General features: G+C 40.3%; 4 protein-coding genes and 1 long non-coding RNA gene across 18 annotated transcripts in view; 1 reads left to right on the forward strand and 4 right to left on the reverse strand.

Annotated features, from left to right (window-relative positions):
* Positions 1-4,669: 4,669 nt before the first annotated feature.
* Positions 4,670-32,137, reverse strand: LOC111246384 (insulin-degrading enzyme-like). 5 transcript variants are annotated; one of them, XM_022795879.2, is made up of 6 exons: positions 28,014-32,126; positions 25,689-25,961; positions 21,809-21,995; positions 15,740-16,143; positions 7,092-7,207; positions 4,670-6,604 (listed from the first exon to the last, which is right to left on the reverse strand). In XM_022795879.2, the coding sequence occupies exons 1-4, from the start codon at positions 30,322-30,324 to the stop codon at positions 15,867-15,869; spliced, it is 3,048 nt and encodes a 1,015-aa protein (XP_022651614.1). In that variant the 5' UTR covers positions 30,325-32,126; the 3' UTR covers positions 4,670-6,604; positions 7,092-7,207; positions 15,740-15,866. The 5 variants fall into 5 exon arrangements, with proteins under 5 accessions (XP_022651614.1, XP_022651613.1, XP_022651615.1 ...); XM_022795878.2 differs by having other exon boundaries at positions 4,670-6,192; positions 6,366-7,207; XM_022795880.2 differs by having other exon boundaries at positions 4,670-5,398; positions 5,975-7,207.
* Positions 32,138-53,573: 21,436 nt separating this feature from the next.
* Positions 53,574-66,091, reverse strand: LOC147757019 (uncharacterized). The gene is made up of 2 exons (XR_015324744.1): positions 66,003-66,091; positions 53,574-54,151 (listed from the first exon to the last, which is right to left on the reverse strand). It is a non-coding gene; the product is annotated as an uncharacterized LOC147757019 (long non-coding RNA).
* shtd (anaphase promoting complex subunit 1) lies at positions 57,913-66,087 on the reverse strand. Its single transcript, XM_022795875.2, has 2 exons — positions 65,625-66,087; positions 57,913-63,445 (listed from the first exon to the last, which is right to left on the reverse strand). Exons 1-2 carry the CDS (start codon positions 65,819-65,821, stop codon positions 58,291-58,293), a joined length of 5,352 nt encoding a protein of 1,783 aa, XP_022651610.1. The 5' UTR covers positions 65,822-66,087; the 3' UTR covers positions 57,913-58,290.
* Positions 66,092-66,981: 890 nt separating the features above from the next.
* The window catches only part of Uxs (UDP-xylose synthase), a 5,876-nt gene continuing 768 nt past the window's right edge, over positions 66,982-72,089 (reverse strand). The window contains exons 3-8 of one of the 2 annotated variants that reach the window (XM_022795555.2): positions 71,054-71,214; positions 69,698-69,958; positions 69,342-69,480; positions 69,030-69,147; positions 68,435-68,704; positions 66,982-67,924 (exon numbers count right to left, since the gene is read on the reverse strand). In XM_022795555.2, coding sequence (XP_022651290.1) covers positions 67,838-67,924; positions 68,435-68,704; positions 69,030-69,147; positions 69,342-69,480; positions 69,698-69,958; positions 71,054-71,214 — 1,036 coding nt within the window. In that variant the 3' untranslated portion in view covers positions 66,982-67,837. Of the gene's footprint in view, positions 67,925-68,434; positions 68,705-68,966; positions 69,148-69,341; positions 69,481-69,697; positions 69,959-71,053; positions 71,215-72,089 lie in introns of both variants that reach the window. The other variant, XM_022795554.2, reaches the window with a different exon arrangement.
* Positions 69,958-72,089, forward strand: part of LOC111246264 (uncharacterized) — a 44,698-nt gene continuing 42,566 nt past the window's right edge. For all 9 annotated transcript variants that reach the window (XR_015324739.1, XR_015324741.1, XR_015324736.1 and 6 more), the window contains exons 1-2: positions 69,958-70,827; positions 71,522-71,570. Coding sequence is in view for 3 of the 9 variants with exons in the window: in XM_086984951.1 (XP_086841077.1) it covers positions 70,792-70,827; positions 71,522-71,570 (85 nt within the window). In the remaining 6 variants the exon portion in view is untranslated. The remainder of the gene's footprint in view (positions 70,828-71,521; positions 71,571-72,089) is intronic.

The following is a 72,089-nucleotide window of genomic DNA, read 5'->3' on the forward strand; positions in this document are numbered from 1 at the left end:
ATTGGTTACCAAAGCACGCAGCACTGTCTGTTTATATGGGAACAACACTGAAGTTTGGCATAAACAAGCTACAAAATTAGTCACTGGTTGAATATAAGAGCTACTTTTCACATATAGATTGTTGCTAAGGCAAGATATGCAGTCGATAAGCAAAGAAAGCAAAAAAATGAATAAGGAAATCAGTTCCGATTATAATTCCTACACATTTTAAGAAATCATTAAACATATTTAATGACATAAAAAATATATAATATAGTTGTATCAAACTATACATTTTTTGAACGAGAAAGATTCCAGATGCAGCTCGGGTCTAGTTTATATGGCTGCAAAACCTGTATGGTTAAGCAGGCTTGCTAACATCATATTTGGATTTTATTTTTCTAAGGTAGGTTATAGAACTAAGTAACTTCGTCCCGAGTCGTGTAACTGGTGGCTTCAGTAGTTATCCACGTACACAAAATTGTAGGATCACACCTTCCGAGGTGACATGGAGCCCTCGTACCCATCTTGTTTAGTAAACATTGGTTTTGATATCATCGTCACCATTGTTCGATTCGTTATTGTTGCAACAATATAAATATTAAGCAAATATAAAATGAGGAGAGTGGAATAAAATTAATATATAGGAACTCTTATTATTATTGGCATTATTAACTGTATTATATGTTACGATGGCTATAAGGTCTATCTTCGTCGGAGTTTATTTGTTGAAGAGAACCAATTGTGATCAACTGCAAAACGACTGGGCGACCCAGCTTGACGTCCCCGATATTGTGTTATGCGTAGCTGTCATTATGCTGCCTACGACGGTATCAATAACACCAAGCGGCAAAATTGAAATTCGCCACAATCGCAGAATGGATAAAAGAAGCATAAGAAAAACGTCACTTTGTCCTTCCTCCTTTTCAGATTGTCTTATTTCTCACTATTATCTCCCTGAGTTTCTCGCGTTGGACCATTCGTGGACGTTTAAAAGGTCAAACGGCGCCGCACCATTATAAGAAAACGGCGCTACTACTGCTGTTATTTTTGTACATCTATTTAATCTATCTATCTATTTATGCATCCATCTATCTATCTATCTATCTATCCATGTATATATCTAATCTATCTGTCTGTCTATCTATCTAATCTAATCTACTAGTTATTCCTTTTCGTTCCATCAGACATCTATTCGCAAAGCCATGGCCTCTGCCTTCGTCTGAACTGTTTTTCGTGTTGTCCCCTCTCCGCACCAGCCATCATTGTGGCTTTTACGCTAGTCTGACTATAGGATCATTACCGTGGTTAGCATCTGCCGGAAAGCAGCTGTACGAGTCCTAATAGTCCATTTATGTACGTACGGTGCCAGCCCAATTGATGAAATAGTTAAGCCAGCGCAACTGAACTGTCTGAAATGGTAGAGCACGGTTTTGAGAACATCTTTCCGTATTATGTAAAGTTTCACGTATACCGTATAGCGAGATTTCTTGTAGGGCAGCGTGATTTCAGATGTATGAACCGTAATACTAATAAATCTATTTTTTTCATACTAATTGTAAATGAAGTAATAATATCCAATCGTACAAAAACATTTCGTTTAGTTGTACCGTTGTTGTAATTAAAATAACATAATGAGCGCGCGAAACGCGCGAACCTATATTTATTTTTTTTAGTATTCATTACCATTCAGCTAGCATTTCATCGCAAGACCTATCGTATAAGTTTCGTATTAACTTCATAACTGTCAGGCCTTTGCCTATTTTTTTTTGCACTATGCAATGTTGTTACGTATTGCAAGTATACAGGGGCTGTCTTTTAATAGCAGGGTTCTATGTGTTTAGAAGAAGTGGGTCCAAAAAATAGCAGATGCGACTGTAATTACCGGTGACAGAAAATAAAGAGAACCTCGTTCCTCTTAGGTAATCGCATTCATATTGTTAGATCTTTTCTACCTAGGCCTAAGCCCCTATCAAAATTAACCTCAGGAGCATAATAGTTGTTTATTTTTTAATAAAGCATTTGCCACGAGATTCTTGAGACCCAGTTGTTCAGTGCTTTGCGTCTGTAAATCGTCCCCGTTTTTCATGAATGACTTTGTCGGTTTTAGTGTATTTCGATTTACCGATGCTTGAGAAGAAAGGATGTTTAATAAGATATTTGTGAAGAATTGCTATTTAACATGTAATTAATGTCGGACGTAATGATTAACTCTAAACATTTTTAACTGCGTGGCGTTAACATCAAGACAACCCTGTAAGTTGCTGCAGTAACGCCGAATCTATGACAAATGTGAAATACTGTGAACTTTCCTAAATTGCCTCAGCGGTTTATACAGTAATGTTATCGAAAAATTACTCAATGCTTCAAGGGCATTAAGTTATCCATTACCGCTATATTATTTAGGACCAAATAATATAAAATTAGGTCATACTACATGATAGCTTGTGGAAGTTGAGCTAAGACATTATTAACATAAATTAGAATCAACTTTATAAGATATATAATACAGTTAATAAGAACAATGTGCCTATTATGTAGTTAACCTGTTTATAACGTTAGTTGCAAACATCTACTTGGATGCTTATTGCTGACTTTTGGACAACGTCGGCATGTCTATAAGACCCGCTTTACATCTATTCCCCATTTGCATTAGTTAAATCGCCATCCAAAACAGCTACTTCGATGACTGACCGTGTTTAACGAAGCTCTAAGATGGAACTGACGTTAAAATCACTTTTCGGAACAATTTAATTGTCCAGAACAACAGCGTTCTACATGTATTCTGCGCCATGATACTCTACTTCTCATGGTCTTGGGGTGGATCAAAGGCGCACTTCGCAGTATTCGCTGAAATACGCGACAGATAATGACGATCCTATACTGCATATACTTACGTATGTACGTACTTATAGGTATACATATTATTTTTGCGAGTATTTTATGTGAGCTCCGGAAAAGTATGACAGACCGACACCAAAAGTGTTATTACTACGATCGTTGCTTGAGGCATCTACTACGTTAATCATTAGTGATATTGCCATTGCTATCATTATTGAAAGATGGCTGACGTCACGGATTCGATGATTTGGACATATAATAGTGGTGCTGGCACATGGAAAACACTCATCATAAGGCGCCCGCCAAACTCTGATGACTCCTTTGCGCCATCTATGGCAGCAGTGATATGAGGGCGCAAAACAATGGCAGCCAAAATTGTAGCCTGAGGTTGACCGTGTGTTTCCTGATGGCCAACTTGATCGCTTAAACCAACGGTATTATAGCTTTGAGTCGGCCGCTGGATTGCTTCTGTCGCGTCAGCTCAATGTTGTAATAATTGCTATCATCATCACCATTGTAAAAAATTTAACTAGATAATAATAAGAGGTAAATAAATGTATTCGTTCTGTCTCTGTTTCCAATTTAACCTTGTTTATTTCGTGTGCTTGATCAAGTTGGCCATAAGCGAACGTTGTCGTTCCAGTGACATCCATACGGCCTATATTTTACGTGAATGGTTATCAGACGACAATACCGAAGTTTATGCATGACATTCAGTATGGTAATCGTTTGGTGTTTGTGCCCGTACGCAAGCTTTTCTTCTAAATCAGTTGACAGTAATTACAAAAGGTTAATAAATCGTAACAGTGTCTTGTCTATGTTGCAAGTAGATTGGGTAAATCTTTAATTTTGGAAAAAGGCTATATATATATGTATTTCTTATCTTTGCTCAGCCGATAAATGAGATTTACCAGTTTTTGATGAAATATACCTTCTAGCCAATTGCTTTTTCTAGGACGTGCGTGAACATGATAAGAATAAGTGCTTCTAATTTATCGTTCTCTTCCGTACATAAAGTGACCTGTTATAGTTTGCCAAGGACGTTACGCAGAAAAGAAGCTACGTATTTTTGTTGCAGATCGAGGATTAGTGACATATTTTCGCATCTAATCTGATAACGTATAGCGAACGGCGACGTCGAGGCGACCATACAACGCCGCTTCAACACTTTTATCCAAAGGGACACTCTGCGTCGCCAACTTTACTTTGTTTACGGCCATAAACAAAAAGCTTTTCTTTCGCTACTCTAAAAATGGCTCCATGTTTTTCAATAATTTTTACGGATATACCTATGAATTACAGTAATTTATAGCCATGACCACCGATAGGCTTCGTACTAGTGCCATCGAAGTAGTGAAGCTATAATGGGAAAAGCACTCCACTGGTTTAACTCGATTCGTTTGTGAGCGGTTCGATTTTAATCAGAGATCAACACGAGGCGCTTGAAAGGGAACTGAACGAGTTCAGTTTCTACCTGGCGAGCACGCGTAGCTAAGCGAATTATTATCACTCAGTGTTTGCATTTGTATATGATCGAAAGTATCGAGGTTCAACATTTAACGACAAAAAGTTGTGTTTTAAATAGGACTAAGACACTAAACACTAACACGCATTAGAAAGTGCTCACGAAAAGTCCTTTACCTGGCAGTTTACGAATTTCGAATTACGATGCTGAGATTTTGAACAATAATTCTTCGGATATGAAGTGACGTATTTTACAAGCACGCCTTATGACCATCCAAAAAATTGTTGAAATCAGTTGTTTATGTACGCTTTTGATACTCTTGTGTTTTCAATAGGATATGTCTACTACTAGGCATAGAAACCTTGAAATAACAACAAACGTAAGTCACCATTCTCAAATCATTTATTTATTTCCATCCTAACTTCGCACCTATTGCACCCACAGTTTTAACCCTGTTCTTTTTAATATGCATAATTACACAACATTACCGCTTCAATTCATATTTAACAATGTATTCAGTGGTCCACATTTTGACAGCAGGGTTAAAAGAAGGCAGATGTTATACGTTTTTGTTGCATGGTTGGATACTTAGAATCATACGACTAATTACATATTGTCATACAAATCTAGTGTGCCAAAAAATATGTTCTACATGAATATGCGCTTTTCTCCGGTGTGTAGTTTGTGTAGACGATTTTGTATATATATATATATATATAATGATGCAAAGAAACCTACGTATGTGGAGACAAGTGTAGCTGTCGTTGTCGTTTTACAGAAAAGGTCCGTGTACTAGCGATGTGGTACTACTTCATATTCGTTAGGCCTAGAGCGTCTGTTCAAGTGAAAATATTTTCAGCACACAGAGAAAAAGCTAACTGGAAAATCATAAAACTGCCATTCTTATAGCAATGTGGCTTTCTTGACCAGCTTCCGCCTCGTTTGTAGGTAGCTTCTTGTTCCTATTGCGTGCGTTGCTGCTTCAATCAAAAGCGACGTTTGAGCTCTAGTACACCAAGCTACGTTCAATACGTTCGTCACAAATCCAGTGGTAGCATTTCGTTTCCCGTTCGTTCATTCAGCCGTTTTCATTCTACGAAGAGGTTTCCTTACCTAATAAACATTTATAAATTTTCGCTTTCTGCCTTTGTGATATGTCACAGTGAATTGTCTCAATACCACCAGTGTTCCTTTATCTTCCTCTGAATGGCAAAATACCTAAACTGACCGTACACCCCCATCACTATCCAAAGCTACTGATAACATGGCGATTCCTGGACCAGTGGCCATTGCACGTAGATGTGCGGTGTATCTTATCTGATTATTTCATCGATCTATAACGTATTGGTTAACCTATTATAAATTTATGATTGGTACACAGACCATGCGGCTGTAACAGTATGGTCCACAACAACAGACAGATAGAGTCCACGTACAAAATACTGCAGCTTGTTATTATATGCTATGTTACTTGATCAAATACAGAACCTGCAATTAATTCTCATATCTACATTAATAATATTATAACATATAGTATAACGACAACAGTCGCGATATAGATTATCTTGATGAGGATTAAACAATAATTTTTCAAGTCGGTTGCGTATATATAAGTAGTAAAAATCATTGTAGGCATCAAAACTCAGATGTCAAATGTAGGTGAAATAATGATATAGATGTAATTCTTACCCGTATGCAAAATGGCCGATCTCCTCTCTTTCTCTCTCTCTTTTTCTCTTCAGTCGATCTATTTTTCACAAACGTTCGTCATTCGAGGTTGTTCGTGGTTATCGAATCCATGCGTTCCTTTTACCTACGACCACCTCTATAGGAAACACTTACCATCGATGGTTACTTTGACGACATGCTGATATCGATCAAACTTCTAGAATAGAGTTGCAATTTGCCTGGCAACGCGTGTTGTCATGGCGAGTTGAACGAGAATAACAAACAAGCAATCTATAGATTTTTTTTGTATAATTCACTTCAATGTATTATTAATACGAAAATTAAAAAAAATGTAATCGAACAAGTTCTAGCTTCTCTGCCTAATCTTCAACGTAATTATAATCATAATCACCGTTACAATAAAGGCCGGTCCTGTGTAGCGTTGCTATATAGCCAATGTTGTCTGTTATCACGAATGTTCTTTTATCTGTTTGCGTCAACAGCCGCCCACCTAGACCGGATAATATATTGCAGGCGGGTAAAAGCTGTATACTTGACAACATATAAAGAGAAATAGGTGCTTATTCGCTTCCGAGATGTGGCGTCTGACTGACTTGCCTCTTCCATCCAAGCAAACTTGCCATCGACCGGCTAGAAAAAAGAATACTAGAAGCGTTACGAGCTGTAAACGAGAAAAAACTCACCCAAACATTACAGGCTAAACGTTTGTCGAATACTAGAACTGGTAGCTAAGCCACAACAGCCTTTTCCGATACGTTTCAGAATTTTAGCCGAAGTATATTTGTGTTCATTGACGCAGTTACCACATATAATGAATAATCTCCAGAAGTGGAAAGTTAATCTAATCCAACCTGAACAGGTCAACTACAATAATTTATTCGACAAATTCACGATCCACTTCCAGCTGATTAGTTGATCCGTAGTTGTACTGAAAAACTTGTTGCCAGTATGTCTTTCTTGTCAACTTTTATTACAACAAAATCAATTTAAATATGATGTTGCTGTTAAGGTTATGAGAAGATAGCAGGTTTTGTCGATCAACAATACCTAACAATTGGTGAGGCTTTTATCTGAGACTTTATAGATGAAGTTTGTGTGACCCAATCGTATGACTAACATTGGATTAATGTGATTCATGTATACATGCAGGTAAGCCTGGGCGCCCTCTCTTGCCGAGTACTTCATTCTTGCTAGTTCCATTAAAACCATCACAGCTATATTCGATGAGCTGACCTGAAAAACGGAAAGTGAATGATACAGGTGCTTATAGGTTACGTATCTCTCATTTAGGCTTGCCTTTTTTCGATCAGCTAAGGTCTTGCAGAGGATGTCTGACCTACTTCTTTGTTCCGTACCGGCAGCGTTGATACCAAAGAAATAACAACACATTTTAAAAATGTCCTCTTTTCTCCCAAAGATTTTTATTCTATTTTTCATCGACAATTGCCCGACATGACCTATCAAAAGAATAGCAAAGTCCAGTATGTTTACTGCTCGCTTTCAAGAATCAAGCCTTAACATTTTAGTTGGAGAGCGCTTATGTTGTATGAAATATCAAGGCTGCCGTCTCTTTATATTATCTCTTGCGAGAATTGCATGTAAGCTTTTAGATTTTAAAGGTATACAGTCATATAATAAAACTATTACCAGTTAGTTCTGAACATTTTTTTTTTACTATTTATAGACTGCAGATTTGTTTGAAGCTTGAAGAAGTCTAAATAGGCAGATAGCGTTTCCTCGATGCTATAATAAAAACAAATAAATGCGCGACCCTTACGTTTATTTGCATATATGTATAATGTATTAACATTTCACTTTTGTCTTCATTATAGCCTTTGAAGTATCCAAAGCGGGGAACGGATTGAAAAGAAAAACCTAAATCTTTCAGTACGATCGGTCCCGTTTCACTGCTAATTTCATTTCGTTGTACCTTACCTGTCCGCTTCAGCAGCGATAGTATCGAAACGGTCACCAAGGGCCTTGATGACAAGCAGTGACGTTTCACAGACCAAAGTGCAAGATTTTTCAACATTCGAACCCTGTTTCTTCTACCTATTCCAGTTTATGGCTTGCTCTCTCTTTTCGTTGCAGGGATACTGATAGCCGCACAGCAATCATCGCATTAGCAGCCGAAGCGCCTGTGTGTGCTTGCCATTATTTATCTATGTGGCCGTGTCCGTTTGGACAGCTGGCCATGCGTGTTCACATATGTGTCCAGTTGGCATTTGGTTTCATGCAATAGCTACATTCGTAAAGCTCGTTTGCCAGTTACGCACGGCGTGCGCGCATCGAATCGCTCACAAGTTCACCTTTGGTTAGTCTGCTGCGTCACAGCCGAGCGCCAACTCTGTGACAAACACCAGGTGGCAGCAGCAGCAGCAGCAGTAGCGACAACAACCACAACAATAACAACACAGTGTCATCGTCTGTCTGTATCCATTTGCAGTTTTTGTTGCTGCTGCCGCTGTTGTTTTGGCCGCTGCAGGTGGGAGATAACTATCGTTGTTGACTCGTCACATCATTGTCTCACATGGCATTGTCATTCATTTTGAAGACCGTTACACGCCGTGCTTTTACTTCTTTGCGATCCGAAACATCATGTTCATCACGACCATTAGCATCCCAATTATGATTACTATCCATAGCTCAAAAACGATACCTGGGTCTGTTAATGCTGCCGCCACCGCCGCCGCGACCGCTACTTTCGCAGTACAAAAATGTACTACGTAATATCTGTAGCTTAAATGGGTTTGTATATGTGCGTGAAGTTGCGCGTGCCTGTGGACGAATGCCTTATGTAGAGCTCACTTTCCTCTTGAACCTATCAGCATGTTTGTGGCAACGACATCTGAGTAGCAATTGAATCGTACAATTGAAATGACAATACTGCCGATTCTCTCACACATTAGTACACAGGCAATACCCACTCAGATCGATAATACGTAGACGTTAGCACGTTAGTACCTGCCTACGTAGTGACTGTTTTCTTTTTAAAAGGATTTGAGTAATACCGTTTACAACCAGAGCAGAGCCCATTTTACGGTAGCCGAACGTGAAATTTTGCCCAAACGGCTGGGCTCCATCGAGACCACTACGAACCAATTCTCAGCTTCCCCTTTATGTTTCACTCCGGTACCTCGGGTCTTCTTCTAACAGAACTATGGGTTGGTGGGTGAGAAAGGCAAGTGCTTATCAGATTGAATGTCTAGGGGTCAACCATCAGGTTTTCTACCGCAATAAATGCGCTGTGTCCCACACGGAGTGTATCTCCATGTTTCTTGTGAATCAGATATTAATTTCTTCCTGTAGATATTTGGTCCTCCTTAGTCGACCGGAGTGCCCCGGTAGCCGTCATTGCCCCAAACTGCCACCTACTTGTCGTAGCAACAGTAACTATTGTTCAATAGCATGCGCTACGAAGTGCCAGTATATTTTCCCCTCTACCCTCGCACTTACAACTATTGTTGTTAGCGCTTCCGTCGCTGGCAGCGGCGTTGCGTTTGTCGTCGTCATCATTGTTGTGGTCGCTGATCTTACCACTGGCGTTATCACCATTATAGAAAGGAGAAAATGTTCAAAAGTTAGTGATAGGTGTTGAGTCGTCGTTATCGTTGTGGGTTTGGATGGGTAAAATGGCAGGAAGTGGCAGCGCAACAGGGTCGATAGCTGACGGTGACGCCCGCGCGGGCGGCGAACAGGCGGGTGGGCCTACCGTTGTTTGCTGATTTCGCATAGGAGAAGAAATGCGAGAAAGAAGAACAGGGGGCTGTGGACGGGGAGGCGGGGGAACTAATACAAATCGCCATGACGACGACGACATTTACGTCGTCGCTGCCGCGGACGCCGCCGCTGCCGAAAAGAGACTGGGGCGCCAGCAACCTATCGACATAACAGTTGTTCAAACAGTCGACGAGCCAACGAAAAAACCACAAACGAATACATCTATTATACAACCGCCGAAAGTTGGTTCCCCAACAAACGCTGCCCGATGAAAGTCGCTATTACGACTATGCAATTGACATCACAAATGTCCGTAAACTTTTATTTAAAGAGATGAGTGAAAAGGAGGTAGTTCGGCAGAGCCGTCCATTAGAGGTGAAATCGTGCCGTCGCGTCGAAGATGCCTGAAACGGATACGCGATTACAGCAGCAGCAGCAGCAGCAACAGCACATGACGCGAAGACACGCTTCTAGGACTTTTTCCTTTAGACAGTATAAACATCAAGCACAATACCGACGGCGGTACATGGTATGAACAGCTTAATCTCGAACAGTTAGAAGCGCATATCTATCTGCGGTAAATAACTAGTCTACACGTAGTGGGTTCAACTCCATTGCTACCTAAATACTACTTCGTCTTTCCTTGTGACCACCACAACCGTTACCGTATTCCTCGCCGAAAGGATCATCGTTATAAAACGTCCTGTCCATGCAAGGCCCGACACCTCTTCAAAACAAAATAAGACTGGCATTTCCAAATATTATTTTCATCAATTTATATTTGTTGACCTTCATTATTTGCTTGTTTCGAGATCGTGGCTTCAGTCAGGTTCACTTTTTCTTAGTTGCCAAACCAGTGATACGATAAAACGTGCGATCTTTGTGTTTCATTTTTAATCACTACCTAAGTGCTTGTTATCATCACTAGGCACAGCAGCCCGTTAGGGATCATGACCGCCTGTTATTTTTCACCAAACTAGTTGTAAAGATAACAGTTAACTATTAATATCTCTAATGGCACTGGTGTATGATTAGTCGCTTTCTTTTACAGTGTTGCTACATAGGACAGACCTGTCAAACCGCCTCAGGTATCGCATATCGCGAAGCGGCACTTATATACACATACGGCGTATACATTTATGTATATGAAGCCGCGGGAGGAAGATGTATGGTTCGTTCGTTGCCCCTCGTATTCCCATTCGATTGTTGCAGCGGCGGCGGCGGCGGCTATAGCTGCACTGAGGCAAACTGTTATACTACAGTATGAGGGTAACGACGACCCTCGACCCTTCGGTAACGTACTGTTACCCATGAAATGCCATGACTTTTAGCAAATCCATACAGCATTCAGATCAAGCGTTTATTGGCCATCGCTTCACTGCGTAAGTGCTGTTGCGGACGTTAGCTAGCGTCAAACGAATCAGCGATTGGCCGTACTATATATACACAAATATATAGTTTTCCAGGTGGTGATATATATAGCAGTGCTTGTATGTACTACGTAGCTAGAATTCCCGACAGTAGCAATTAAAATCAAATCAAATACTGTCGTATTTGATACAACAACGCATTACTGACAACCACCGTTACTAGGTGCATCTTATGATCGTAGTGATGAACCACTGATGCCTCTATCAAGGGCTTATATGTATAGATGCGAGAATGTTTAAGCTAAATTTTTCATGTCCAAATCCGCTGCATAACTAAAAATGCTGTCGGACGATATTTGCCCAAAGCGGCTTTTCGCTACAAACGCACGCCGCGATAGATAAATAATCAACCAATTCAATTTTCGTAATTTATATTAACTAACTTGTCTAAATGCATTCTGCGGCGCCGAATCACTGAAATACGATTGTGTTATTGACTCTTAATAAAACTTGCATCTTATAAGCTAAACATATATGAGGTAAACAAGAAAGGTAGTTAGCGATTTTTAATCACTATATCTGGTCGTTGTAGCAGATTTTTATTGATGTCGATAGGCAGTACTTGCCATAAACTCAGGATTTTTGGCTTCTCAACCCCGAGCAGCGCTCAAAGTAAAACTAACGAAGCTATCTTCGTTAACATCGTCAGCTATCTTACAACGGCTGCACGTTAGCTAGTATTGTAATTTTAGGGCTCGATGTTTCTCCAGTGTGAACCAGAAAGATTGCGTTAATTTTGACCAAAGCGTCTTCTGAAATGGGGCATGCATTTTATCTCAGTTATCGTACTGCAAAGTTGCACGTCAACACGCGATCAAAAAAAAAGTACAAGTATTTTTAATGCCAAAATGTATTTCTTGGTCAAGTGGATCGTAATTGGTTCCTTGTTGACACGCCTCATGGTATAAGATAGCAGCGAATATCTTTTAGCCCAATCGAATCCATTACAGAAGTGGGGCTACGTATCTAGAGAAAGACTCTGCACTAAAAATTTGCCATTTCGGGGCTTACCCAGGGCTAGAGTTAAAAGACCTTTTGAAATGCCTGTAGTGAAGTGAATTGCGGGTCAGTTAAAATGTCTATGTATGGAAATGTTTGCCCATTGAGACCTACCTGCAATAAGGCCTGTATATAATGATTTCTTCTGTTTCATTCGTCTTTTTGTTTCTATCAGATAACCTAATTACGATTTATATCACAAAACGGTATTCGGCAGACAAAATTATCACACGGTCTGATTTATTTGAAAAAAACAGACACCATTTCCACTAGGTCAACGCAAGACCAATAAATGTCAAGTTAAGTGTCACGTTTATCCATGACTTAATATTTCAAGACATAGGATTGTACCATTGTGTTGTTCGCTGCTGCCACTGTAAGAGGAAAGCCATACAATGCTATATTGTTTACGTATGCCGTTCACGCTTCGTGTGCTAGATAACCCGTGATGAATAAGCAAACAGCCTACCATAATCAAGTCATAACGTCTAGCGAGGTTACATTCTGTCATCAAATAAACTGTGCCTACCCAAAAAAGCAAAACCTTACTTCTGTTAATGCCATCCCCTCAAGGTCTAACGGAGATGGAGCTATTGCTTGTTACCCAATCGTTTGTATTCGATATCTTGATATGAATAACATCCAGCTCTCGTACAGTAATCCTCTGATTCCTATTCACTCTTTGCTGTAGGCGGCGTTCGTCCGCCAGGGTTACCTGATCACATTAATCTACGCGGTCCCGGATGGCGTGGAGTGGCTTGACAGGATACTGACCTGCATCATGTCAGCGAGTCTGTGTAGATCATTTCTACATTAGAGTAAGCTCCTAAGTGGAATAAAAGTGTTCAATAGTCTCGATAGTTTTATAGTGCTACAGTTAGATGAGTGCAGCCTCTACTTTCGACATAGCAAACTTGCAATCCTATGGTTTATAATCATTGCACTGCCTCAGTGATTCATCTGATGGTAAACGGTTGCGATGGACCGCAGTAAATTCTGCGACGATGCGACGCAGTTTTATTAATATATATATATATATATATATATATGAGAATTTGTTAACTTTGAACTATGGCAGACTCTTTTTCACAGGGAAGAGTGTACATAATAGGAAGGACAAGCGCACAAGCAGGTGGCAACTAGCCTCCTATCAATTATAATTATAAAGTTTACTCTACAAACGTTTTCTTGTGCAGTGCATAATAAGTTTACCGCACCTCAGTTATGATGCTGTTAACAACTACTTATCAAGTGCTTTCCCTTGTTTTGGAAAATACGACATGTATTAATGCTCTATTTTTTGAAAACGTATCTGGTTCACGAAGATAGCTCGTCAGGAGAGGTCAAAAAAGTCTGCCTTTCTAGAAATGTCCGACATTTTGCGCTAATTCGTAATACTCACAGTAACTGCACTGTTAACTAGGCTGTTCAAAATTCATAGTTGCGCCAATATTTGTGGCTCAACGTGCAGTAGAACCATGCGAACTATGAACTACCGAATGACGTTAATTAGAAGCGGTGTTACGATATCGCGGCCCTTGTTGTTTATCAGCGTAACAACAAAATTGTAACATAATCACTAGAAATCAAGTATTAAAACAGAATTCGCGCGTGCTTTTCCAGCCCAGTTTTTACTTTTCTTTCTGATGGTTGTTCTCGGTGGCTGTACCTAATCTATATAGTTTTTAGCGCTATTTTCATTAAAAAACTGAATCGCTTAACTTCTTTATTTGTTAACAATAACAAAGTGCATAGCAACAATTTAGCTGACGCTGGGGTCGCTGTTTTGAAAAGAAACCAGTCACCGACCAGCACTAAACCCCTAGAATACAGTGTTGAGCAGTCAGCGTTAGTTGGTAGCCGCTTGATAGTCAGCAGTTAGCGACAGTTGCCGGTCGACATTTGTTGGTTTGTCGTTGATAAAAAGTCAAGTAGCAACAAACATCGCCACTGCCGGGGCCTCTGAAGTTGTCAGTCAGCCACGGAAACGCACACAGAGACAGGCACGCATTAGCAGGCAACCAAAAGGCCGTACAGAAAATACAATGAAGAACTTCGCGCCTGAGGCTTTTACCAGGACGACAACAACACACGTCTTGAGCGCCACCAATACGACGAGCAGTAGCAAAAAGATAACGATAGCGGACGTTATCAGCTTGACAAGCGGTGAATAAACAACAGTTGCTTACAGCTGTTTTTTGGTTAGCAAAATAGGTGGGGGGACAGCGTAAACCAGTTCTACAATGAGGCCACAGGCTTCAGCATTGGTAGCGGGCCAGTCAGCAGTTGCTGTTGGGGCAAAGGAGGCTCCTGCGGTTTCTTTAGGAGGATGGAGTGGGGGTAGGGTAACCATGATAGCCTCGATGATGGTAAAAGTTGACAACATGCAGCAATCGCTGTCACCAGTCATCACAACGAAAGGCTGTACAGGCAATAACAGCGTCCACAGATATTTACAGCGGTTCTATAACATTTTAACAACATTACGTTAACTGCAATAACACGATATTCGATCATGGCCGTAGGGATTATCAGGTATATAATATAGGGATAATGTTTTGCGCTAGGTTGATGATCGCGCATCAGCCAAATATGGATGATATGTACTAGACAATCTGTCTGAATGGAGAAGATTACTTTCTAATAAGTAGCACGCAGCATATAGCCCCAGCATTTAAACAAATCTAATTCATCTCTGTGTTCTGGTTTGTTTGCAACTGCTGAAGAAAATTTGTTTTGAAGGCATTAATGATAGAAGCCCCACACAGGGTGGCAGTAGAAATAGCGACCAGCGGTTGCGTCTCGCAATTACACATAGGGCACATATGAGTGACGACATTTTGAAATAGCATTTTCTCGTTCAGTAGTTCATCATATAAAATTTCTTATTGGGGCTGTCAAAAACACAGACGACCGATGCAAATAGATTATTTTTGTGCCGAATATGTAAAAGCTTGGAGTACTACTTTGGTTGAATTGGTGACATGAGAAAGTACGTTTAAATTTATGGATACGTTGATTTGCATGACGGGCCAATACGACGAATAGATTGGTAATCCTTCTGGATGACTATGTTTTGCAATGATGAAGGTTCGTGCACGTGAGGGAGAAGACGTGTCGTTATCAGAAGTGGTCAGTTTCAGATAATGTTCTTCTTAGAAAGAAAATAGAATTCTTCTTCGAAAATAATAAAAAATTCTTAGAAATAGGCGATTGGTAAAAAACCTGTACAAAGGCTCCATACGTCAATTGTCAGACGCATTCGGCTGCCTGTTATGCCTAACGAAGCAAATTAAATACAAGTTTGACATAACGCACGTATATTTCCACAGCGATGGAACTCATAAATTATAAGTATTACCCTATACGGTTCTCAACATTAGCTGTGCCTATCATACGTACACATACAGGTGTCTGATCATTAATTCGAGTAGCGATCTGAACGAAGGTCGTTTTCTTACACATTTTTTACACCCGCAATGATTATTCTGATCCTGCACTACTCTGTTGTAGCTCTTGAATGGCGTTTCAACGTTATCTACATAATTAGTTCAAGACTGTTTCACCAAATAATTCGGGCTTTCAAACTATAGTTCAGCTTAGTGCATGTCCATACCTGTATCACACTATACGCAAACGCGGCGCGCACGGCGGCCATTGCGCGTCTGCCAGGGTTGCAACCGCAGAGATTTTTACATTTGCTCCATTCCATCCGTGCCCCACCGACTCTTTCGTTCTTGTCCTTAAAACTCGATGAGCGATAACCTCTTTTTGTATTCATCAATGCTCGCGTACGTTATTCGCTCGCCGCTGCTACTGTGCACTGCCTCAACAGTTCCGTCTGATTCATGTTCCGGTCCACTGCCTACGAGCGTGATTAGCATCTTTGCTCTATTTGGGCTTGCGATATATCGCCGGTGCATGGTTATCAGGTCTGTTTTAGTTAGAACACTCGCGGCAATGGCTTCCATCTCCGTTCGATTGAATAGCAAGCTGCCCTCAAAGATCTCGTTGGTATACCTGTAAAGATAAGAATCGAAATAGCTTATCAGAATTACTTTGTCCTCCTATCGCAATTTAAAATTCATTGTGATATCGGTTAGATGTCATGGATTTCAGTCAACCCAAGATATAAAGGTTACTCGTATATAACTTAGCGCCCCTGTAAACTATTTCTATTAGCTTGCAGCAATGTAACCCAACTGAACGATCCGCACACCTGTAGATCTGCGTGGGCCTGTAGTAACATTTATGGATCATCCTATTGCTAGCTAGCAGCGTTTGGATTTTCCGTGGGGCTGTTTAACTTGAAACAATGAGTTACTTCAACATAACTTAGTTTCGTAAAGGTCTTCGCCTCGTAAGACGTATACTGTACTTTAACAATGGGATATTTATTGTGCAATATACGAACTAAAGTTTTATTGCACAAGCAGAATGAACTCAATCGTTTGGAATTGTACCGAAGAGAGTATCTTTCAATGCAGAGAACAGCTACCGATTGTACGCTCAGGTACAATAATACAGCCCCACGTTTAGACTGTAGACCTGCATGGGCAGACTAATGATCACTTATAGGCATAGTTAGGGTATTGAGTTAACATCAGTTGAATCGATAAAAAAGTACGGACGGGAATGAAAGTCATACAAATTACATAAAAACTACACTGATTTTCGAATAAAACAGTATTAATCCTGTTGCATTGATGTTTAACAGCGCTCGTATTGTGCGGTATCAACTGCTAAGTAATAAATACGAGTATTCACCTTGATAAAGCAATGCAGCCTAAGTTAGGTTCAATACGAGTTACGAAAACGACGAGATAAGACTTTCATTAAGTATTTAATGAAGATAACACGGTTATCATTTAATGATTTCAATGAAACAGGCATGCTGTTTTAAATATTCAGCTGATATGCAGAGAGGCCGCAGTCTAAGAAAGTGTAACCATAACGACTGTGAGATAACTGCAACTTGTATCGCACATAAGAAGTTTCTATGTGTTGCAAGAAAAGTCCAGCCTACTCAAATAGCTAAGTCCGAGGCCAACTTTGAGCTGATGCGCCCATCCCAAATTTAGTTAACTTTCTACTTTTGCTATCGACATTTCACCGACGACTTTATTCGAATAGAGATATATGTCTTATTCGATCGTCATGTCTGTAACGCTATATCTTCAATGTATATCTGGAGCAACGAAATGTTACAGGCCACATGCTCTACAGCATACCTTGTATGTCCTAGTAAACGTAAGTCCTCGTCAACAAAAGCGGAAAGTAATAAAAACATTTTATGAAAGCGAATGTTTATGCAGAAACGACGATCTACATACATATATATATGGCATACAGGCATGTTGCTAAGCATCTTTGATATAATTCATTAGGTAGAACTTCCGAAAGAATTAGCCAAATACTTTGTATCGCAAGTGAATAAGTTTGTTGATATTATGTTTTCATTTTAAATGTCAGACGCTTAAGCGTGAATTTCAGTGGCCTGTTGAAGCCGGCGCTCTCGGCGTTTGCGGCTTCACTCGTATCAAATGCCAGAAAGGATCAATGACGAGCGCACGTAATTTTCATATTGACGCATATTAAAGTAGTTTAACTAAACCTTAAAATCTATTCTGCCTGTCTGTAAACACTGTTTTCTGCTCTACAAGCAGCATTTATTTCGGAGTTCTCTCATCAGCTGCCGAATCATTATCTACCGCAATGTAACTTCAATATCTGCAATATGCGTCACGATGAAGATAATTCAAACACAATATTCATAAGATTATTTTACAGCACTACCGTTCAACGCCGCGACGTCACCCATTTGTTGGAATATTTAAATATGCAATATTTAGTTTAAATAGGTAGGCGCTTGCCGAGACCATATGAAATTCTGGCTAATTATGAGAACATCATGAAGCAAACGTGTCAAACGAATTTGGTTCAATAGATGCCTAAACAGATAGTTTCAGGCCTATAGAAGCAGGCAGTAATATGTTGAATTGAAGATTGTGTTTTAATGGCACATCTTCCAATTGGAATAGGCAGAAATTTATCCTACATGCGTTTAGGAGAGCGTTGAGAAGATTGCGTTCAATGCGGGAACGAAATCGGCTACGAGCCGCAAAACGATAGCTGCCAATTAGTTTTACATGAGTGTAAGAAATGAAGTAGGAAATCTTCATCAGGGCAGGTTAGTAGATAAAGTTAATTGCTTTACTTTTAACAGTTAAAGGAAAAAAAACATCACCTTGTGCATAATTCATCACAGTTCATCCATGAGTATACAGCAGACAGATGTCTTGTCTCTCCTAAATTTCTCTTAAAGAAACCAATATAAAACTAACAAACATATGAAAGATATGCAGAAGAGCGAGCGATATGTAATTTGTAATTCTCGAAGGCGTCAAGAACTGTAATATGTACGAAGAATAAACATTGACTTGTGCTAAAGGTCGTCATTCACGTGCTATGTAGGACGTCGCAAATGTCTCCTCTGAGAAACTGCGAACGTTACGACGTTGGCCCGATTTCAAGTTCGCCGACACTTCGACCTTGGCATTTCGATTGTCATTTGCTTCGAAGTATACACACAATAGTCTCTTCGTGGATTTCTTGTTTTTACTGCTTACATCCCCTGTTATTCGCTAAAACAGCAGCTTCGAATATGTACGAAAATGAGCATAGCAGAAAAAATTGCCCATCTTTAAAAATGGCCATGTAGGAATACGACAAGTCATTAAACACATACAGATCCGAGTTCTTCGAAGCGAGTTACATTTGCCGTAATTGTATTGTACGATGCTTTTGAGACTGAAAAGGTACCAGACCACCGGAGTAGACAAGCGTCAATACGACAGTAGCGTTAGCTGACACCCCCTGTATTCACCTAATCCGCTAGAATTGTTTGGTTTTTATCAAATCGTCTATGTTCGTGTATTGCATAATGCAAATAGGTGAGTGAGATTATTTTCCTTCGATGCAAGCGTACACGTTTGCAATACCAGGCGTTTCTTCCCTTTTGTTTCAAAACAATGTCTTTCAAGTTTCTTAATTCTATCGATCAATAACGTTTAAGTAACACGCTAATCTATCAACACAAAATTTGATGTAACATCATAAAGAATCAATCAGTTATTGTTTAGCGATTCGTACATAGATGCTATGAAGATCTCCCACCAGAGGTAACGACCATGGCAACGAAAAACTCGTTTGTCCAGTGCAAGCCTAGAATTCGTCGAAGAAATACATCTCCAGTACAGACACTTATATTTTATACTAGATTATAATTCACTCTATCGAACCGAAATGTTAAATGAAATAATATAGACATTTTGGCTTAATGTTTAAAACTACTTCAACCAGATAATAAAATGGCGTAAGCAGGTAAAACTTGAGTTTATCCGAAGCTAAAAAACCTTCCCTGTAAAACTTCAAGTCTATTAAAAGCAATTTAATTACTCAAACGGATAATAGTAATTTACCTTTAAGGGTTTCATAGGATTTGCTTTCAAACCCAGATCGAATGAATAAGAAAGAGATTTTGTTACGAATGTAAACACATGGATGAACATATTGTGACTGCGCAATGCAGATGTAGATTGATTCATGAAAATGGCGGGCTGTTCGTAAGTGGTAGTGTCTCATTGTTTGAGTTAATATGCATTTTTATAAACGTTCGTTAGATCTGAAGTTTCTGTTTAAGTAATAACTTGAAGACCCTTCTTGGGGCCTTTCTTTGTTGTGTCCTGTTCAAATCTACAAGCGCGAGATTGCAGCGTTTATTTTTATCACTGTTGCTCAATTTTTTGCTTTCATCATTTAGTTAAGTACCGCCATTTTTGTTGTTGGCCATCTTACTAGTTTTCTGTTGCTTAGATTGTCTAGCGCAAGATTAATGGAGGCTACAGCCTTCAAATATTTTTTTCAGTTGCGAGTTTGCCCTTTTTCTTATGATTTCTCTGGAAAATGGCGAAGAAAAACAAGCTATAGAGTCGTTAAAACACGGTCACTACTTATTGATTTCGCTTTTTGTTCAATGCCAGCGAGAACTTTTTCCACCAATAATATCCATAATAGCATACACAAGTTTCCTGTCTCTGCTAATTGCACGTTACGAGTACTTGCTTCGTGTATTCCGACAATGGCCATTACATCGACGCGATTGTTGATATCGCTGACGCCGCCATCTTAGAATGTCGGACGTGTTTAAGTAACTGTTTCGATCGGCTACTTCGGCATTTCCTGCTCGTTGTCTACACACTGACGCGCACTTACTGTACATAAGTATACGGTACTGTATTGGCATAAAAAGGAATTTTCCATTCGTTTCCTATATATATATATACACACATATATATATATATACATCTTCGTACGCGTTCGCCCGCTGTCCCCATGCAATGCTTGCCCGCTCGTTGCAGCACCTTGTTGCTAGCATCATGATCATCACAATCACGCTAATCGAACCACTATCTCGAGTCAATCCTCTGAAGCTTTTTTATATGCTTTGTGCCTGTTTGTTATATTCGTATTGTTTCGTCGATATGTGAATGTGTCTACCTGCGCTCGAGCGTATGTATCTGAGTGCCGCTATTTATGTAATATCTACGAAATGACTGCGGTTGTTCGGTTCGGTCCAGTCGTCGCAAAGCTCACTATAAATTTGCGTATGCTCGCGCGTGCATGTGTATGTCGGCTCAACGGTGTTTTCGGTTTACATTGTCGTACTATACCAACCAATAGACAGTCGCGTCATTGTTTATACACCGTATGAAATTCATCACTACAATAACTGGGAGGTGTCACACAAAAAATGTATTGTAACATAACCACATACAGGCAGGCGGCTAGAGGCGTGAAAAACAGACAGACACTGAGACATACGCACGCCGTTTATAGCTGACAATGAACGCTATTTAATGCCTAAATAACTTCTTTGTCCTAGCGTCCTAACTACTCAAAGCTCTACAACCATAGGAAGAAAGGAGGTCCCGCTAATTTCATCTCTGTCAATTTGTAAGTGTTGAGGTTTGTTACGGCATTTTTTGCATTGGAATATGGCCGAAATGATTCAATGTGACTGTATAGACAGCGAACTGGCAAAACTTCATTACCCTATTGCCCATATATGCAGGTTAGCGTAGGGAAACTTCGTTCTTCGAGTGTATAGTTAGCTAGAGCTCAATGTATACTATATATATATATATATATATATATATATATATATATATATATATTACATCCATCGACAGTAAAATCAAGACGTCATTTTGCGATGCGCAACTGACCAATACGCGTTAATGGAATATTATTAGTCGTCATTTTTGGCGGCAAGCCATCGTTAATGAGCGTTCAACTTGACTATCTGCTAGTGAGTAAACCTTACCTCTCGCTTCTTTTTATTATAGCGGATAGATTTTGTTATCGTCTCTAATGTTCCTGATCGCGTATGTCTTGATATTGCACGAATGTTTGAAATACAAACATCTACATAACAACTAATGAAAATAATAGCATTGGCATGCAAATACTTTGTAATGTATATGTCGAACTTGTAGCTTTATCTGATCTAGCCTGAATTCACCTACTTTATCAGCCTATATTGGCTGAGTTGACACGCAATGGTGAGGAAATTATTTTCATTTAGGGTTCCTGGACGAGGAAAACGAGTAAACCTGCAACTTACCTATCTCCTGACTCGTAGACGCTCTTCGGCTTTGTCCGCTTTTTGGTGATTAACGCAGTGAGATGTTGTCTGAATGTCTCCTCTGTCATGTTCTTTAGGAACGTACTGACATGGGTTGTCATGAAATCTCGAATGCGAGTTTCAATCAGAGAGGTATTGTACGCCGATTCGACGAATACCGTAACACCTGAACGATATGAAAACAAACGAATTAGTGATAGCGACGATGAACCATTAGCAAATGACGAAAACGAGATTTGGAAAAATGTTTTTGTTTTTCGAGAAAAAGACGAGGCCACATTGGTAGCGCATGCAGTTGTTATCATCGACATTAGCAACAACTGCAGCTGCCGTTTGATAAGCGCCTTTAAATCGTACATCTTTTAGAACTGCGGTCGATGTACAGAGGATCGAGGGGCATCGGGAATACTTGTTGTTGCTGTTGTGCCAAAAACCATCACCATCATCGTCCTCTCTTGGTTCATTACGGGGGACATCTGGTCGACATCGGTTATAGTTCTGTGCCTGTAGAAGGGGACGCGTGGCTTGACCAATTTCGTGGCAGCTGCAGCGGCGCTGGCGACAGGACCAGCCGCCGTCAGCCGACATCATCAAGGAAAACGACGGCCGCGTGACAACAGACCCATCTGTATCATCATTATCATCAGTGACAACAACATTTTTATCAGCCTCGTCGCCGTCGGCATTAAGATCAACACGATCGTAGTCGCTGCTGCCGCATGTGCAGAGCTTCTACGTATCACCGTTTGTTCTCGTATATCGGCGCCGGCGTGACGAGTAGTTATGATACTACTACTGATGCTGCTACTGCAGCTGATAACGTATTACTTCGTCGCCTCAACGTTGTAAGTCTATGTATTTATGTGCTGTTTCCGCACTGGTGACTTATACAACGGTAGTTAGCATTGCAGAAGGTGGCTGCTTGTTCTATACCTTCGACATTAGCGCATCTAAATAGCTACCCGACTGCTGTTACTACTGTGTAGCAAAGTTCTCCACTATACGTCGTCTCATGGGATTTGTATCGAGCATCTTACCAACGTTCCCTTTGAGGACCATCCTCCCGCTCAGAATAGATGCAAACAAACACAAACTCGCCTAGACACTTTTACCAACTTATAAATCTATATCATCACAATAGTCGTTTTGATATATTAGCTGAAGTATTAAACAGTTAGTTATAGGATTTTTTCTAATTGTTCCTAAACATTACTTTTGCTCAAAACCCCTTCTCGTCCATCTACCATGAGTCAGTCAGTCATCTTGCCCATTATGATTCTATAGCTTTTTAATAGATATTACTATGACAATGACCAGTATTAGAAGACGTTACTGTATTTGCGATTGCAATAATGATATCGTTGTCTTTATGCGCATATAGCATCGTTCTTTATAATTAGTAGACGCCAGGATCTGGTAATTAGTATGGGATGAATAGGCAGAAAACACGGGGGTGGATATGTAAACTTGGAATAGTATTAGGGGTCACGTATATTCATCTTCATTCAGTCACTCACAACCGCCTATGCAATACCCACATTGGCGGCCGTGTAGCTCGGCCAATTCGTCGTGTCCATGACACGTCCTAACGGACAAATGCAGATAGGTCGCCATTCATAAATTGTCCCACCAAGAAACACAACAAGAAAGTAGTACGGCTATTACTTTCGCTTTTAGCGGCCGCCAATCACGCAAAAACACGCGCATATTTAGCGATCGGTTTTACTTCGTTTGCTTGTCGTTCTAAGACGCTATAATAAAACAAATGTGTATTTACCAAGAGAATACGAGGCATCTTGATAGTGAGAGCAATATATTTATTCAGACGAGCGGCTCACACTAATGTAACTATCTATCATGGTCTCCTCCCAGTTTGATAAAAATATATACTTTCATAAATCGTTCTGCATCAAGGCACTTGTTCTTCTGTGTGAGACGCTCGTTAATTGAGTGTCAGAAAAAAAAAACAAGACGCAACACCATAGGGTAGCGGTCCGGTCCATATTTGCAGAAAAGCTGATAAAAAGCAAAACTTCTTTTAGCCTTATAGGCCTCGATCAGCCAGGCCTAGCACTAACACTGATATAGGGACGAGAAAAGTATCATCTTTTCCTGGCTATCGATAGCATTACAAGGACGGGGCCTGAAAATTTAGCCGCTGTGGTTGTATATCAGCGGTGTAACACTGGCACTCGATACAATGTAACTGTATAACGGAGTGAAGTGAGGCGGATAACATCGATGAGGACTACAACCCAGCTACCAGAACGATCCGTTCGAAGGCGATGCGGCAAAAAAATAATTTAGTCATACAAGACTACGATTGTCCTTATATTGCACTTGTTGCCACAGAGCCAGCATATACCTCTCATTCCGCCTATTTTCCTCATAGGCGTATTCGAAAACCGCTACAATTATTGCACGGGCAAGGTACTGGCTCAAAGAGATTTTAGCTTTTGCAACAAAGTTAGCTCCATAGCAAATCAATAAATGTTACGTTTGGTACATATTATATAACTTGTTTCATGGCGAAGTAGGATGCGGGTCCCCCTTTGTTCGCAATACGAACAATGTACAGCACCTATAGTGTTGCTATACTCTAGCCTCAACTGACTGACTGAATTATTGATGCCCCTGGCCAATGTGAACAATGCGTTCTCATTTGGCTTGTCTTGACAGGACTTCGTTCACATCTACAATCTACTATCAAAGTTATTGGGTCTGTCATTTGCCCGCCGCATGTTTGACTCCAAAATATATGAGATTGACAAAACTTTTCCTTAGCCCGTAAGATAATACGTTTATTAAAGTGAACGGCCCCTAAAAGTATGAATAAATGCCACACAAGAAAATGCCTAGGTCAAATGTGTGTCCATTGTTCAAAGGACGCGCGCCCAATAAAGGCTCAAACAATGCGACTCGAATACTCCGGTACCTCGAATACTATCAGTAGATTTTATATCTCCTGAATATCGATAGCGTATGATAATCTATGTCGCTTGCTAATTTGAAAAGTTCCTCCTAATGGTGCAAGGCTGTCTTGTGGCACGAAGCGTTTTATACAGGAAGATCCGTTCAGGCGACATTTGGCATCATAGGTTGAAACATATTTGTCTAAGCAATCGAAATCGAATTAGTTATTTCCACAATGCTTGGCTTTCTTTTTACGTTGTTGTACATAAAAGATGGCGGCCTACTATAAACCTAAACCCAGTCTACGGTCTCCAAGTGGACTATAGTTATGCCAATAGTTATAGTCAGCGTTGAGACGCAGAACAGATCCTCCGTATGCTTAAGAATAATTGAGCAACTTAAGTTGCAGCGAATACAGATAGCGCTTGCTTAGAATAAAATGACTTTTTCAATAATACCTTTTTTAATATAATAAAATAATAACACATTTTAATGTCATGCTGCTCGTTTGTCATGCGAACGCCTAATTAGAGATCATCATTACGTAAAAAGCGTCTCATAGAGACTCGGACGATACAAACATGAGAATTCGGCCCCCTGACCGGCCTGTGCTGACTGTAGAAAAATAATTCACTGTACAGTTTACCTTGAACTTATATCTAACTTGCACACGCGTTTAGCTTGATCTAATTCCATTTAGCTGCTTTGCGTGCAATGCGAGCCTCTTCATCATTCCTCAAAGGGGAATTGGATTCAGTATACGCACTACCCTACGCACACAAATGCGTATACTTAGCGATACCACGTGTCAAAATGGACTTCCCAACATTAAATCTGCTCACATAAAGCACACCGTTACACCAATCCTTCAAATGGATGTCCTTTCATTTCTAATCACAATAAGTAACAGAAACAGTTAGCATTGACTGTTATCTTGCCTTCTTACCATGCGTTTTGCTCCTACGTTCGTGTTGTACGCCAACGGAGTAACCCAGCTGCTGTGCGGTCCGAAGTACATTCGAGGTCTCTGCTGCAATCGCGTGCACGAAAAGCTCCGTGAGCACGAGATCGCGAGTCCTTTCCCGGCGGCCCATCTCGTAGTAAATGTATACAGAATTGAGCGTTTGCTCCTCGAAGTGTTCTTGGAAACGGTACAGCACTCCTCGTTCGAGCGAGTGTTCGCCGAGGGTCTTAATATCATCAAGTCGGGTTTGACTTTCTGATGGTAGAAAATAGATCATCACGTGGATACATTAGATAGATAATTTTATATTCGACAAACAAAACAGAATGTGTATACATCATCAACAGACACGTTAATTATCTCCAATTAATGCTAATTAACGGATTCATTATTGTTGTCTTAGCCGCGTTATAATAACGATATCATCGAGAGAACATTTTTTTTGCCCCAGCCCCTATTGCCTCGTGTGATCGTCAAATAGCGACAATAATATATATAGAGTTGGTTGATACGTGCACGCATCCACTGTGTCATTATTTTAACCGTATCGGCGACCTGATTATAGTTAGGTCAGCAGCTTTTGTTTTCGGCTTTATTTACTGATTATGAAAGATACGCAAGAACAAGAGGCAGTCGCTATTAGTGGATTAAAACAACTCCTTAGCGAATTTTGATGCTAGGAATATTGTATACATCTGTCCCCCTTGAAGAACAGTTACTGACTGACAAGCAATCAGAACGGATAGAATTTATCAGGTCTTCACAGGATTGTTCCTCGATTAATCCATATAGTTGTGCTGCTCGGATAAGACGAAGCAGGTGGCCGGGCATGGTAATGTGCATCTTCAAATGTATAGTTTTTATAGCATGTGAAATCATCGCTGATGCGTGAATGACGAGAAACCGATGCAAAATCAGCATCAATCAAAGTTCTACATACATCGTTATGCACGGTCATGCCCGAACTGATTACTCTGTTCAGTACAGAAGCGTGTAGCGTGTGAGTAAAAATTTCGCTTACAGCTGAGTTCCACATTTGAATAATGAAGTTATTCTATAAACTCAACAAAGTATGAAACAAAATATCTTTTGCTGTTACTCCTAAAACCTTACCTAAACGACAGTCTGCCTAAACGACCTTCTTATCCTTACTCGTATAGGGTGTGTGTGTGCTTTGAAATCTGAATTGCTTATTGCTTAACTGGGGAGGGCATTGCAAGTTATAGATAGCATTGCAGTAATTCTCCTCATATAACTTCAAAATGGATTCAAAATACTGTGTACTAGATTACACAGGCCGCAAGATGAGCTCACATTTGTTGTGAATAGTAACGAAGAATTAGCCAACAGTCCGCCTCGTATAGGGGCATTAATAACATAAATGAGATACGATTTGACATATATTTTCTCGTGAAGCGTATTGGTCAAAAAATGCATAAAAATTATTCAATATACGTGCCCTGCTGAAGATACTTTTCCACCGACTGAGCTAAATTTAACTAGTTAAATTTTAAACAGTCTATTAATATACCAAGTTTCCGGGATCGTATACGTAAAAAGGCGCTTTGTGTTATAATGAAATGCGAATTGACGTTAACTTGAAGAAACCAAGAGGAAGTTCTATAACATATTGTTACGACCACCATCGTGGGTTAGTTATTGGCGAATAAGCATTCTATATTAAAGATATTCTGCACAAACCAGTAGATAGATATCACGAGGTGCTGCGATTCATCCAATCTGAGGTCTTATGAAGAAGTTGTTTAAGTAGTTACTTAAATGCGCTGCGAAGCTCATGTTGATGCTTTGCGTTGGGCAGAATTTTTTTTGTTTAATATTATACGCCCTGCTTCGATTTGCTGCGTTATTTCTGCTGAGCACAAAACATACCCTGGCACAATGATTTATTTGTTAAATGAAAAATCTATCGGGAATATAATGATAGTGATAATATTAACTGAGAATCGCGATTTGTGGCCTGTTGTCGCTTGCCCTTCCCTCACTGCTCTTGGTGCGTGTTGCACTGGAATGTAAAGTTTTCATACAGAATTAGGGCTGCTTAAGAGGCTGAGATATTTTCTTTTAATTTTCTAGGAGATGCTACCTTTGAGAAAATCGTTGTTCTTACTATTGTTTTCATCAAGTTCGCGAACCGCATTCTAGACTTGAAACATGGCTATGGTAGGCCTAAGCTCTGGCGTCACGATATCAGTATATCCATCAAGAGCATTGGTTTTTACTGACACCAGCAATTTGTTGCTGAGACAACACATGAACTTTTAATGCGGCGGGTAGGTCGGCACTCACCTATAACTAGTTCCTTTGTCGAGTTGAGGACCCTATAAGCGTCTGCGCTCACAATATTCCCGTAGACATAAACTTCGGCAGCAAGATTCTGCTGAATCTTCTTCAGAAGGTTTTTAGCGTCCTCTAAGGTACAGTGAATCATAGCAGTTTCCCTTTCGCGCCATCTTCTGCTTAGACCTTGATAGATGAGACGCCCTCGAATAAAGCTATGTACACTGGAACTTGTGCGCTCTGATACCTTGAGGTTTTTCAGCCAAGACTTTTTCGACAGCGCAAAGCACTCTTCGGTGAGGTTAAATGACATGAAATTGTTTAGTACGAGATGAGCCAACTCTGGCAGACGTTCATTATATCCTTGCACGGTAACCCGGAAGCCGCCTATGTCACTCTGGAAGTACGCCGCGAGACCACCAACGGCGGGTCCATACGCGGCCTCCTCAATACTTCGCTTGAAACAGTCTTCGATCAGAGCGACCCCGGTCCGAATTTTGTCCTCACGTATGGCGTTGGTGCGTAAATAGACTTCAGCCTTGGAACGCGGCGAATTAAATGTTGTGTCTTGGTAATACCAAAGTCGGAAATGATCTTCATCGACCAATAAGGTGGGTGTGGAGTGCCAGTTGACGTCTTGATTGTGGATACTGAAGTTGCTTGGAATCCAGCGATTTTGTTCTGGATAGTGGAAGTCAGCATGGCCGTCCTTCGCTCTCTTCCAGTAGCTAATATTCTCAGATGGGATAGCGGAGATCGAAAATGCAGTGTTATAGAGTGGTTCCACCCTGTCGGTTGTACCGTTGAAGCGTGACGACGTCAGAAGAATTCGTAAATTATCTGGGGTTAACTTTTTGAGTATGACGCCCATCCACTCAGGCTCATAGTCGATTAGCAGGTAAGGCGCCGAAGCGATATCGGACAGGTTGTACTTTTCGATTAATTGTACCTGTGTAATCAGAGAAAACGAGGAGGTGAAACGATAATCAATTCTGAGAATCTGCTCCAACTCAGGTAAATAGTAATCCGGCAGAGGATTTGAACTAATAAAATCAATATACGAAAAGAAATGGCTAACAACGTCCTCCCAATGGTTGAAGCCTTTATCAGTCAGATCGAACCATGTGTAGAAAACACAGAAGCCTCGAATGCACTTCGTCCATGAGCCACTGCTTCGCATCCAGCCTTCCTTAATAAGTAGACGATGCAGTCCGCCTTTATCCTTGTGCTCGAGCAACGATTTCAGTGGATAGAGCTGTTTGCTGACGTCGTGCAGGGCGAAGGATAAACTGAGACTGTGAGCCTCCGGCGTATCGGACACTCGTTTGATAATCATTCGATTGCTGTGCTTGAAGGGATGTTGGTGCCACGCTGCAGGTGGAACGCCCTTATCTGGAATATCGATGAACTTTGAGACGGCCATCTTCTTGAGCTGCGACAATGACTCCTTACCCTGAATGCCTATGTGCATGATACCGGCAGAGTAATATTTGTCAAAGAATTTTCTCGCCTCATGAGCTAAGGTCGAGTTCATTCTCGTGGCTCCTTTGTGAAGGGTCTGCTGGTTGCCTACGCTGAATTTGTGGTAATCGTGCGATTGATCCGAAGTCACTTTGTCTAACTGAAGATTACGCCAGTGATCGCTCTTCAGTTCTCGTCTGTATTCCGTGTCGACAGCGTGCACTTCGCGGTTTGAGGATGACTGATGTATAAGTGGACTTTTGAACATATTACTGAGAATATCCATTGCGCCCTCTAGATAATCAGCCTCAACAGTGAAGTAATAGCATGTCGTGTCATCCTTTGTAAAGCCGTTATATGAACCTCCATGAGCGTACACGAACGTCTTAAGGGCGCCCTCCATAGGGTATTTCTTGCTGCCCATGAACAACATGTGTTCAGTGAAGTGTGCTAATCCTTGAATTTCCTCGGGATCGCTCATTGAGCCTACAAGGACGCAAACCATAGCCACTCCAGTTGGGGAATCAGGCTTTGATGCCAAAAGTACTCGCATTCCGTTTCGTAGATGCAATCCCATATAGTCACTTCGGTCAGCGATTGATTTTCGGGTGATGGGAATAGTCAGGACAACGTCGTTGCTTTGAAGCACAGTCAGTGCAGCGTAGACAATGATAGGTAATAGAGCGCATGCTGCAGCTAGCGCCAGCCAGTGAAAGGGGCGAAGGGTTCGGCCTCCGGTGGCAGTCATCGCTTTGTGCGCGAGCCTACTGGCGGCCTCGCACTCCGGCAGTTGGCCCGCGACCGTAGATCGTCCACTGGTACCAGTTCTTTTATTGTTGTTCGTGTTGTTCTCGTCCATCTTGGCTGTATCTTGTGGTCAAATCAATGACGGTGACAGTGATCACCGCAGTCGACTAGTGCGCCAGCACGGCAGGAACGGTTTGTTCAGTTTACTGCGCGGACTAACTAGTCTGCCGCCAGATACAGATTAGTATTCTGTTGTTGTTCGTATCACTCTAGCAGAGCCGCTGCGGCTGCAAGAACCACGGATGCGGGCCACGAGCGGATGCCTGCCACACCAAAACCCCGGGTCGGCCACTTAGTTGCTTGGTGCTGCGCAACTACTGCTCGAACCAAAGTCGCGAAAGCACTTGTGGTAAAAAAGAAGTCACGACAACAACGCTATGTTGTTTTTGTAGAGCAGCTAGTCTCGCTCCAATGGTAGCAGCAGCAGCAGCAGTAATAATGCTTGAAATAGTTCGTTTTTTGCTACGTTCGCTATTCAACTTGTCAACTCTTCGACCCACAGTAGGTTCAGTATAATATATCACGGCACAGACAGTCCGGCGCAGTTCCACTCTCTGTTACGTTACGGTGTCGTTAATGTTGAAACGACACCATGCATTTGAGCATCCCACCGGCTGCGCAATCTACGTACGAAGTATTTTATTGAGGCTATTATACGGGGGGTTTTCGTCTTACGTTTATCGATCTCGAAGTCCACAGACGTTGTTGAAAACGGCTCAGCTAAAGGCAATATGAGCATCACTCGGAAATAGTCGATGCGCTATTTGACGCGGGATGAACTTTTCCGGAGAGTGCTTAGTGGTGGTGTGTCGGAGTGAGGAGCAACGCTGACACACGCCCCTTTAGGGGAGGAGAGCGCACTGCTTCGCCGCAGACGCAAGTCGATGTAGTCGTCGACGCCGTCTACCAGTCACTGTACGAGTCAGAGAGCAGAGACAGCACTGAGTGACAGTACTGTCGATTGTCGCAATGCACGGATTAGCAAATGCGTTTGACTTACCACTTCTTGCCGTAACCTTTATCCGTAACGTTCACACCTTCGCATGTTCCACAGACGACCTGACAGCGAGCAGACCGCATTTAATCGTGTACTATGCGATAATAATTGAAGTCGCCACACGCTCAAGTTCTTTCGTGAATGCGGGGTTCGTGTATGCATGCGTCACTCTGCACCTCGCCTCCGAATACACAGACCTCTGGGCGATAACGATAGCAAATTGTGAGCTAAACACACAAAGCACTTTTTGATGCCTAGGTGCAATAATAATCGTTGCAGATTTGGTGTTGTTCTTTCACCCTTATTCCCCTCTCTCAGCGCCACCCCCGTGGACTCTTTGTTTTGATCCGTGGTTTCTTTTCCGTTCGTATATTGGTCGAGCTGCGCGTGCCTGTAGACCCCGTTTGACTCTGACGTGAGGTTGACGAGGAGTAGAATACAGGCAGGTGCCGGAAACTTGGTGCTTTCTCGCAGACAGCGTATATATACGTATAAAATAAGCTTAGGAATACAGATTACTATGGCGGTTATAGGAATAAAGGATATATGGGCTGTAGCTGCATTTCAAGCTGGATGACACGGCATCGTACGTACGACCTAGCTGCTGTGTTCATTGGGTCTGGGTGTAGTAAGAGCTGGATCGCCAGTCGATGACTGCCACAGTCACGTCCACAGTAGTGCCGTATTAGTTTCACGGCAGAGGTTTCAGCGGAGGCTCCGCGTGCTCGGGGCCTGTAGGTCAAGCGGTGTCGCAAGTGTTCCCCACGAACGACAGCCGCCGACTGAACGCAGCTAAGCTGAAATGAGCTGGATTGAACTGCTGAACACAGCAGAAGAGGTACGTCACGCTTCGCCAACGCGATGATACTTCATGATTCTTCAGCATGGCCGCTGATGCTGCTTCCGCCGCTGCGATTGCTGCTGCTACCACCGCCGCCGCTGTTTCTACTACAACTACTGATGTTACCAGTAGCACAACGACGACTTCGCCACTTCGCCTTCACTCTAGCAGCTGCTACTTGTGCCGCAGCAGAGGCAGCGGTTACTTTACTTCTCACTGCGGTGGCAGACGAGCCGCGATGATACGCGCAGGCAGAAGCGACGTCCGCAATGGCTGTAGCGGATCTGATGGTGACTGCGTGTTCTAGACGAGGGGGAGAAGGAGAAAACGGCAGAAGAATAGTAGCGACGGCAGCACCACCGCCAGGAATTGCTATTAAGAATTCGATGGACGCACTGGTTGTCTGGGGGACTGATCGACGTCTTTTGGCTTGCGGCCGCTGGCAAATCAATGCTCAAGTGGGTAAACCCCGGTCTTGGTTACCAGAGGCTGAAACGATGAGTCTCCGCGAATCTGAACCTTGCAGGTGGTACCCGTAGTATATGATCATCGCTGGATGATCGTCATCTAGAGTGAAGACTGTCCATGACGTAGAGATTTACCTCAGCTGTGTTTGTAGCGAACAGTTTCGAAAGCGTGACAGAGCCTGTTTTCAGTAGGTTCTCAGAACACACCTCATTTTTTCGAGCGTATTGGCTTGCCGAATGCGTATTTTACGTGGGAGAAAATAAAGAAAAAAAAAAAAAACGTTGCAGAGTAAGCTGAAACGAATGAATCTATGATATGCATGATATTTACGAACTGCCTATCGTCGTTTTTCATCTGTCTCCGTTTTCGCGCCCGTTGTCAAACGTCTTATTCCGCACTCATTTGAACCGAACGAATTATCCCAGCAGAGGTAACGCGTAATCTTTGACATCATATTGCGACATGACAGTTGTATGAGTAGAAATGATTGATGACAATCCACCGCATGGATGCGCATTAGATGGCTGCAAACGTCAGATTGCCGATAACGCGGGTTTCTGAAGCAGCAGCGGCGGTAACTGCAACACTTGGTCTAGTAGCAGCTGACTTCGTCGGCAGCGGCGGCGCACTGTCTCTGAGCACAGCTGATCCCGGCCCACAATAAAATACAATGCAATAAAAAACCAGAAAGACAGTTTAGTTAACGTCTAAATATTATTGACGGTAAACGTTCATTACAGAACTTTCACACTCAACAGTGACCGGCCATTAACATTCACAGCAGATTAACCCATTCGGGAAAAGCTATCGGTGTGCGATCCCCATGACGCTTCTTTGCGAAAGGGCCGAAATGCACTTTCTTCTCACAGCGATGAGATGAGATGTTTGCGAGATTTTGCATTTACTGGGCTTTTGCTATGGGCAGCTGGGCTTTTTTTTGCTCATTGTGACAACATGGAAAAAGAAGAAGAACAGGAAAATAAGGGGAGCTCATCAACTAGCTACATTCCGCTCTACTTATTTTACGAATTTCAACCTTTGCAGTACATACATATATATATATAAGCAATTATCATAATTAGTCAGCATAAGTGGAGGATGAAACAGGCAAATGCTAATAACGCTTATAGCAGCGATGCTTACCTAATTATGTAGAAATAAGGTCGATCGACAGATTGTATTCTCGCAAAACATATTTCTAGGGTAGTGGAACTATTCGTTGGCCATACACAGTGACGAAGTTGAGTGGATTTGGTTAAAAAAAATGATAGCAGTTTACTGTTCTTTTTTGGATAGAGACAGTAACATTTTCCTTTAAGGAGTGTATATTTGAACCTTACAAAAAAAATCGTATGTGTTTATCGAATCATGTGCAGATCCGGGTGCTGTTGCTCTTCGGCTTCAAAAACGTACGTTGCATGATTGATAAGAACCGCATTTATAATAAACTTCGGCAGATTGATTGCAGAAGTACGATTCGGTGTAAATTTTTCCTCGTATCGCCTCTGAAGCGCGCTGTTTTTAATTAATACTGCGATATGACAAAAAACATCAGTAGTCCATCACGTCTCATTTTACACTGTCGCGCAAAGGATCTTCAGCACATTTTCGATCCGGTATAACTCATGCATCTTTACTCAAACTAGCATCATCACCAACATAAGCCTCTAATTGAAATAAACACTGTGGATAGGGATATTCTGTGAATGAGATCCACGATGAGAATATTTGAAGTCACAATAGTTACCACCTCAGACACAAAGCATGGGATGTAAAGATCGATTCTGCCGGTCTTTCCAAGCATTCACCAGTAAATGTGCTTTTTCGTCCGTTTCCTAGGCTTTTTTCTAGATCGGCGAAAGTGGCGCAAGTTGAATGCTTTTAGGCAATAAAAGCCCGGGCTTATATCAGAAGCATCAGGTGTTCGAAGAGGTCGAGGTAGGTCATGAACTGTTCTGGGCCAACCATAAATCATTAGACCAAAACGAAATAAATCAGGTCGAATTCTCCCCTTTAATCAAATAGGATTTCCGCGTCTATTTTAGCTTTCATGGCAAGTTAAATATAAGAGGATATTAACGATAGTATGTAAATGTAATTTCTTGATCACAGTTAATGGTGGCTTTCCCCCCAAAAGTACGAGTCTGTACATTATTCATTTGCAAAACACGACGTCCATAATATCACCGAAATGTTAAAAAAAACGATCAATGAACGTTCAGAACCAAAATTGTTCATAGAGTAGACAGAGTTCTTAAGATTAGAGTCGATGTTTATAACAATTGTTCGCGTTTGTAATTAACTAAACACACGGGTTTTTCTATAGTTTCCAGACGTTTGTGTTTATGAATTCATGAAATGGCGCGACGGACATGACTTGGATTACGTGCATCTGCTGTTCGCTTGCTTGAAACATACTTATCGAGAACATACAGTTTCCTACGCTCGAAAATGGTTCCATTTAGGTTTTTCGCTAGACCGAAATCATAATACTTAGAAGCTACCAGCGGGGTAGAATACAACTAGAAATTCAAGTACAGAAAACTAACTGCGTCTCCGTAAATTTTGCATTACTACAACCAGGTGCCTCGAGAGTCGCATTGTCGTCCTTTGAACAGAATAGATAAATATCGGAGAGGTTTTTCTGTACATTTGTGGTTTATGTTACGGACTGACCAACTGTGATACAGTCGCTTGCATTTAATCTTATATAATCGTAATGCGCGCCGATCGCCTGCTGGTTTGGCGGAGAAGAATCTACCATGATGACTTTTTAAAGCTGTGATAAAAACGATATGATATAAAATCTGCTGTAGTTTTTACACGTAATGTATTCTTGCAGTAAACGAGTGATATCACGTTGCTCGTGAATTTTTTCAACAAAAGAAAGATATATTCGAAAGACACGTATCATAGATGCGTAGTCGTGCACTTTCATGCACACCAGCAGGGCGTACCGATTAATTACCAGCACGACAAGATCGATGGCTCCTCGTGATGGAACGATCCAGTTCGTGTTGTTGCTTTTAAAGCGGTTTTAGGTTGACACGAAAACGTCGCTTCAACGTCGTCCGACGAACGCATACATGCAAATATATAGCCGCCCAACTTGAACACATAGCGTTGCAGTTATTAAGTTAACTAACATAATAATATTAACTCCACTCATTACAATTAGACTACGTATGGCAATTTATTCGATGAAAAATTTAAAAAAAAAACACTACAAACCTTAAAATGTGAGCCAATCTGGTTGCAAGACAAATCTTTACCATATTTGAATGATTGGTACCCTATATTTTCTATAGTTGCCCTCATTATTATTTAGAATTCTATAATGAAAAAAAAAACTTCCTCTTCCTCGCTACCAACAGCGAGAAAGGAAGACCATTTATCATAAAACCTACATAAACGTTCTTTGGCGGACTTGATTTGAATAGCGATTGAAAAATGGCGATACTAGATGATCTTGACTATGGAAACCACTGATTTCCCACTGAACTCCATTAACTGGCAATAAGCATCATAGAGGGCGAAGAAGGGAGACACTTTATCCTGCTGCCGCCGTTGTTGACGCTGACGGAGCGATTCGTTCAACGCGTTTCAATATGTTGACATAGACCGCATTAGCCTATGACAACAGTAGCAATAACAACAACAGCAGCAGCAAGAGCAACAATAATCGTAACAATTATGCCCATAACAACTACAGAAAGAAGCATTTTACGGCATGTTATAATACCATTATATAATTAAACAGGTAAACAGCGGGTAAACTTAAAGGCGTGAAAGCAGCAACGATAGTAAAATTAACAAAAGCCCCTCACGTAAATTCGAAGACCATGTCGCAAATAAAATGGACACATACCTGCAATTAAATAATCAACACAAGTAGGGCCCCTCTCCGCTCGAACAGCGAGAAATAGCTTCGTCGACCCCTCGGCAAATCAGATAAATCTGTAACATAGGTAAAGGCCGGATCTCGGCTGTCTTGAAGACCCGCCTTTTTCTGTAGTGAATATCCATATTTGCTAACGTGTCGGAGAATTATATACAGCCTAGAGCAAAATCATTGCTGATTATCAGTTGCTCATGCGTAGGCCAAATGGCGAAAATTTTTACCCTTATTCAAACAATTATTACTCCCTTCGCCAACTCTGCATTACTTTGCTATTATTATTATTATTATTTTGATTTTTGCTCTGGTAATCAAAAAGATTGTTATAATAAAAAAGTTTTATGTATCGATCAAATAAAGTAGGTGAACATTGCTACCGACACAGCGGCGCTAAAGGAATTAGCTAGTTTTTATTTACTTAGATAGAAGATAGCAGATTTTCAAACGTGATAAACTCTTAAAAATACGACAATTGCTTCATTTCCAAAATACTCTTTAATCATACAATACACTTCACGATAATTTGATAGAGACAGTTGACCTTTAACCTAAAAATATCTAAAAATGGTGAACATTTGGGGGGAACAAGGTGATATTTATCAAAAATAGCCGTATTAATCAAGGAACCGTTTGGACACAAAGGAGAAGTTGACTCAAGGAATTACCTTCAGTCATTTTGTACAATTTCTAAGGCACACACAGTTAGCCTATTAGGACTCTTATTGAAACGAAAATAGATCAGATCTAGTCGGCTGCACAATGATTAATTTTAATGGATCTCACAGAGCCAAACCGAAGAAAAAATAGGACAATTGTGAAACGGAAGAATTGCTACTTGGAGTAGTTCCATTAATTATGCGACTTAAGTATGTTATAATCGGCAAACAAAGGGTTACAAGATGGCTTGCGATGAAATTTTTGCTAGGGCTTTTCTTAGGATTCGTTTCACATAGAAATCTGAAAATGTTAAACAATTATGAGCAGGCTGAAAATGAAATTAAAAAAAAAAAAAAAAAACTAATTAAAAAAAGTGAATAATGGGGGAATTGGTTAGAGGCTTCAAAATTATATGCCACCGTATTGAATGCGTGAATTAACAATTTTTTGCTTCCTGACAGGGAAGGATTCTCAAAGGCATCCCCACAATATCAAACAAAGTAATTACATATAACGGTTTTCTGTTGATGATAGCCTTATCTGATGTATGTTATTAATAGTTGAAGGCGAACGTCTATTTGTCTTCAATTATAAACATAAAACAGATGCATTTGCCCTAAATAGAAGAGTTTTGGACAAATCGAAAATAAGATAATTATCATTACTGTCTGAAGCCAGACAGAAGACTGATGCATAGCTAAATTCTACAAAATATATACATAGGACAATCATTGTTATACCTGAAGCTTTGAATTATTCCTTGAAATCTATTTGACGTATTACTTTAAGGCTACAGTAAACTAAATACAAAGTAGACCGCGTTCGGCACTCTCGTAGGTTATACAATTTATGGCCATCGGAAACAGAACAAAAACAGAACGCGATAGAATAAGACCAAAGCCATGGAGACCACGATCGAGATGCTTTGGGCCAACTTCACGATGCGTAAGTATGTACAGGGCACTTATAGAGGAAACACACGATCTCGTTTATACACAATGGAATGTATATCAAAGTAGTCTGTGTTACTAACCGTACTCTACGGACACCGACAATAATATCCTTAGTTCAATATTTTCTAATACATGTCACCGCCGTAACCAGTACCTAGCCGGTTTCAATTTGATGTGTTTACTTCGTCATCGATGACAGGACACCTCAATGTCAGTGCTCCGCAGTCAACTTGCCCGTCTCCTGGTTGTATTAGCTAGCTTGGTTGGGTAGCACAAAGTGAATGAACGAGCCACCAACGACACATCATCGGCTCAAGCGTTCTTTTTTCTGCCTATTTGGCGGCCTGTCGCACTGTTACAGCTGTTGCTTTACACTGCTGCTATTATCGGCGTTGGGCCAAAATTATCAATATGGGTGATTATTGTATTCAGGAGCACAAATTGGTTGTTGAAAGAGAACGCTACGATGTGCGGCGCAAGCATATGACACACAGATACATGTCCGATAGAAGTAACTATAGCAGAGCAAAGGAAATCCGAACGGGTAGGGGCAAAAAGGCACAGAAATTTATAGATCGAGACACAAAAGTTCTCGAGTGAAATAATGATGATAATAATTATGATGGTTTTGGCAAAGAAGCAGCTGCTCTAGCTATCAGCAGCGGCGACGACGACTACGAAGTTTAACACAGGATATGTGCGTATGTGTGTATATCTTTTGGTGGAAGCTCTGGATCAGTGTTTTGAGATATTAATGGCTGTGGTGGTCGTTAATTGATATAGCTGATCAATTGGTAGAAGAGGGGGGCAAACGGGCCAGACAAATGATAACTGTTGGTGATGAGCATCAAAATCCATTTCGAGAGATAGAGCAGAATTAATAATAGAATGATACAAACATCAACAATGACCGCAAAAGCAATAATGAGGACATGGCTTCTATTCTTTGTCGCCCTTGTTTACGACAACGGGTCTGTGTTTAATGATGATAACAATGGCCAGGATCGTTAGACTTTTGTTGGTGTACAGAAAGGAGTCGATCACGTTCATCTGACGTGACACGGTAAATGAGCACGTGACGGGCCCAATTATAAGAATCAATCCAAGTAGAATTGTCATAGTAAGAAAAAAAAAAGCACAGAAAGTACCTAAGGGCATCGTTATACTTACGTGCGAACCCCGTTTCTTGTCACATTGTGGCTTTCGGAAGTTAGGCACCTTGAACTTCTCCTGATATTTTTTAATAATGCTCATGTAAATATGACGTGAGCGGAAGCCATTCATATTTATTTTTCTAATCATAATTTTCCAAGCATAGTTTAATGAAAGGTGTGATCTTTGTGTGTGAACGTGTGCTTATTTTCGCTCAATATAATTCCAGAACAAGGTCGAGCTTTGTTCGCGAGAGAACTATATGACTATCTTTCAAAGTTGAACTATAACAATTCTCTATTAATTGTAAAAAAATAACTCCAGTTGTTGACCGCCCCAGCAATAAATAGACAATTTCAGCTCGTGAACGAGATATCGTTCGTACATAATTCTGTACGGTGTCATCAACTAGCAATGATTCGAGCAGAAAATCTTTTTCATTACGTCAAGTTACTTCCGCTATTGCACAAGTGTTGTATAATATTATTGTCGTGTTAGACTTTATTCAGCGATTTCCTGTACCTGTAGCCCGTAGTACACTTATTGTTAAGGCCTGAAATGAATATATCCATCGGCTATTCAAGTAACGGACCAGTAAACAGGTGAGAAGGCCATAAGCATGACCTTTCGTTCTGAACTGTTACGCTTTGGCTCACTGGATAAGGCGTCATAGTGTTTAGGTTAAGCAACCTAGTTGCCGCCCGCCATAATATATATATATATATCTTGTTACCTAGCTATATTGATATATTGGCTATTTAATCTATTATAGCATGTATAATGACATGAAAAATCTGTTTTATTAACTTTTTGGAGTTTAATAATGATTCTCAGAAAGATATGTTTAGTCAAGCCTGCATCTTTTTTATCAGTAGTCCTTGTTGAAGTCTGGGCCTACTTGAATTTTCATTTTCTCCTACTATTCCTTACGTCGATCCATTGAAACATGCAACTGTTTTTTTTTTTGATTCTATTGTGCAGGCGTTCTAGCTACTGTGCCTACGTAAAGATCTAAAACCCGTGGTACTCTTGTTACTTTTCCCGTACATAACCGGATAGCAGTCCGATTAATTTATGGATTTTATACCTTCACCCACCCTCTCGGTATTAACATCCTCTACCTACTTGAGCGTAATTTAATTCGTCCTTCTTCTCATCTGCTCTATGAACCAACCGATCAAGCAACAAAAGAGACGTCTTCAAACACCCGTTTCTGTAATTATTCATTGGCGGTTCGATTGTCTATTGAACAATGCGACAAAAACAACATCGACAGCGACATGCATTTAACTAGCGTCTATCAGGATGCCAACAAAGACGAGTACCAGCCATTTCTATAAGATGATAAAGAATTTTATCGCTTGAGAGCGCTGTCAATAAAATCGTTTGTGAGCGAAAACGATGAACGTCGACAAACGTTTGACGTGTGTTTCCCTTAAAGCGATGGCCGATCTGTAGTCAAATCGTTACGTTATGTAACCGAATTACGAACGTCTCCTTTTCGTTCTCATAAATCCCTGACTTTATTACGACTACTAGTTGACCACAACACATATAACTTTTTATTATAATAGTAGACGTATACATATTACTGAAGATTGAAACCGTTGGTTAATGGTAAAGGTCAACCATGTCAATGTGTCATTGTGCATCTGACGTTGCATTGCTACGCTCGCTGTCGTAATGAAGAAAAGAATGTTTTTCATCATTCCAACTTTGTGCAAAAAGAGGCAGTTCTGCAGGTTTTATCGATGTTTGTTTTGCAGGGCTCATATTTGGGGAGGCAGGCCTAGAGAAAGGCCATAAGCCACAGCCAAATAGAACATCATTCATGATGATACGGGCCCTATTGTCAAAAACATCTATGTTCCTCGTTCAAACACAACAAAAGTTTACAGTTGTCAGTCGGCCACGCATACAGGACCGCCCACAACTTGCTTCATAGACAAAAACCATTGTTACTACAACTGAACTGGATGAGACGACAGCTTTTATCTTTACCGATGCGCTTCAAAACTCAACGTTTCGAACCTTCCAATAGAAGCATAAAAAACTTGAAGTTTTCATAGTCAGGTTTCGATGAAATGACAAACGTATACTTTTGTACTGACTTGTAATGCTTTGTGTAATATGTTTGCTTGCGAAAAAGCCATAGATGCGATTCATAGCCGTCCACTGCGACATGTTTACCCGAGGTGCCGAGGACTGAGGTCAAAGCGCAGACACCTCATACCATAGACAGGCAAGATATAGCGCAGAACAACACAAGACAATATGAAAATTCTTCGCACGGGTTTGCGGCTGCTGTGATAATCCTCCTGTATCATTCGTAGTTCTATTAACTCAGACATGAACTCGCCCTGAATGAGCTTACCAAAATTTGATTTGAGGGGTATCGCTCATGGCCTATGTGGTTAAACCATTTGAATACAAGGACAGATGCGAAGATCCCCTAGGAATGCCATCCCTTGATTGCTATAATGAAAATTCGTAACAATGTACGTCTAGCCCTAATCATCGTCTGGCCCTAAATGACCATGCCGTAAGCGAAATGTTAAACGGTATTGCTCACCTGGAAGTTTTTAAACTATTACTAAACAAATTTAGCTAATAAATTGATGAACAAATACAGTGACCGAGTTACCTAAGCCAAGTGAAATTACTATGTTTACCTTGATGGAGTTGCAGTTCCGCTAATTTTATTTATATAGGACAAAGCTACCGCGACCAATAAACCGCATGCATTTTGCGTAAGCTCTATCGATAATGTACTGTCATCCGTTTATCGACTATGAAAATGTGTGTTGTTGTTGTTATTCTGTCGTTCTTGTTGTCGCGGTGACTGTGATTGTTAGCTTCGTAGCCTGTCTACAGTTCGATAACAATGATAATGCGACGTGAAATAAACAAACAGAGAGAGCGCTCCTGACCCCCGGCGGTTTCTCGTTGTTTTAATCTGAAATCTCTTGAACATTATCGTTATCGTCATAACTGGCCTTGATTTGGTGCGAACACTTGATGAGTTTGGAAATGACGGCACTGCTGTCAATCATATCATGCTATCCCGTTCAATCAAAGATTTAAATAAACTCAATCAAGCAGAGAAAAAAACTAAAGTTTTTTTCTCTGCTTGATTGCATATCTATCGATTGTAGAACAAGGAACAGTTAACAGGATATATGTAAACCGAGCTGTCGACGTCTCAACTAGACATCTAACTTATACTGGGGAGACTTGTAACGTTGCTATTTAAAAGTTACTTTATTCTAGAAAAGACTAAATTGACGAACTGCTATTGGAAGAAAAACTAGCCTAACAGAATAAGTGGTTTGACTGTTAGGTTTAAATGTCTATAGATCAAAGGAAGCGTTAAAATGTTTTTGCCTTGCTTGACCCCGATATTTCGCAACCCGAAAGTGAGTGCTCAATCAGTAAAAGTGAGCAGGGTTAAGAAGTTTGTTAGGAAAAGTGTCATTTCACCCCGGGGTCACTTCAAAGCACCCTACTGGGCCATGGCAACAATACTGGCGACTACCGCATAGGTTGAACAGATATAACAACAGACACAACAATAAGTTTCCCTTGATAATTTTTTTTCGTCACTAACCTCTATGGATAAGTCAAGTCGTAATGTTGACGAAAACAAAGAACGTGTACTAGACGATGAACAACCCTGTGAGCTCATAACGACAGCACGAACGTGCTGTGAACAGATAGATATTCGCTGCATGTTTTTGTAAATGCACCCGTTGATGGCGCCGTCTCAGGATCGAGTCCTCTATGCGGGGAACAGCCATTCAATCTGATCTGCGTGTATCGGCTGCTTAAGGTTTGTCTTATAACAGAAACTATTGTGAAAAATTAAGGATCGCACAGTGAGTAATATTGCGGATAACCTTTATCCGTAAAGACGTGCTTATGATACACAAAGCTCGCGACAGAAGACGCTTAAGACTGCAGACGCCGATGAGGAACAACTAATCAATCCAATTGGTGTATCGGATTCCCATATAGCATAACGTTATTCGGCAACTGTTCTATTTAAACGGGGCTATAAGGCCCAGTAGGCATGAGCTCAATGGATCTCTTAGAGACAAACCAGCTTTATCTCTGGCATGTCACAAGGATTTTTAACGATAGCTTTTTGGTTAATAGGTAAAAGTAATGCATTGGAACGCCTTCTCCCAAACGGATCGGTCTTGGTAAATTTGCTTTGGCTCGGAAAATTCGAGGAACTACAACAACGGTAATTCCCGTTCATTTGTGTACGAGTCTCAGGCGCACCAACAGGTGGTCTGAAAACTCCAGCTACACCTGGTGGCTATTACATTATATATATATATATATATATATATATAAACGACGACAGAATTTCGTATCGAATCTACTTGACGCTGCAAGGAAATCCTCGTACAGATTATTCGATTTACCCTAATTGCCTCTGAGGAGTTGTTACCAATTAGTTTAGTACGTAAGCGTAGGGTAGCTTGAATAAGCTTTGCTCGATTGTCAACGCTTGGAAGCCGTTATACGTGAATCGTTAGCCAGTAGGATAAGGCGTCCTTAAAAACCGTTATTACCCGCCTGTAATTATTTACCTTTATCCTTATTTGTTTGAATTTATTTGAACTATGACGTTGGCCACAGTGGCAAGTTGCGGCATAGAAATCGTGTAAAACAAGCGTCAGCAAAGCCAAGTTCGACTGAATCTTCCTCACCGGCTTTGGAGTTTTTGATATGCCAGAGGATACGACCCCTTGCTATGCTATCACAGTTTGAGCCAGCTAGTCGGCTGAGCTGCCACATGTCCTAACGGGACATCTATAGGCATGTTCGGCACATGAAACTGTTTCAAATATATACGCCAAATATGTTCTTTGAGTCGAAAATGTCGACACGTTTAATGTACGATACGTTAATACTGAACAGTGTCGTCCTCTTTCTAGAAGTCGAATTTTGAAAACGAGCATTTCTCTGTGCTTCGCTATATCTTTGATTCGACATTTGTTATATATAAAGCCACAATCGTACATAGGGGAAACACTTGTAGCATGAAGCAGTCTATCCATTGCTGTCAGATAGTTTTTGCCCTTTGATTTTTAACCAATATTTTTACGTTAGCTATCGCCACCGTCAGACCGCTGGTAATTGTGCAAACAGCGACGATAATTTGATCTCAACAAATGCACAAGTTGCCGACCAGCGAAATCCATGACGAGTGTTAATGGCAATACAAAGTTGACTAAATAAGGGTGGAGCGACCCTGTTCTGCGTAGCCCCGTGCAGATGTGGGCGAACGGTAATCAGACCTGTCATCTTGCTGACGCATCTTCGCCGAAAAATTTAAACGCATGCCTAGACAAATTTAATCATTGATTAATTACATATAATAAATTATATAATCATAATAAAAACTGCTTCATGTCAGCATTGCGCCGTGTAAGTGGTTAGCGATTGTTAAATATTCGGTGCGCCTTTAGTTACTTTCTAACCGGTTCCCGCGTAAAATCGGCAGGCGTCATCTCGTAGCAAGCAAATCTGTCAGTCTCATTGCGTTCCAGTATAGGCGTACCCTATACTGAAAGGGCTAGTATTGCTCAGAGATCAATTGTCTCTCACCCATTTATCCACGCCAACCGATAGATATATATCAAAATGACCTCTGCGTACAAGACCGACAATATCTATCAATGCTGCATTTGCATTGACGAATCATGATAGTTAGCGCGAAGCTGGCTAAAAATTCTTCATTTACTTGTTTGCACAACGTAACGGGCTAGTTGTGATGATGATCCGGAAACGGTGTACCGCCAAATTCAAATAAGACTAACAAATGATTTTAATGATACAAGGGTTTGATGAGGGCTGGCCAGCGTGCGCCGTAGTAGATAAACATTCCGCAAAATGGATTAGAACGACCAGACAGTTTATCCGCGAATTGTGCCAAGAATTATATTGAACTAAACGATATTTGCGAGCATCAGAATTCGAGATTCTCGACGACAAAGCCTCGTGTACAGTTCAATGTTTAATCAACCCAACGAAAGCTGCTTTGTGAATGCAGCTCGATATGATCGTGCATCGAATAGCTTCACTCCAAAATGCTCATTCCCATGCGTCTGATCTGGGTCGGCACTGCACGGGGAAGTTGACTTAACGTTGCTGGGAAAATAATTCATCGTAGCTTAACGTCAAGGGCAATGCTGGCGTAATTTATAGAACAAGAAAAAATAATACTTTCTTTATCGCCCAAAGCAATCAGTAAGTGTTCGAGTATACATTGAAATATATGGTAGATTACAGCGAAATACTTTGTCCGGAGTTTAGGTCTGCTACTTACAGAACAGATGTGGTTTTAATATGATTGGTACATAGATTGTGATACGGATTGGTACATGAGTACTGCCCGTTAACTTCAAATGTTATTTTTCTCTTTTACGTACATCACATTCATTCACTTCGATTCATGGTTCAAAGGCAGTGTATTCTTCCGGCTAGCTTTTGAGAGTAAACTTTCCGGCAAACAACTTACGAATGGACGGAGAAGATGAGACTTTTAAATCCAATATATTCTATAAAAAAGATCAAAGTATTTCCCAAGCTGAACGAAAAGCATTAGTAAACGGTATCTTATTGTCTCTCAACGTAACGATCTGTAATGAAAAGCCACGATAACACATCATGTCACCGAATTTTTATTTGTGTCAGGAAGTGATGTCTCCACAAGAAATAATGGCTGGCCCCAAAGCATACGCCTAAATACAGAGTCGAACCAAATCTCTATTCGACAAATAGCATAATGCGTGTTTTGTGAAGCTGGAAAAATCTCGTACACTGGGAAATGGTCCGGCAGAACGAAATGATCTATAATGCTCTGTATGTCTCATTTGCAGCAAACAAACGAGGTTATGCAGTCGAAAAGATCGATGCACAAAATCGAATCGACCCTCTCCACGAGGATAATAAAAGAAGTCGACTTCGCGTCAAAGTCTCCCCATTTTTATGATCACTGGCAAATAAAATTTGTAGCATTACACTTGGCAGTGAAGAGGGTCTCAAAAGATAGCTGAACGACTTCTGCGGTACGAAATTTGAAACTTTCCTGAGAGACGAAAAAATGGTGGGAGACATAAGCGATGGTCGTAGAAAATGAGGCTTAACGCATGATGAATGATTTTATTGTTCTAATAAGCGTATAATTCTGTACTTTTTATTAGCCGAAAACTGCTCGTCTGCTAACCTACACGAATCTTTAGGCGCAAATCTTTATGATCTATCGGAACGAGCCACTGTCCAGTTTAATACGGTTTACAGCTTCGTATCAGATGGTCCCTGGTTCGACTTCGTCTTGTTCTGATCTTGTGACATCAACAAGGTCGGATCAAACGATAGCTTGGATTAATGCTAGATCTCAGATTATGCGATTGTGCCTGTGATTGGAAGGACCATAAATATTATATATAGAAGGTTATTAACTCAGAGGTGCGTCGTAATTAAGTGGCTTCAGTAACCAAATATTTGCCTACTCATCTGAGGGACACGTTGTTGTCTAGGCTCGAACCCGGGTATAGAGAAACAGGTTTCGTTCGTGCTTGGAGCCAACCGTCTAATGGAATGCCTAACGCCGATGCCGCAGGTAAAATTCAAAACATAAAGGCTAAATCTAGACCATCCGTAATATGTTTCTTAAGCAAATGTTTTACGCATAGGTTAGAGCTAGGAAAATGTAGCTAGATAATATATTTGGGAGGCCACTGGGCTATCGATTAACAGTATACTCCTTTTAGTCAGGAAAATAACTCTTATTTCATTTTTAAATTATTGCGCTAGTTTAAATGCGGGGTTCACATCAATTTATCGGAGTCATCTAGATGAACACTGGCACCGGCATAGAAACAGGACTCCATGCCAGTTTAGCATGGATATTGAGCAGCTGGTATGGCTTAAAATTTCAAATGTCGCAAGTCCATGCTCTACGGCTGTTCTTGATATCTGAATATACACGCGTGAACGTCTTTTGAGGAGATTTGTGAAAAATATCATTTTAATTTTAAATTCGCTTTATTTAATAAACATATGCTTGGTTAGAAATAAAGACCTATCAGCAGCTCATTACTATGTAATGCACAACGTATGTTATTAAATAAAAGTAAAGTAAAATTTTTCTTTATCACTTGTATGGCAGATGTGGTACGCGGTATCGTGCGGTGCTCGCAACCCGTCTGCGGTATAAGCGTAGTCGGACACGTTCGTGCAGCAAACAAAACCCGGCTTACAGGCAGACAAGTGTTGGACTACATCAAAATCAGACACGCATGATTCACGTTGCCACATTGCATCAGCATCATCGTTAGTGCTGCCCCTTCTATCATTCGTACCTTCATTATAACCGATAATACTATAATTAAGTTAAGATACGCACACACAGACATACGATCATATGGAAAAGTTCAAATACGCCAAAATTGAATGGGAATGACAACAACCACGATCTTACAACCGCAACCCCCATTTGCTTCCACTTGAAATCAAATAGCGGACGGTAACTAGCGCCTGTAGTTGATAAAGAAGTCAACTTAAAACCGACTCGTAAGCGATGAGCCGTTAACAGCACCAATACAACACAAGCCGCAACAAAGCAAAACAAAAACGAAGATCAATACATCATATCATCTATTGTTCGCGTATTGAAGAAGATAAAGAACTTCCTCTTGCTCACTCGATCGCTGGCTGGCCCGCCTGGCTGTTTGCTTGTGCATAGTTTTTCATCTCATGTTCTGCGGTTCAGCTGCTGCTGCTGTTGTTGCACTTGGCTCGCTCTTGTTGACGGTGGGTCAAAGGTCACGTCCAATCCTCCCTTTCACCCATAGTCAGTCAGTCAGTCAGTCCGTCCGTCCGTCCGTCCGTCCGTCCGTCGCAATACATTGCGTTGCGATACGACGTAATGCAATGCAATGGGGACAACAACAGGTCTGCCGACGACAGCATCAGCAGCACAAGCGAAATCCATTTTGACGTTCGGCCTCGCTGCTGCGGCGGCAGTTATCGCTAATTCTGCAAATGCTCTCTCTGCGGTTATAATGAATATCGAGACAAACAGATGTATATGTATCGACGCCCATATATACGACAATATATAAATACGACCACTGCGCAACCGTACAACAACATGTACACACACACGGCATGGCGGTACAGGCGGGTATAAATCCTGCTGCAGCGACAGTACGCTAGAAATTTGCCAAATGGAGACTAAACAGACGAATAGAAACCGCGAGTAGAATTGCGCCCCCACGAGTTGTTCTTCCCTATACAGCGCTGTACTCTTTCAATCGCTCGGCTTAGCGCGACGCCTTAATAGCTTCTATCGTCGATGACCAAGAAAAAGGGCGACCGAAGCAAGGCGATCAACGGGGAGAGGATATTAGAGAGCCTGTTACAAACCACGTCATCACGATCATCATCCGAATTGGCAGCGACGGGAACAGGAACACGCATCAGATGATGATGCTGACGTTGTTCCAGTCGTATTTCCACTGGCATTTTAGGGACGACGATAATGAAGTGACTTCTCCTATAGCGTGGCTTTTCATGGGCTTGTACGTAGGGACGACGCGCGCCTGTTTGAACAGTCTGTGACTACAGGGTTCGCAAAGAACGCTCTACCACCACTGCCACCACAACAACTATAAGGCAATGTCGACAACAACAGCAGCAGCGATGACTCTCCTAGAAATAGTCACTGTGAATTGACATTCCCGTAGTTGTCGTCATCAGAGACACTGCGCGGTTCGCGCTTAGACAGAAGCGTCAGCCGTGTCGGCAACACTGGCGCAGTACAGGACCGGCATCGTCCTACCGGTTTCTTGGCGCCACGGCGACTCTAGATACCGTTGTTGAAACGACGGCCAGAGCAGCAGCAGCAACAGCAAAATCCAGAGATAGGAACATCGCGTTCGGCTAACGCAGAGCTTCGAACGAGCTACGACAGGAAGCAATGTATAAAATAATCGTCCTGATACAGTTCATAATCGCATTTACTTAAAAAAAGCAAAGGGCAAAAATGTAACTTTGATAAATGGTCATCCGACTGATGTCAATGGATGCAGCAACGACGGATAATGGAAATGGTAAAACCACACCTATGTAAGCTAGCACAAGTACAACTAAATGCCGTTTACAGGCATGTTCTAATTGATCTTCAGGTCTGTGCGTTGACATTCGTGTTTTGTATTCGCTTAATAAAAACCTTTATGGATATATAAGCGTGGCTCATGGTTTAAATAATAAATATTAGGTTGATAGACAAGTTATGCATATTTTATCTATTGCCCTAATACCACTATAGAAATGGTGTTAAAGAGCTCTTCGTGTTTTGTTATGAGGCTGTTTTTATCGCTATCGTTCAGTGTCTTCACTTTAGTCTTTAGTAACTCTCAAGTTGGGTAACAAAGTGTATTTCGAACTTTTCTAGCACTTTTTCCAATGTCCGAAGCCGTCAGACAACCCAGGATATTTGTCCCGAGTGTGGTGAATATCACATAGTTGGAAGATCTGGTCTTACCTGAAAATTATGCTCTTTGAACAGTGGTTCAAGGCGACCCTTAGCAGATTCAGGAGGCTAAGTGGGTTGCTCGGGCCTTAAAAGCTATCTTTTCTAACTTAGCAGGCCACTTTTGAGCCGTCGCATCGGCTATAGAGCTCTCGTCGTATAGGTCAAATCTTTCCCGGGTTCCTGTAGTCCTTTGACATTGGTAAAAAACGAACGAGACGTGTCAAGGATGCTACTTTTAGCACCCGAGATAGCTATTCTTAGAGCCCTGAATGATCAGGATAAGCAAATGAACTATGAGAAAACGGCAAGCACGAACAAAAAATTGACATTATTGGGGTACTAATATGACACCGGTGCATATTTTTTTCGGCATATACTATCATATTTTTTTGACAGATCGATGTTAAACGCCATTGAATAGATCCGGAAAAGTACTTAAATAAAAAGAAATTTAAAATACGTACATATCATATTCCAGATTATTATGATACCTGCGGTGAATATATAGGGAAAGTTTTTAGAATTAAGGGGTATTTCATTAACCTGTTTGTCAGCACCATCGAATAAACTTAATCGAATATTATTTCTGCATAAACGACATGACAAAGCTAATCAACATACCCCTGTTTCCCTCGCTACCCCTCTTTCCGCATTTGCTCTGCTAATTTTGAATTGACCGCTGTAATAAGTGTATCACTTAAAACCACTACTATGAAAAGCCATATTACACTATAACAATGCTATCCAGTAACATGCTGATATTTAGTTTATTTTTAACCTAATATCAGCATGTTAATTGTTAATTAATTTATTTCTAATTAATTCAAGGTAGTTGAATTCAGTTAAACTAGCCAACATAACCGGTAGGTCAAAATAGGCTCAATCATTGAAAACTAGACTTCACAATTACTGCTCGGCAACCATATAACTATGGTTGACTAGACAACGTACGGGGACACAGCGTTTCATTACGCCGTAGCCACTAATTATATTATACAATGCACTGAACATGAAGGAACATTGAAAAATGGAAAAAAAATACGTAGTAATTAATATGTAGTAATTCATTTTCTAGTAGCAAAACGATTTTTTTTAATCATTTTTGTGACGCCATCTAGTCTTACGATAATTACCATTTGTTCTAATGGTACAAAAGTGTCGAGCCAGTAAAATAAATTTTTCTTTCTGGCTCAGCTTTGAAGCTCTACCGTATGTTGTGTCTGCTATGACACGCGTTTCTGTTAAGCATTCCTATCACAATGGATACTTTTAGTAAAAACACGTGCGCGCAGTTACAATACAAGGATTAATACACAAGTGTGTGCTTATTCTATGCAGTTTAGTAAGAACGTAATGCTAGACGGAGTTCGTAGTTACAGTTTGACTCTTGGTTGAATGTCAAACCATCATAGCATATTGTAAGCGGCTGAAACGTATCGTTATTTTAAGTGACTACTGCCTAAGCATTTAGGACTACTAAGATGCGAGATTCTGGCTCGGACCATGCATACATGATTTTTTTTGCGCCGAGTCAATGTTTTCGACTCTACTTCGTTTGCCAACTGTTTATTTTTGTTGTGGCGCAAGATCGAAGCATTTTCTCACAGCAAATAGAAGGCGATACTACCGCTATTTACAGCCGTTGTTGTTGTACCAGCAATTGCAATGGCAGAAATTTCAACATAATTCTCTTAACAAAATGCACATGATAATGCTCCGCTCTGCTGCGCACCACCCGAATCTCACCACTTCACATAAACTACTAATATAAGACAGATATGCACCTATAAATATATATGTACGCACTTGCTCCTGCCGAATATCGCTGGTTTCTGTGTTCCCACGTGTGTATTCACATGTATGTGACGTATGTATTATGTAAAAATGTATGTTTTACAAAAACAGATGATGTGACTTGTCAGCAGTGAAAGCGAAACATAATATTACCATATAAAGAAAGTGCAGAAGCAGTGATACAGCCAAAGGAGACCAGGGCCGTTGAAGCAGGCGGTTAGATCGGGCCCCTTAAAATATGAAAGACGCGAGGCATAAAAGTTGCGTTGGAAATTTATAGCTCGCAAGAACCGATGAAGATTCTGAGATACATTGAAGATTCAGTAAAAAATAATAACATGCAATTCTCATGCCAACTAAGGGAGACACTGAGTGGATAAGAAGACAGAGTGGGGAAATAAATAAAAAAGATCAGATGAAACAATCACAGGTGTTCTGCTGCGGCGGACAACGGGCTCAGTTTACCAATATTGAGCATATATCTCTCCTTGTAACATATGTGTAGATTATGTGTCTTTGTATGCCTACATTTATGAACTGAGTGGCAATTCCATTGATGCAACGCCATAGCAGGCATACGTGATGACCCGTATGGATTAACTCGACCATATGGGTTACAAAAGTAAGAAATTAGTAGACCATCAAGCCAGTAAGAAGAAACCAGGATTTTACCTTTCAATAGGCTTTTTTTTTTATATGGATTCATGCAAAAAGATGTTCAGTTTTTAATGCTAACTGACACACATAACACACTATCATAACGCACACGGTAGCTTAGTATATACCGTTAAAGTATTATTGGGTTTAGACTTGAACACTTGAGTCTTCAGCGGATATTTCTGCCGGCTTACCAAGACAAAATAAGTATTGGGTTGGATGTGTTACCTAACGTCGTATGGAACTGTCCGATTTTAATAAACAAAAAATTCCTTTTACTTCGGATTCACGTGCATCACGCTTGTGTTTTTATCCTGGTTTTTAGTAATTCGTTGATGTCTGGCAATCGTTCAAGAATTGTATAGCTAGTAAACTAGTCTTGCTTAGTTCATACGGGTAGACTAATAACAATTAGATCTATAAAATTTTATAACGAACATGTATGCTTATATTTACAAATAGGTCTCTGACGGTCTTTTGGTGTATATGCCTATGGGCAAGTCAGGAACGGGTTAAACCGTATAATGTAATTCCCTAAGTCATTTAGCGCATGTCTGTTATCCTATCATTCACTTACAGTTGCATGTTTTAACTACGATAATTTTGATTTAAAGGCCAGAAAAGGGTAAGATCTATGGCAGTCTACATAGAATGATGTTTAGCAGCGCAATAACTAAAAACAGTGGGATAAAAATGTTGTCATTTTCTAGATATTTGATTACCTTCCCAGCAATCAACAAACGACACTTAAATAAAAAAAAAAGCCAAGGTCAGCAATTATCAATACTAAGATTGATTTTCGGTGAAACACAAGCCAAACAACGATAAAAACGAACGGTACAATATTTAATAATGCCATTCGTCGTGTTCATTAACCATGTATCGTTCTTTAAAGCCTAACTGTAAAGCTTATATTTATGCAGAAATGTATGTATCGTTCTACGAGAAATTTGAAGAAAAACTGCTAGGTATCGGGGATAAGTTTTCTAGGATGTTTTACGGTAACTAGTAAGTCCTAACCTTACGTGTTTCTGAGGCAATCAACATGGATAGTTTACATGGAATCAGGAGACTCTATTGGCGTGCTGCTATAAATCAAAAAGAGCAATGTGATTACCCAACACAATACAATGAATATAGAGTTGCCTTAAATTATCGCTGAACTAGTTTCACTCCTATAATCTGTGCCGACACTTAAAAGTTCTTGATTGACCGTTCAGCAGACGCCTGAAATTTATAAGGCTATTTCCTAGAACCGATTAAATCAAAACAGCACAGAAATCGATAAAGCAACGCAGTTGTTAACATGCTGATAATGATAAGACTGAATAGGATTAACAAAAATAGTTCGTATTTTTCGACTGGATCGCTCGGTAACACTCGTGACCAGCTCAATCCGTACGCCACAGACATTCAATTCTGTTTTTGATTCTGAATGGGATTAAAATGCAGGAACCGCGAACGAATATTTTCTACGTAGAATTGCACAAGTGCATAGTTAGTACAGATTTTAACATAAAATTCACACCGAATTCCGTTCGAAATTGAATAGCAATTCCTTGCCTTTGCGAATATTCTGTGTGTTAAAACTGGAGCGTACATCAATATAAGTACTTTGTTTTCATAAGAAGGGTTTGTTTGAACTCGAAAATTTTCTTGGCAATAAAATACCGACTTCCTTATATTTTTTCGATTGTGTTGACTGCTGGTTATTTTTCTCTATAAATTTACAACGACGCATTTGCCTTAACGTGAATTTTCAATAAATACTTTATTGCAGACGAACAGCTGGAGTTCTTCTGTGTTTATTTGATGCTTCTATCTTCCTTGTGTCCTTGCAATTGTAGATGTATTTTCATTATGGCAGGATGTTGCAGATTTCATAACAAACGAAAACGTCAACACGACTAAGACACGAAAAGAAAGAAAACGTCCAATTAGACGACGAATGATAAAGTATAATTTCTTTGGCTCCACCGTTTTTTGCAAGCGACTTATCCATCTTATCATCGGGTAGAAAAATTGCGGTAAACTTAAATCAGATTGGGAGAAATTAGCTTGTATTAAAGGTTCTCGAATTCTAGCCAAAATTTTGATCGAGGCATGCCGAAATATTGAGCCTCGCTCATATGAATATTCTCAGAGATGGGCAAGATATAATGCAAATAGGCCTCCCGTGGTTTTCACGTGCTACACCCAGAATATCTAGAATTGTACAAAAATTCGCCGACCTATTATCGCCACAACTGTAAACTTTCTTAAAAAGCCTGTCTCAATTAAAAAAAAAATGTTAAAAATCAAAGTTTAATACAGAATTTTACTATAACTACTTAAAGGCCTCAATAACCTAAAGCAAAGGCATTCTACGTTATGTTAGACTAGAAGCTATGAGTACACTTAAGGAGATACGGATTGTAGGACATACTGCTTATTGTTTCTTTAAGTCATGCAGGTAATCCCAATCACGTGGATCCTGAAGATTATGGGCGCTAAAGCTTTCGTTCGGATCTATTTCTTTTAATTCAGGCCGTGATTGTAGCACAGCAATAAAGTCGTACTGTTGCGTCACACATCCATCAGGCTCTTCACGAATTCAAATTATTTGCCATCTTCAATAGTTTTCTTTTCGGGCACTGTTTCTTAACAACAAATGTCTTAGATGTCAATTGCAAGTTTTAGCATAAACTTACCCTGAACCTAATACTTCTGAACCCATTCAGAAGTATTACCGAAGCAGTTTTGTCTTTTGTTTGAAGCTATACTTTTGCTTGACACTCCTCTAGTAGGTAACACACAACTAACCCATCGCTCGTCTGCGTAAATGCTGTGCTTTAGTTAGGCTTCCTGCAGATAATAGATTTGCAAATCGTCTCTAGACTACACCATACGTGTTTCTATTTACCATGAACTCAGTTTAAAAGGTACTCAATTTGTATTTCTTTTTTCATTTTTAGCGTTTTTATCATTACTTTATAGCATGCGCCGACAGGGGCCACCAAGACTATGCTCTGTCTTGCCTAAAGCTGTCCATGACCACACCAGTTTACTCTTTTGTTTGAAGTTCTCAGCAGTAGCCACTTTCTCTACAATTTCCGTTCCTAAAATGATTGCGTTGGTAATGAACTGCGGTGGAAGACATTCGTATTTTGTGTTTTCACAAATCTCCGATGAATTTTACCAGAACAGTTACTCCTGACCAAGACAACCATAATCACTAAGCCCTGATTCTAAACACTGAATTAAATTCTTTCCCATAATTTGATTACTCTTATTCCTTTTTTTGTTATTACTGAAAAATAGTCAAAGACTATATAGATATATACTCAATTCTGTTTATTAATAGTACTTGGGCACCCTGAACAGTTCCGAACAAGCCAATGTTGGCATAAAATGTATATGTCTGTATCTGCTTAAACTGGTACTACCAATAGTTTCCATTGTATCTATTAGCTCGGTCAGCCTGTCTACACGATTCATGAAACAGCTCCTAAAAGTTAACTACAAATCTTTGACAGAATGTTATATAAAATTGAAGATCTCACAAACATGTCAACTACATGTGGTCAACAGGACATTCGAACCTACCCCAAAATACTCCACTGTGATATCACATTAATTTAAATTTCCCAAAACAGGTATTTATGAATAATGCGGTGCATGAAAAAACGTGTTAATGCCCTCGGCCATTTTATTCCGTAGTTTCTGAGCATGGTTTGCCTCATATATGAAGAAGTGAGCTCATTCAAATTGACAAACATCTTTACTTCAGTATACAGTCAACGGATGAAGTATGACTACTTATAGCTTAGAACGTTTAATGCTAACATTGTACTAATGGCTGCATAGACGCAGAGTCGAACGCCTTTCTACTGTCGAGTTGTATTAGCCCTGAAAGATAAAATGTACGCTAGAAGCTCGTTACTTTAAAGTTATTTTTTCTTTTGTCTGTACGCTAAGACCATGAGGCTAAGTTAAGAATAATGCTGAAGACTTTTTGTTTTTGTTAAGTCGGACGAATTAGGCAAAAGTTGTAGAGAATAAAAAGAAACGCTGTCGAATAGGATCTTCACAGGACTGGAAATAATTTGTATATCTGCATCACTTCGGATGTTATGAAACTGTCCCACTATATTTAAAGAGCACGCCGTTCGCTCTGCGAAGGTTTCACTCTCGGTGACTCTTCGATAACAGTTTTTGTAGACTGCATATAAGACTCATGAAGATAATGAAACTGGAAAAATTCCATTTACCTAATAATGTATCCGCGAAGATGCTATATTATGCTATTTATGTTAAACATAAGCAATGGCCCATGAATATTACGAATAAAATGAGTAAAATGTTTAATATTTCCATCATACCAATGGTACACAAACAAGTGACTTTTATCAACCTTTACAACACTGAATAAATACCTCGTATGGTGATCCTGAAACATAATATGGACAAATGACGACAATACAGTACTACAATAATAACAACAATAGTATAGGTTTTATATTATTTAGACCGTTTGAGATGTGCAGCCGCCAAATTTCAAGATCTTGGTATATTTGGTATGGAATGTTGAGGAAACTATTTTGTGCACTAGGCTGAAAAATAAGTTCCGCATTTTAAAAAAAAACTTTCTGATTTCTCCTGTTTTGCTGTTAAATCAATCGAAAACGCTCTTCCTGCTCTATCATCGTGCTGGAATAATACTATGTTAAGAATCCAATTTCAGCTCGAAAGGTCTTCTCAAGGATGGATGTTCCAGGTGAAAAAAGTGTGGGTTTCGGAACTGACACCAAAATACCGACGAAACAGTTAGGGATATTTGCGTTGTGTATGGTGATAATGCCATCACTAAAACAATGCTCAAGAGCAGATTACTAAGTTTGAAAACAGTACCGGAACCTGAAGAATGGACGCCGTTCAGGTCGATCAGCTAAGTTTGATGACCACCATGTGGAGGACCTTTGAAGTAGGACGCACGACAAAAATCTTTATGGAACTGCAAAAGCCTGATTCACTGGTTACTGGTTATTTCCTACGAGTTAGCTAATTGATCGGTGCGTTGATTTGGTCCAGCTGCATCGTGTCAACAAGGCTATTCAGTAAAGAAGCCCGATGTACGAAATTAGGCCATCCGGCTGTATACCAAGGCGAAGCCACACGCAGTAAACATCGTCAAAGTTCCTCTCTCCAACTTCGAATGAGAGATTTTATTGCACTCTCATTGTTCGCACCAACAGACTTCTGCCTTTCCTATTCATTGGGCAATTACCTTCGTGGCCCTACCTTCAACACGGATCAAAAACTCAAACCGTGGTTGAAAAGCTTCCCTCAGATGAAACCCGCTGTTTCGTGACAAAGAGGATATATATCATTTGATGGAGAGATGGGAGATATTTATATTTATACATAATTACAGAGAACACTATATATAGTGTTTATAACCGCTCCTCTGTAAGCATTTTTCTACATCGCTTTCAAATTCGGAATCGGTTCCTTCACTAAATATAGCAATAAAGAGGAGTCATCTTTTAATATCTTACGAGTTTTTCTTGGATAAATCAAAATATAAACATAAACAATTTTGTCACACGAAATCTAGTAATAAATTATAACTATTAATATTATTATTATTTATATATTTCTTCCTATGTAAAGAGAATTACAAAATACATCAGGCAAATACAAATTATTTACACATCTATTTACTGCTACTATTTAACAGGGAGATTCGATATCAACAACAATATTAAGCTCTGCGTTTCCCATATACAGATTTTTTGATTCCATCAAGTCCCACTTGTGCCCACTACAAACTTAGTTTGCCACTGTCAGCATTTGCACTTGCCACCCACAAACACCATGACCAAACTCTTCCCTATGTTCCGCGATTAGACAAAAGCTCTGCTAATTTACATGACATCTTTTACTAGGAAGCTAAAAACCGCCAATTACACCAAGTATGAAATTCCATTCGTGTAACTCCATTTGATTTGGTGACTACAACTGTACAAAATGTATTTGTATGGTATTTTTGTAAACGGATTGAAAATCAGGAATCTGCCAACGAATTGTACAGTTTGACAATTGCGCTAAGCGACATTTCTGAATCCTTAAGCTGCAGGAAGAGTGCCGGAAGCCCTCTAGGGACCTGCTCTGGTCGGCGACCGTACCACACTTCGTATGAGGCATTATTGATTGTAGAGTGGGTAGTGCTGCCCGTCCCCTTGAAACCTTCTAACTGTGATTCTACTTCGGCCACGAGCTCGCGTACAACATTCTCTCCACAGATAGAAATCTGCTTCTGGAACGAATACGCCAAAAATTCGTTAATCATCTTGAACTGCTGCAGGTTAAATGTGCAGTCGGGTTCGAGTCGAAGTGACATTAAGTCGGTGAGAATCGGTAAAAGTTCCATCTGTTCATCAGCTGCACACTCCATAACGATTGTGCAGAGTCTTTCTTGAACCTGGTCTCGCGTCGCGCCAGGCAGAAGCAGGTTTTCCACGAACTTCGCTACCATTGGAGTGTTTGAGAAGCTTTCGAGGTGCTGAAGTCGATTTTCCACGTTACGACCGCGCAGGGCTTCCTTGATATGGCACTGGGCGAGCGTTGTTCGGTATCCTTGTGGGTCCTCAACGTATGAAAGACAGCCGGCCTTTTGTTTCACATAAACAAACGATCGATTCTGGAGGACCTCCTTCAGGAGGTGCATATTTTTTTCACGGAATTCGACCTTCCAATAGCGTTCGTCGTCAACAGTGACAGTGTCTATAAATTCGAATGGAGGTAGATTGCAGGGTGCCAACATTTCTTCACTTTCACCTTTGCCCTTCAGAGAAACCTTGATCTTTGATTTGACCAACTTATTCGACACAACATCATGACATACAAGAAGTCTGGGCTCTACAGCTAATACGTACAGGTGACGCAAAGCCTGGAGGTGGTAACGATTATCCGAAAAGTGGGTCGGAAATTTTGGGTAGAGGGCGCACACAAGTGCGGCAATAGCCTCAGGCTTTGTGGATAGCGTGAGACTTCCGCCTCCTAGAAATAGAAATCCAATAGCCATGTGAATCATCATATGACTGCCGTAGAACACGCAATTGGTGCTCTGGCCGATCCTCTTCCGAAGAACCCGACAGAGTCGAAGCACGTCCAGATCACCCGTTCCTGCCATGACAAGACTGCAGGCAAGCAAGCATACCAATAAACTGGTTTCAATCGTGTTTTTGCCTGCCTGTTCAGCTGCCGGTTGTTTTTGGATGTCGTAAAACATCATTGTATAATGCATCAGTGTTTTAAAAGCATCCTTGTTTCCAGACCCTGCAAACTTTAGCCCAAGGGCGAAGCACGCTCCAGCTAAGGTATTACAGTATGCTTGAGTGGCGCCTTCATAATCAATAGTGTCTAGTGGGCTATTTTCTGAGGGCCTCTTAAAAGCGTTTTCCTTGATAAATTGGGTGAGATGGCTTTCCACCCACTCCTTAGTAGGTGACACCCGAGACCATAAAATAAGACCTTTACTTAGCGTTCTTAGGAGCAGATAATCTGGCTGCACAGAGTCCAATAGATATTGCGTCTCAGGCACGCTCATTAACGAGGCAATGTTTTGGTTCTCCGTTGCGTGATAGATCAATCCAAGAGCCAAGGTGGCTCCAGGAGAAGTGACACTTATATTTATATGGTCTCCCTCGCGAATCTGATAACTGGGCGAGCGGTGTGTTCGATTCGCATCCCCCTGAATTGGACCGCCTACCATATAGTTGTATAGTGTGTTACTCAATTTGCTTTGCATTACCTGAGAACTATCCGCACCTTTACAGAGCATCACCATCCCCAATGCAATACCAGCACTTAAAGAATGACTCTCTCGATCAATGCAGTGCTCCATTTCTGGTCCAGGAGGACGGCCTATCTCGCTGAGTAACACGTCGCACATATGTTGATGGCCTGACCCTAAATAGAGCAGACCAAGGGCAGAAATGGCGGCAACACGACACTCGGCAGAGACATCAAGCTCCGTCGATGTCGACGGAAGAAGCGCATCGATGTGGATTGCTATTAGATTCGTGGCTTCTTGACTCATCGTCGCCTTTTTCGATGCCCCTAAACCAAGAAGTACGCCTGCACTCATGATTGCGTTACGTTTACGGAGTAGCTCGCATATGAATACGGGGTTTAGTGCAGCAAGGTGTCCGGAAAGGCCTAGGCCTAGCATAAAACCGCCGAATTCTAAAACACCACCATTATTGCTGTTGTTACTATTTCCACTGTTTGTGTCTGCATTCATCTCTTGATACGTCTCGTTTAAAGCTATCCACGCGCTCGTCACGTTTTTGGCGTTTCTAGCCACTCGTAGCCCGGCAGCGACGCCATTATGGAACAAAGGCCACTGTGTCATATTCGGTGGCGTCTCGATGTTCTTCATTTCAATCACAGTATTTTTAGGTGGAACTCGTCCAGTGAGATCACAGTGCGGAATAGCAATAGGTTCACTGATGATGGGGTGGATCGAGTCAAGTGTGAGCATTCCACGGCCTAGAGGCAGCGCCAGTGTTCGAATACACAGACTGTATAAATGGCGTTCTTGCTCCTCGGCGAAATCATGATCGCTCATGTCAGCTCCCTGCTGAATATTGATTGTGACTGGGGTCGATGTCGCAAACATCGAGCACACCTCTTTAATACGATAATCTTCACCGAAACGTAGCGCTAGCATAGGGTGAAACAAATTCTCAAAACCTTCTCCTCCTTTTGTTCCTTCGGTGGGTAATGATACGAACGAGTGTGGTTTAGCTTTCCCCGACAGATGTACTTTTTTGACCTGTTTCGCCAGATCTCTCCGTCCGAGAAGCGAATACAATTCCTCGTTAAAGTCGTGTGTACACCGCTCAGTTAACTTCTGAATAAGATTGCTGAACATAAAGCGGTAACCTAGCCGTACGTTGAGTTTAGACACATCGGGTGATGACAGAGTCTCGACAAGGTTTGCCGGGCTGCTCTTCCACACTCTTATTGCAGGCAAATGCTTATAGGCCATCTCTCCTCCAGCAATAAGTGATCCGAACACCTGGATTGCCCACTGAATGTTACTAGTCACGCCGGCCAGACACGGAAACACCTTTCCTGCAGAGTTGCCCGCTAACGCACTCAAAATGAACTTCATAAAACTGGGCGGTTCAGTCTCGAAAAAGTCTGGCATGCGAATGTTTCTCAGGCCTCTTTCAGGCTGCTTAAGAGCCTTGACATTCTTCATTGTAGGAAAATCGCGGAGATAGTAATCACGGTAAGAGCACAACGCCAGTGACGAAGCAAGTCGGCATAAATACTCTGCCATAACCCTACAATGTTCTCCTAAAACACTGTTAACCTTGAGATCTTCATATACAATGTGTAGAGCAAATAAGATATGATAACAAAGTGGACTGAGCACATTGTTGAACTTGAAGCCGGGCGTACCAACCCGTAGACTATTGAAATTCACTAAGAACTGCCAATCTTCCTCATCGTCCGACTCTGTTCGTTGTCTCTTGTGTTTAGACAAACTGGGTTCTTCAATTTCAAAACCGACAAGTTGAAATAGCATGGACATGAATGTCTGTAGCTCTTTGGCAGGAGTCTTGCCGTCCATAGAGTTCTTGGTAAGAAACCATTTAGATTTTATTAGTAGAACCATCTCTGGCTCTAGTAACTGTTCTAAACCTTCAATACAATTCTTAACTGTTTCGCATGATTTTGCGCGCGGTAAAGTAAGCACATACTCTTTATTTTCTCTAACGTCCTGGATATACACCACATCAGCGCCAGCTGACTTAAACTGGTAAGCAACATTAACGGGCGAACGAAGGAGATCATTTGAGCTGGAGCCCCGAGATCTTCGGGTCTGCATTAGTGGTGAAGACGACATTAAAGGGTTATTGACTGCGCACAGTTGTGTTGTTCCACTGTACAGAAATAGGTGACCCTCAGCGGATGTCATTACAAGCATCATCTTAAGCGACTCAACGTGCTCAAAGTCGTAGGCCACGATCTCACCAGCGGGTGCAAAGTTTCCCGATGACAATTTAAAGAGACGCAGCTTCTTCATCGAAGCCAGGTACAGAACAATATATTGGTTTCCAAGGAGGTCATCAACGATGCGCACTTTTTCTGTTGAATTGGGCACAACCAATTTATCAATAAATATTACATCGAGAGTCAAATCTGAAAGAACTGGTTCTGAGATGACTGTGATGTTTGCATTAAGACGGCTTAACATAGATGATGACATAGAAGTTCGATTGAATCCAGGCACTGAAAATGTGGCACTTAAAAGGTCAGGGTTTTGTGTTGATACTGAAAAGTGGCTGCTTGATCCACTTCGAACAGGCGTTCTAATTGGAGTGCTTCTCAATGGTGTAGACTTTTGCTGTACACGCATTAGTCCTGGGCTGTGATTTGAACGACTTTTTGGAGTGTCTGTAAGGCGACTTCGGAGCGGATATGAAGGAACTGGTGTGGACTGATTAGCGGGCGACACAACTGGCGTCGAAGAAAAAAAGGCGGGGCTGTTTACACGTTGTAAACTCAACGTATCTTTCATTTTGAGCCCGCCATGTAACTCAGCGGAGCTCGCCAGTCGTAATCGACATACGGAATGGACAAGCTCGCGGCTATTGTAGATTACCACATATTCGCTGTTTTCCGAACTGAAGCATATGCTGACACCATCGTGTTGAATGATTTTTCTGTGAGGCGTATAGACGATCTCTACGGGCGCCAATTCATCCAGTGGATGGAACAAAGAGAAGATTTTTGGAGCTTTGCTATCCCTTGAAGCCACTCTCTCCAACAAGACGCCTTTATCCGTTGGCCAAATGCGTTGTACGTCAAATGGTACATGTGTAACAAAGTCTTTACCATCGCTACTGAATGTGTGCAGCAACTTACTGCGAGAATTCAATGCTGATATGCAGTTGATCCGCTTGAGATGTATCGACGCCTGTTCAAGGTTCACCTTGAGAACAGCACGTGACTTGATGTCATTAGTGCAATACTTCGCCCAGAATACCTCATTACGTCCTTCGGATAGTGTAAACGTCTTCAGTGTTCGTTGTATGTCTGCTTTGACTTCTGTGAGTACAAGAACGTTTCCCTGGAGGCATAGCTCCTCCTGCACGGGCTCATCACCCGCGGTGGATCGGTAGCGACGATACACCGTTGTCCTGGGGGTTTAAAATTGTAATTCATCTTGTTAGTAATAATACCGCAGATAGTTCATTTAGAAAATTATTGATTTTGTTTTAAACCTCAGAATATCTGCGACACGCCGTACATACTAAGCATTTTTTTAAAGGGTGGTAGGCTACAGAGCAGAAGAGAAAAGTTGCTTAATAGCGTCTCGGAGTCTCGTGGCATAATTTCCCAATTGAGAAAAAAAAAAACATGTACGTATAAAGGGACCTTGTTGTTTAAGCTAATATGCATTTTATATAAAATGAATACAAACGAACAGTAATTTTTGAATATACGAAGACAAATAGTAAGTCACACAAGAGCCATTCTGCGTTCACTATTCTTGACTTATAGCCTTGAAATTGTTATACGTATCAATTGCAGATAAGCAGCGAAATGTATTTAATTCAACTTAGAACTTTTTTTTATTGACGTTGGTATATATAGGTGAAGCTACCGCATTTACCCTAAAATAATCAAAACTGAGTGTTTTTCGATGACTATTGGTGATGGTGTAGGGGTTTAATAAAGGAATGTATAAAAAAAAACGACAGAACTAAAAGTGGTGTGGATAAGTTTATAAAATGACCCAGTCGTCTCTGTCAGTATGTAGAGATTTAGGGCCTTTAGTTGCAAATATTCTGCAAAAATTCGAAAAAAGGGTCAACAGCTTGTGTCAGATCGCAAAAATATACGAAGTACGGGCAGTTATGACGTGCTTAGTACTAATAAAAAGGAAATAACATTCGTTTTTGAAAATATATTAGCTATTTGAAATTCTTCTGTTTTATAAGGTCTTTAAACCTCGTCTCTGGCTTTTAGCTCATCAATCAATTTTCTGCTCTATGCTATTAGTTCTTCTTTATAGTAGCAACTAAACTGTCAACCGATCAATCACTGACACAGACGACTGGGTCATTTTATAAACTTATCCACGCCACTTTTAGTTCTGTCGTTTTTTTTTATACATTCCTTTATTAAACCCCTGCACCATCACCAGTAGTCATCGAAAAACACTCAGTTTTGATTATTTTAGGGTGAATGCGGTAGCTTCACCTATATATACCAACGTCAATAAAAAAAAGTTCTAAGTTGAATTAAATTGAAGTAGATAAATAATGTTGTAGTGAAATGGTTTCTCGCAACTTAATTGTTAAGAGGTTTAACAATGGTTTCGTAGACAGGACTTTTTATAAATCTTTCAAAGATTAAATTTACACTAGAAAGCCCGGACAATCATGTTAGACAAGCAACAGACCGTCCTAAGAAAAATGCAATGACCTCAAATTTAGAAATTTATCAAAAAAGGTACATTACGGTTTTTTGCAGGCAATACGCATTTTAGTATTTAGTTGACTCCACTTGAGTTTGGGTGGTTTACGTCGGAAAAAATGGTTTTTATCGAATTCTAACACTTCCCTGAACTATTCGGCATGCATTTTGAAACACTTTGCACATCAGCGAGTTGCCAGATATTTTTTTCACTGAAAGGCTTTCAAGAGATAAAATTGATGACTAAATATTTATGGTAATAATGCGGGTGCATCCTTTCTCGTCGAGACCACAGAGAACGAAGCCATAATCTTTAGTAAGTTCCTAAGACAAAGCTAACTCAGATATTGTTAGTGTACGTATTTTTCCTCCAATTATAATCCTTATTTAATCAAAATAACAGTATCAGTTGTATATCGCGATAAAGAATGCACATCGTTAAGCAGAATCTGGATACAACAATGAGCGGTGTTTAAGCGTCGGTAAACTTTTTGTCCCTTGTAAAGCTCTAAAGTGAGATACTATCATCTTAGAATTTTCTAGGAAACTTTCGAGTATCTCTATGAATAAAGCGAAAAATAACTACCAAATGTCGTCAGTTTGAATACGAGTGAAATACGTAGACCTTTTTACTTCATCGTGATTAGGACTACTGGGTTCTCCCAATAAGCGTATCATTAAAAACATAAAAAGTGGTTTACTTTCCTGAGTATTCCGTCGTTCAGAAATGACTATTGTTTTTCATCTGAGACGTCTGTGCGCGCACCGCATATTCTAAGATAAACAGCCACGCCAAAGCATGTTTACAGTTCTAATCTTTCGATTAAGTCTTGCACTCTACCACCATCGCATGCTCGTAAGCTATTTGAAAGAATTAACGTTAGAATATTTTCGTACCTTACAGGTGATTTTGAACTACTGCTCTGGAGAATGTTGAGATTATTAGCATTGGTGCTACCGCTCTGATGAGGAAACAGTAAATCATAGGTACTGGAGTCAAAAGCGTCATCGATTTTTAACGGTCCCGGGTGATTCCTAAGTGCCTCACGTCCTCGGCAGGTAGCCGTACGTGGAGCCGAGGCGCAGCTCAACATCGCGTCCGAAGAAGCCGCCAGTTTGCACTGCACCGGCCCTCGGCAATTCCGAGCAACATACACACTTATCACACATCCACAAACACATAGATTTATACAGACCCGCCCCCCGCCGTCGCAGATGCGACAATAACGTAAAGATAGACACAGAGTTAGCTGTGATATATACCGAACCACTCACACGGAAAATCTATCAATATGGAAAATAGTTGGTTTTTGGCGATGCCGATCTCCGTCCAAGTGTGAACGCGGCCGCAGCGCGCCGGCAACTGCCACCGACAGGCGCTTACGCTAATCACATGTCCAAAAGAAACAGACGAGATTCAAGCAACAACCCGGTAAATTTGAAATATCGTTGAAATTAGACAAGTGCGTGTGCTTCAGTAGATAATACTTTAACTATATATATAATGCGAATACGTGATCCACTAAGCTACCACAGTCACGAATTATAATACACTTATCCAAGATCTTCAAAGAAATATAGAAAATGCAAAAAATGTTATGTTTAATTAAGATAAATCGTAGATTACTAAACCGTTGCTATTAATATTATGCAAAGCTGAGTTAGTAAAAAAAGGCAATTTGCCATTAAATCGAACTCCTATTATACACATATCACCTATCCTTGATTTTTCTTAGATACATCTCCTCAACTCTTTTAAAGTTCGATAACAGTCTTACCTCAATAAAGGATAATGTAAGGTCATGGTAGTGGTTGTAGGCTGATACGCAAAAGTGATAGCCTTATGAAGGCAAAAAAAAATATGCATACAAATATATTTTTATAATCTATATAAAGGATTCAGGAACTGCTTTAGCTTTATCATTGATCTAAATAATAGCAAGCATGAAGTCAAAAGGCCAAGAACGACCCTAAAAACGGTATGTCTTGACACGGTATTCCGCCGTAGTTAATGAATTATATTGGTTGCGAAAACATGGGTATTTTTCAACTCTCGATTTGTTTTTCTTTAAGGATGAGTATTCAGCTTTGGCTACAACTTACAGTGTAATTATAATAATGCAATGCATTATTTTTTGCATTTTTCTTACTTAACTATAAATATTGTCGTTTCTACAAATGTCTACTTTCGTGGCCCCAAAAATGTTCACGTTTCTCTTTCCGAAATACTCTAACAAAATAAAAACTCATCACATCAATACATATACTTATTACTCATTTATTTACTTTACCAACAGCAACTGTTCTTCTATTTCTTTGTACAAATGCTACACTAATGGAGTTAACACTCGTGGCATGTTCGTTGTGATTGATATCATACAACCCTATACCGGTCCATTACTAGTTTTCTTTATCCTGGCAAAGAATTTATGCCTTAATGCATTCCAGCAGGTGGCATGAAACGCTATTTCCAATTTAACAATACAACGTCACCACCTCACATCCAATGCGCAGAGAACCGTTCTCACACACACACAGACAATTACTATTGCTATTATTATTTTATATATCATTAATATGTTCTCACTGCGGGTCGTTTATCTACCAGCATCTTCCGAATCACTCTCTATAATCGTACTTTGTAGCAAAAGATTTTTTTATTTTTTTAGGATTTTTTTATTTTGTAGCCAGTCAACGGCTGAAAGTATGCATATATCAACCATAAATAGGCACAGATTTATATAAACAGTACTAAAAATCTTACAGAATTCTATATGGAGACACCACATGCATCTCTTCATACCGCATATGTATAACGGGTGCGCGCCTTAATAAATGATTAAGCTGTGCGAACATTTCAACGCAAATATGAATACGATATGTAGGACCTGACATGGCCATATCAGTAGAATGTTTGTTCGTATTTTCATTCTCAGCTATGGATACAAATTTAAATCTACCAGTATCACTAAACCCAGTGACGCTAACGATAGAAAGCTGGCTTACGTACAAGAATCCACAAAATACGTACAATCACACTCCATTACAAATTTAAACTCAAGGATGCCATCCAAAAACTAGATACGAGAGTTTCCTTTCCCTATAAAATCCTACAATTCATCGTCTAGCTTTGGCGCTATCGCGAGTTCATTCCGAAAGTAAGCAATTGTCTTCAGGAGTCCCTCTTGAAGTGGAACCTAAAAAAAATTGAAAAACAGACATTTAAATAGGTTTGTTCCCTTCCACCAGACAACATATGGCTAATACAGGTCGTGCCACAGGCTTCAACCAGCGATCCTGATTTAGGCTTTTTTTAGTTAAGGGCTTATCCGTTTAAGACTTTTCACAGGGAAATTAGTGTATACTGTCAATATAAATTGTATTAAAAACGACACGAATGTATAATATGATGCAAAGGCTTTCGAGGACGTTCAAATTAAAGCGCAACCTAAATTGAACGTATTTTATAGAAAAAAAAATACAGATTTGTCATATATTGTTTTCTGTTGCGCTGGTCTTCTTAGGTTTACAATCACAAATTAGTCAGTCGTATCCCAAGTTCGACAGACGCTCACTTCATTCTTACTCCTTTATTGCGACCATTCGAATTAGTTAATCCGTCTGGTCGCTTTGGTGAGTTTATAGAGAAAAATAGAAACAAGCCGGTCAGTAACTCGGCAAACTTATTCCAATTTAATTCAATGTACCTTTGGTTCCCAATTAAGCTCTTTTCTGGCTCGCGTTATATCAGGCTTTCGTTTCTGAGGGTCATCAATAACGCCATCCTGATGCACGATGCGAGCAGATGGGTTGGCTACGAGATCTCTGATGAGATGGGCAAATTCTGCAATAGTGTATTCATCGGGATAGCCAAGATTTATTGGCAACGTATAGTTGGAATTCATCAGGCGTACGAGGCCATCGACGAGGTCCGACACGTACTGGAACGATCGGGTTTGTTTACCATTGCCATAAATCTACGAACAACGCCATGTGTAAAATAGCAAAGACACAACAACACCCACGTAAAAGCCATGAGAAATTACTCTCACAAGACACGAATGTTATATCAGCACATTTTACGTTGATTACCAACTATATTGTATATACCTTAAAAATAACAACTAAAAGCAGGTACTAAGCAGTATTTCATTTTGTAAATCTCTCTCACTGTATTTGTTACTGTTTCAAATCAGCTTTTCTTTAATTTGATTTTCATATTTGACAATAGCAACTAACAGTGATATCACGACCCTGAAGGGCTTGCAGTACAAAGTTGCTCACGACCCGCCCATCACTCACGTGCATCCGAGGCCCGAACGTGTTAAACACGCGAGCCACACGCACTTCGACACCTTCCTGCTTAGCATACGCGTATGCCAGCGCTTCCGCTACACGCTTGCCTTCGTCGTAGCAGGATCTATCAGTGTCAAAAAATAGACGTGTACACATGAGTCACAAAAGTACTACAGAAAAAGAAAACTCTAATGTTACGTAGAACGAATAACCGCTAATTCATCCGCTCTCAACGGTTTTACACATACTTATATTTACCATCTCAAAATATTAATTTAAAATTGAGTATTTAAAAAAATTTCGAAAAGGCTCCCATACCTGGGACCTATCGGGTTTACGTGTCCCCAATAATCTTCCGATTGAGGATGCACCTCCGGATCCCCGTACACCTCGGAGGTAGAAGCAATTAGAATACGAGCTCCTACACGACGGGCCAACCCTAACATGTTAATTGTACCTAAAAGATCATTGAAGAGATCGCGTGCCATCATTTCATTACCGTAGCTTGACATAGTGACATAGTGTGCTTCAAAAAGGGATTAATGGATAAACGACTGAATAAAAATGGATCAAGGAATAAACGTTTTGGCATGTTGCCATTACTGGACGTTAGCAAGACCTGAACAAAGCAAGATAAAAAAAACTCTGATTCGTTAATTGAGCTGCTTTTTCACCTAAAGTGTTGGTTTTGATCGTCTTCACCGGGTTGATCATGTAGTGTGGTGGTGAGGCTGGTGAAGCGAGAGAATAAATTTGATCGACTTCGACAAATAATGGGTTCACGACGTCATGTTGTAGCAATTCAAAATTAGGATGGCCCAGCCAGTGCGCCACGTTCCGCTTCGAGCCCGTGAAGAAGTTGTCAGCCACCGTCACCTGGTGGCCATGTGACATCAGATGATCGACAAGATGGCTACCAACGAAACCGGCGCCACCTACCGATATCCGGGAATCAAGCAACCCATAATGGTGATAAGAAGTTTAGAAACAATGGAAACACTTCAGCACATTAAATGTTTGTTTTATGATGAGATATTTGACCAAGAAACACACTACAAGCGCACACTGCAATTCAAAGCCAAAAAATAATATATATATATATATATATATATATATATATATATATATATATATATAATCATAATTTGCCTAATCACACGAAAGAAATCGTCAACATTTAGCGTTATGTATTTTTGAAATACTGAATTCATTAATCAGCCAACATTTCAGTTAAGCAATCTATGGAAGACTGCAAATGCAACACTTTCATAATTTCGTGCTTTGTGCCTTTTATTATAATAGTAAAAATTTGGCAATATTTTTCGGTATAAATTGCTTCTAATTAGTTGTCCCTTTATGGCAAAAAAATAGCATTAATTTGTGGCATTATGGTAAAATCCGCCCTTACAATTGCCTCGCCTGACGCCTTGCTCTAGTTGTTCGAAAGGTTCAACATAGCAATCTGCCTTATATTATACATGGACGGAATCCTGTCGTATTGAAGACATTGCGGCTTACACGAGCTAACAAGGCAACGACAGCCTTGAAAGAAAGCACTTCCGTTTGTGATAACCAGACAGGGTTTATTGGGCTATCTAAAAGCCTCGTGCATAGCTATTGTATTTTCGATTGTTTCCATGTTAAACTTGACATTTGATAATCTTGACCAGCTACGCCATGGCTGACTGAATAGACCCGTTAATTGTTTAACAGCTAATAGATGGTTACTTGACTAGCGAACCATAGTGGTCTTAAAGAATTGGTACCAATGTGTTTCGAAAAGTACGAGTCGTCAACAAAGATGGTTAGTATAGTTCGCATAGAATGTAGAACGAAGTAAATATCATAGAGTAAACGATTTCTAACATAAAACCGGTAATAAATAATATAGTAGTATATAAAATTGCAGACTATTGTGATCTTGAGTAATGTACCTACCATGGATGCAGTATTAATAACACAAAACGCCTAATTACGAAGGAAATAATTTGTTTTATCGTTAATCTAAAATTGCCTGATACTGTATTTACCTGTAACGAGGATCCTTTTTTTTGCTTTAAGCGGCAAATGACGAACTTTCGGGTACGATTTTGCCACTGAACTTTTCTCGAGTTCGCGGATACGATTTTCTAATTGATGAATACGCTCCTCCAAAGACACTATTAGAGATTCTTGCTCTCCGTGATGAACACTGCAAGCCCAATTCCAGCGTGTGGCTAATTAGTGCTATGTTGAATGTTAGTCTTTTAAGGTAAATGAGAAAAACCTAAAGGTTGACACTTTAAAATTTTTGTTAATATGTTCGATATAGCAGACATAACATAATTAAGTCGAATATATTTTTTTCAAACTAATTGTAAATTTGAACGCCATAGAAACCCCCAGACACTAACTTAATAAGGGCTAAAAGTTTCTCTGGATATCAACTACTTTAGGCTCTAAAGTTCTTTTTTCCCCTAAAAAAGCTAAAAGATGATACATTTGTAATGACTTTGCAGTATCGGATATGCGATCATTTCAGCAACGAACACAACATCTACAAATATCGTAAATATATATTTCTTTGTTTCTGTTTGCTTAAGTTGTTCACTTAATTCATAACTATTTTTTTTTTGCAATCCGATTACTTAGGTACTGTTTGTTATAATTTTATAATTAAGTAAGTAACTGTATATATCAATTATATTTTTTGAATTCCTTTAATAGCCTCATAATTTACGAAATTAATTCAACGTAATTTTTTAGTAAAAAAAAAATCTTTACAAGACGTCACGTACATTTGACATCCTTCCACTCAAGAAAGCCTAAGTCATTTTCGGTTAATGTTGATGCCACAGAAACTGAAACGCTGAGATTAAGCCAGCTAAGCATTAATATTCTGTTTAGGTACATTAGAAGTTAAAGAAAACTAACGAACGCCAATATATACTCTATTTTAGCTAATAATAGTAATTTTTAATCCGTATTTTTATTTATACTTCTAAAAATAATAACAATAATAATAATAATAAAATAAGTAATAGTAATTATTATTATTATTTATTCGTACCTGATTTAACGATCTGT

This window comes from Varroa destructor, unplaced genomic scaffold, assembly GCF_002443255.2.
Source record: "Varroa destructor unplaced genomic scaffold, Vdes_3.0 BEIS01000003.1, whole genome shotgun sequence".
Classification (NCBI taxonomy): domain Eukaryota; kingdom Metazoa; phylum Arthropoda; class Arachnida; order Mesostigmata; family Varroidae; genus Varroa; species Varroa destructor.

Coding starts and splice junctions, on each gene's coding strand:
- LOC111246384 (XM_022795879.2), bottom strand. CDS start 30,324: ATGGACGAGAACAACACGAACAACAATAAAAGAACTGGTACCAGTGGA. Junction 25,962..28,013: donor GACAAAGGAACTAGTTATAG/GTGAGTGCCGAC, acceptor TTCTACCATCAG/AAAGTCAAACCCGACTTGAT. Junction 21,996..25,688: donor ACGTAGGAGCAAAACGCATG/GTAAGAAGGCAA, acceptor CATATCGTTCAG/GTGTTACGGTATTCGTCGAA.
- shtd (XM_022795875.2), bottom strand. CDS start 65,821: ATGTTGAGCTGCGCCTCGGCTCCACGTACGGCTACCTGCCGAGGACGT. Junction 63,446..65,624: donor AGTTCAAAATCACCTGTAAG/GTACGAAAATAT, acceptor TTAAACCCCCAG/GACAACGGTGTATCGTCGCT.